Here is a 59,853-nt window from a genome sequence, read left to right on the forward strand (position 1 = left end):
GCACTGTATTTAACACTTTTTCCTTGAAAACAGAGTATCTGTATCTCTGGTACCTCGGTAACAGATTGGGATTCTACCATGTCAGACAAATGGCAATCATCAACAACAGTCCCTGCTACAAAGAGCTCACAGGATAAAGGATTTGGCAAGGGAAAGCAAGAAGAACCCTTAAGGAAATGGTCACACAGATGAACAAGGCTTCTATGTGCCAATTCAACACACAGAGCTGTTCTGCAGAACAGAACCTCGTGTGAGGGAAGGTCAGAAACAAAGTCCTTTTGCCTACATGCTGTTTCCAGAAATGAAGCATAGCTGGAGTCCTGCTCTGCTCTGAGTGAAGAACAGTTTGTGGGAACTGCTGAGGTTCTCTGTAATAGGATTTTACATTCAAACTCCAATTTCAAGTAGATATTTTCAGCCAAACTCTTCTGGTTGACAAGCTGCAAAGATAAAGGATGCTGCAGGCCGCACCTCAGCCGCTGTAAACCAAGCCTTGTTCAGTCCATCTGCATTCCCCATTGCTGCAGAGGGAGGATCTCAGCACAGATCTCTCTCACTGAGTCAGGAACTTAATTTAAATTGTTTCTTTTTATCTGTTCTAAGCTACATCATTGACGAGCTCTCAAAGCCTTTCAATTCACCTCTTTGAAATCCTGGAAATCTTCAAGGCCAAAGCTTGTATGTTGCTGTGTGTTGCTTTCAACATATGGAGCCCTACGTGTTGTGTTGCTAGCAGACATTTTGGTCCACGTAACAGCTAATCTGGAGCAAATCTGTCACTGCTGAATGGAACTGTTCTGTGTTCACAGCGTGATACCTGGCAGTGGCAGTGCAGAGCACGCAGTAGCAGCTGCTCACGCCATGCTATAAGATGCTGATGGTTCTTGTACTGCCTGATTTAAACCCTATTTTAGCATGGCAACTCTCCAAAATCAAACCAAAACCAAAACAAAACAATCACTCACTTCTGTAGGCCTTCACTGACAGCAGGATTTCGATGAGATGTTGAAAAAGAGATCTCCTTGTTTATGAGTCCCAAATGTGGCTATCATCAAGTCAACCCACACAAACAGTGTTTCACTTATTCTCTTTTCCTTAAAAAATAATAATTAAAAAAAAATAAAAAAAATCCAACGCCAACAAACAGGATTATTTACAATGAAGCCCATTTGAGCAAATAATGTTTTTTATAAACCATCCTTCAGCAGCAATTATTTATCATCTAATTAACGCCGGGAAATCACATTTCTGTGATCTTGTTTATGGATTCCCATAAGCACTTATTTTTGTTCCAAGCCTAAAAGCTAGAGAGAAAGTTATGGACACCACATACCTGTTTTTTCTTAAAACACTTTCAACTCCCTTAAGAACTGAGAAGCACACCAATGTTAATTATCATTAGTGCTGACCCTACCCACAGCAAACTTGGCAACTTAAGCATTGTCAAAGCATTGCAAAGATCTCCAACAAAGAGCTGAAGAGCATTTCAAAACAGCATGTGTAACCATCATTTGGTACCAGATGAAGGCTTAGACTCATCCTACTCACCAGTTTATGATAGGATCTTAATGAAGGAGATCATGATCTCATTTCATGGCAGTGATTTGCCATCATCACTGTGAATTCTAGAGTTACCTAAATCAACAGAATGATGTTTTGGTCCAATCACTGCAGAAATCAAAGCTGTTCTGAAGTAGTGGAGAACATACAGCTGTTCTCCAGTAGTATTCTACTTTCAAAATTTGCATTGCATATAAAAAATGGGAGAAAATTTCTGAAAATTGGAGCTAAATAAAGGCAGACATGTTGTGGTGCATAGAGCTAACAGAGCAGACTGCCCTGAGCATCACGTACAACAACTTCTGTCTGTCCTCCTACAGCCAGACCTGCAAATTTGGGGGGGAGAGATGCGTCAGCTTAAAGGACGATGCAGCACTGCCAGCAAAAAGAAACACTTCATCTCCGTGAGGAGACAGCAAAGCACGTGCCCGAATTTTCATTCAGAAGGAAGTTAGTGGTTCTCAGGTTTGACCATCACACAGCTGGCCTCTTTTGCAGGCGGCGTTGTGACACCACGCTGTGCAAAGGCCGCGAGCTGCAGCCGTGCAGCCATCTTTCCCCCTGTACTCAGCTCTGGTGAGGCCACACCTCGAGTACTGTGTCCAGTTTTGGGCCCCTCACTGCAAGAAAGACATGGAGGCCCTGAAGCGGGTTCAAAGAAGGGCAACAAAACTGGTGAGGGGTCTGGAGCACAGGGCTGATGAGGAACTGCTGAAGGAGCTGGGGTTGTTCAGTCTGGAGAAGAGGAGGCTCAGGGGAGGCCATATTGCTCTCTATAGCTACGTGAAGGGAGGCTGTAGCGAGCTGGGGGTCGGCCTCTTCTCTCGTGTAAGTGGTGATAGAACTAGAGGGAATGGCTTCAAGCTGCACCAGGGGAGATTTAGGCTGGACGTCAGGAACTCTACTTCTCTGAAAGAGTGGTCAGGCACTGCAATGGGCTGCACAGGGAGGTGGTGGAGTCACCGAGCCTGGAGGTGTTGAAGGAACGTTTGGATTTTGTGTTGAGGGACGTGGTTTAGTGATTACTATTGGTGACAGGTGGATGGTGGGACTGGATGATCTCGGAGGTCTTTTCCAACCCTGGTGTTTCTGCGATTCTGACTCTCCGCAGCCCTGCAGCTCGGAGCTCTGCTGCCGCCCGGCGGCGCCGGGCCTGAAGGCGGCAGCGCAGCTCGGCAGGCGCCGGGCGAAGCCCTGACGGCCGCGGAACGAACGCGGCTGACAAAACGCAGCTGCCGCACTTCGCTGAAGCTTCGGGCGGCTCTCGCGGAGAGGAACAACGAGGGAACCGCGCTCCCAGGACAAAGATCAGTAACGGAGCTCGGTGCTCAAATGGAAGGAAAAAAAATAAAAATAAAAAATCCACGTGCACAACAGACATCCAAAATGGCTCAACATAATTTATTTTTTATGTTAAAATGTACAGAGTTCTTTTGAAAGTACTTGCTAGAAAGGGGAAAAAAAAGTGATATTACATACAAGTAGAGGAAGGGAGACCATCCAGCCAGGAGCATGACATGGAGAATTACAAAGGCATCTAGGCACCCCTTCCCCTTAGCTTACAAGTCACCATGAACGAAGTACAAAGAGATTACAAAACAGGAAAAGCAAATATAAACAGACAGGAATAAACTCAGCTTCATTTGTACATGCGGCTTTTAGAGGCATCTGGAGCTCCTATTCACACACTCTAGAGATCTCTTTAAAGAGAATTTTTTTTTTTCTTTCTTAAAATAGTTTTTAATATTCTACAACAAAGATAAAAAATTTTGAAGATGGAATGAAATGAAAAAGCTCTTATTTTAAAAGGCATCAAAGTCACTAACAGTGAGATTTTTTTTTTAATTTCTTTTAGAAGATTACCCAAGTTATCTTGCTAAAAATACATTTATTTATTTTCTTTTTAAACAGAAGTGAAAAAATGGTAGGTACCAATATTACTGTGTTGGATAATTTCTTTTTATATATAGAAAAGAACTTCTTTTTCTACAATAGTTCTACAGTCACAAAGGCTTGTGGAAAAGGGAGCTGCCCAATTGATTAAAAAATAAAATAAAATAAAATACAAAACCAAACCAAACGTAACAGCAAACAAACTAAATTCATGGCCCTCATCTCAACAGCTTCTCCTCCTGTCTCAGACCCATTCCACCCCACCACCCAACCCCAGCAACCAGGAAGCAGCGACGCAGCTGAAGACCTAGGAAGGAGAGGGCAGCACAGTGTGCTTCCTACGTGGGTTATTTGGAACTGGAATAGTATATACAGAGAAATGGAGTCCTACACAGCCTTGTACATGCTCAAAACTAAAGAGGAAAAAAACAAACAAGGAAGTCCTTTGAATTCTGCCTTTTATGGTTAGCAGTTATTGGAAGAAAGTCCATTTTAGTGCATACGAAGAAACCCAACTCGTAGATTCTTTTGGTTGTTTTTTTTTTTTTTTTTTTAAGAAATAAGAAATTAGTCTTATTAATGTGTATTTCTGCTTCATATACAATAATAATAATAAAAAAAAGATCTCTACATTAAGGGGTGTCCCTTTTTGAACTGGGTGACGTGCCAGCAGTTGCTGTCTCTATCGCAGAGCAGTATAGCCAAAAAAGAACACAAACTGGATTATGCAGTAATAAACAGCAAAATCCTGCCTCCTGCATCCTACTGCGGTGCTTGGACTGTTTCACTCCTGTAAAACAGGCTGACTCCCTTGGTTTCCCACACTAGATCAAGAGCGTGGCTATTCTGACAAAACGGTCTTAAATAATGGAAGAATCAGGGAAATGTTCAACGTGATTCCCCCTAACGGTGGCACATCCAGCAACTGCCTGTGCCATACCAGGAATGGAAGAGCGACAAGGACACCACGAGGCTCTCACCAAGTCACTTAAAACACACATTTTATCTTGCAAGATAATTGAAGTATAGAGACTAAGAGGCAGATCACTGCAAACAGATGCTTTTGAGTTCAGACCGCTCAAAGGTTCAGAACAAGACCCTCAGCATTTCCAAGTACACACTAAAGCAGAGTTTGGGATCTCAGAGTTGTGGTTGACTTGCAGTTCACCAGAAGAGCCTGCAACCCTTTTTTTTTTTTTCTTTTTTTTTTGTCCAATAATCATCCTACCCTCCTCATGACTGCACGATGGTTACGAACAGCTCATAGATGCTTCCAGTAGTTGAAGTGACGGGTGCACGTGCAGACGTGCATGCCTGGGTTGTAAATGGGATCATTTTAAAAGTACATTATACTTTCAGAATGAAACATACAATTTCAATTAACTCATCTACAAAAACACCAATGTGAATAGTTTGTTTACATGTGTCTCCAAATTTTACTGAAGGCGAGAGTCAGGAAAAGCTCAAAGATAAATTGTTTCCCCCGACTTGCAGAAATAAACAGCTTCATTTATCCTCTGTGTCCCCTTCCACTTCTCCCAATAAGTGCCTCCTGCTAGAAGTAGAAAATTCTAAGTGGGGTTTGGAGGGACGGGTTGTTACTCTTTGAGATGTCAGACATTTTACATTACTGCAGCGCTAAAAAAATGCATACGGAGGGACACGGGGGAGGGAGGAGGACATACATTTGAAAAAAAAAAAAATTAGAAAGATGATTTCACCATTACACATATTCTGTCCACATGGTCAGCAAAGTAAGGCTCTTTTTAAATTATGAAAACATTTTGTGCATGTTTTCCCTCTAAAAAACATCTGTAAATGATTTCAGCTGTAAAATGTTTCAGGATTGTGAAGAAAACAACCCCTCTTTCCCTCCCCCACCCAATCCCCAGAAAAAAAAAAACACAAACAAAAACAAACAAAAAAAAAACCCAGAAAACCAACAACAACAACAAAAACCACCAAGCTTTCTAAAAAATAAAATAAACCAAAGAAAATCCCTCTAAATCTACAGCAATATTTTAACTGGAAAAAGGTCCATTTTCTCTGGTTCGTCAGTATAAAAGGTTCCTTTATTTATATATTTAAGTTTTTTGGATGCAAGCTCATCTTGCTCATCTTCTCATGTACGGTCCATTGAGAGACTGCTTGGGCACCCCAGCAGCATTCATGTAGCTGTGATGGGAGGGGCCAGTGTACATCATATTTCCATGAGGATTTGGCTGCATAGGCTGCTGGGTATAGGCCTGGCTCCCCATCATTCCCATCTGCATCTGCATAGGATACTGTGCTGTCTGGTTCATGTAGGCAGGGTTACTATGGTAACTGCTGTTCATCATGGGTTGTGTCATTCTGTAGCTGTTCATGGCATTAAGGGTGTTCATATTCATGGAATTAACATTGTATGGGGTGGTTGGCATTAGGTTGACCCCCATGTTCATACCTCGCTGAACAGCCAACGTACGAGGGCCAGCCTGCATGGCAACAGCAGGTGGGCTGCGGCCATAGAGTTGCTGCTGGTGTGCAGTTGCAGAGGGCAGGGGTGCTGATTTAGAGCGAATGGAGATATGCCCCTTGACCGGCATTTGCCCCTGCAACCTCTGTGTGTGTGGAATGCCAATATTGGTAGCAGACATATTACACTGAAGCAGAGGTGACGTGAGGTTCATGGTAGTGGATGCCAGGTTTGGTGGGGGTGTCATGGTGGCTTGTGCTTGTGGTGTGCCTGCTAACGGATGAGAGGGAGCTAGCTGAGCCAATCCTGTGTTGGACAGAGAAACACTGGTTGCATAGGAAGTCACAGCAGGAGAATGGCTATAAGGCATGGCATGAGGGTCCATAATGGTGTTTGTCAGCTGCTGCAACTTGGCTAAACTGAACGTGGCCGATGGTTGTGAATAGCTCCCAGCCCCAAAATCCCCTGGAATCCTCTCATAGATACTTATGTTACCAGTGGTTCCCGACTCAGGTATTTCCATGATCATAGGTGCTGGGGTGAAGCTGTTGTTCATACTGCACTGGGACAGCGGAGGTTGCTGCTGGGGTGGAGGTGGAGGCTGTGGCTGCTGTGACTGAGGCTGCTGCTGTTGTGGCTGTGCTGCTGGCTGCTGGTTACTTGGAGGTCTTTCTATGACACAGCTCTGAGGTGACTTGATATTACAGTTTGCTGCAGGCTGGACAGTGCTTTGCTGCATCATGCTGCAACTGCTGCCAATGTTTGCCATTTGCTGAGTGACAACACAACTGTTCTGCGTGAGGCTGCTGGAAGAAGACAGTCCCCCATAGGAACAGCTGCTCTGAGAAGAGTTATTTCCACAAATGCTGCCTCCCATAGTGGAGTCATAGCTGCTCGGGTTTTCATAATTCTCTGTAGTGCTCTCAATGCTGCCAAGGTCACTGAAGCCACTATCCACCACCTGCTGAGAGTGGTCTGATACTGAAGGCACATCCATCATGGGGCTGGTCTCCATGTTCTGCATAGAGGGTGCGGACAGGGATCCTTGTTCAGGGCTTATCTGGGTGTAACTGCTCTCCAGAGCAGGCACATTTGGGCTGCTGACAGAACGAACAGACTGGCTGGGGTGGGACTGAACAGAGGATATTGGACTGTTGTGTTCTGAGGCCTGGCAGTCTTCAACCATTGATATCTGAGGATCCTCCTCAGTCTGGGTGTAACTCTGCAGAGTTTGACAAGCCGCAAGAGTCTCTTCACAGTCCTGGTAAGCTACATCATGTTCATTGCCTTCCTCCTGTGTCAAGGACTGGACTGCTTGAACAGTTTCAAGATCTAGTTCACTATGAGGAATCTCTTCCTCTTCTTTTAATTCAATTAAACCTTCTTTATTACTTGAATCTTCTTCACGATCATCTTCAGACCCAGGGACGTGCTCTGAGCCTGCTGATGTTTCATTGGAAGCCTGCTCTTCCTCAGAATCTGCCTCTGCTTCATCTTTTCCTTTTGCATCTTCTCTACTGCTTGGTATATTTGTTTCTAAAAAACATTCCTGAACATCAGGTTCCTCCTTCACCCCTTCTCTTACAGGCTGCTCCTCCAATTCTTTTTTCTTCACAGACTCTAGATGACCATCATCCTCATCATCAGCATCATGGTCTTCGTTTTGATTTGCCACTACTGCAATTTCATCATCTTCCTCATGGTCCTGCTCAGGTTCATCTAGCTCTTGCTGCTCTTCTTCTGATTGCCTTTGCTCTTCTAACACCTGTGGTTTCTCCTCCACCTCCTCTTCTATTTCAGGTTCTTTAACTTCTGGTACTGGACTACTGCTGCTGTCCACTGGAGAAACTGCTCTTACTTCACTGCTGGCTGCATCTTCCTCTTCTCCCTCTCCAACCTCTTCTGCTTCCATATTCACATCTTCCTCTTTCCTTTCCTCATTAAGAGGTAGCTCTTCTTTTTGCTCAACGTTTTCCTCTTTATCTGAAATTTTGGACTTACGTCCTGTTTTTGAATTAGCTATCACTGCATCAATTCCCTCTCCCTGAACTGATGGTGGCACTTTATCCCGGTTCAGCTTAAATCCTGGTTTTCGACCGGGTCTTTTCTTCCAATGGACTGGTTTTCGGCTTTTGCCTTTTGGCCATCCCTTCTTCTTTTTCATGGGTGTAGAAGTATCTGGATCAAGTGAAGAATCATTTGCTTCACACTTTCTCAGCATAGATAATGGTTTCAAAGTTGGAGTATCTAAAAACACAAATAGAAAAATGCTGTTCACGCCGAGCATTCATGGAAACTTTCCCAAGCATTCTACCATTCTTAGGAACTTAGAAATCTAACTTAGCAATTTATTGTGAAGTACAGCAAGGCTACAAGGTCTGCTCATTAGCTGCAAAGCATACTGCATTTTCAAAGAGCAATGCTTTCAGGATGTTGCATGGTCAAAGATCTGAGCCTTCTATCAACAAGTCAAATTAAACACTAGTCTACGTTACAATACAAGTTATGTTTCTGTTTAGATCTGTATTTTGTGCATCTGCTGCAGAAATAAGATATTTTTACTTTGTTATGGCTTACATTTCTGAGTGCCTATAGAAATACACAGATGACTGAACTCAGCTGTTTTTATCCTAGGAAAACACTTAAAAGGAATCTAAATTCCTCTCTCATCTGACTTTTATTTGATGAAATATTATGTTGCATTTCAGTAGCTTTCCAAGTGCTATAATAGTTCCACAGTCTATACTATCAGAAATTGATGTTTAATGAATTTACCGAACACAATAAGGCCTCCCCCTTAGTAATTCTGTTTTGAACCTGTCCGTTACAACAGTCAGTGGCATTTCATACAACTGCTGAAGAACTCTCTCACTGACACTAGTCAATATTCACACTTGATCATCTGAACTTTGGTTTTCAGACACTCAATCTTCTTAATCTGCTTTTGTGTTAGTTTTTATTTTATCTTCTGGACAGAGAAGCATTCTTACCAATTAACAGTTCTCACATAGGTAAACAAAAGTAATAAGCTGCTCTTGCCTCTGCTTATATTCCAAGGTGACTGAATTATTTGAATCTATCGTAGTAGAAAATTTGTTTCAGTGCCTTTATCAACCCACGACTGTTCTTTGAAATATTTCAATTTATTGATACTCTTATCAAGTGTGAATAAAGGCAAAGATAGCAATAGCTTCACCGGAGATGACAAGATGTCTCTGCTCCACTTGAGATTTCCCCATTCATATACTTAAGGATCATCCAAATCTTTGAGCTACTCTACCACACTCACTTGATTACTAGACATGAACTTCAAATACTTTCTCACGCACTATGTATGCCACAGAGATGTCCTTCACTTCATTTACCAAATCCTTTCTTTTCTTGTCAGCTGCAACACTATTTCTTTAATATTTACCCATAAAATAGTAAACAAAGCAGACTCAAAAGTCCAACTCAGTTCCATTCTAGGCATTTTCCAAAGAGAGCTGTTGTAAATCCACAGTTATGCCAAGAATTCAAAAGGTAACACTAAATGTGTTCCTAGTAATAAAAAAAAAATAAAATTCATCTTCAGCACCAATAATTTGTCAGCTGACTTACTCTTGCCCTCTGTTCAACTTTAACCCTGCAATTCTGGGAACTGGATGTGAACAGTGTTCGGTGTCTCCAGAAGTTACTCAATCTGCTTACAAACAAATTAATCCATGGTAAGCCACTTTTTTTTTTTTTTTTTTTAAGTTTCAAAGATGCTATTTATTCCAAGTTAGATATCAACTAAAAACTACATAAAAGAAATTCTGACAGGTATTTATCTTCAATACCTCACGCCAAAAGCGTGAAATACGAGAAAAAAATTCTGAGTATGAAAAATGAACTTAAACATTGAGTTCAAAGTTTAACAACGCCTTGAAGTCATCCATTAGAAAATATTTTGAATGTGAATAAAGGAAAGAAAGGATCTGGCAGATGAGATGAAGTAGGAAGAAGAAAATGCTGCTTTCATAGTATTTGTTAAAGCATTAACATTCAAAACTTTCCAAATAAGTAAATAAATGAATAGAATCCATGTCTTTAAAAAAGCATAGAATCTATTTCTCTTCTTCTTCACTTCCTATTTACTACAGGAGATTAGCTTTTACTAGTTCTTTAGTAAAATCGTGTACTTTTAACTGTACTGTCCTTGATTTAACAACATTAAGGAGAAAAAGAAAAGTAAATGATTTTATGATGGTGGACTTTCCGTAGAGTAATTTAATATTAAATGTGTCCTGTTCTGGTCTCCCTCATACATGAAAGATATGGACATACTGGAGAGAGCCCAGCAAACAGCTACAAAAATGACTGAGATGGGAGCATCTCTCCTGTAAGGAAAGTTTGAGAGAACAGGGACTACAGAAGTCTCAGGAGGATCTTAATATGCACAGATACCTGAAGAGGGGCAATAAAGAACATGGAAGAAGGCTCTTTCCAGTGGTGCCTAACCAGACTTTTGAAGCTTACCACCAAACATACCATTATTGTCATCAGACTCCTCCTCATCTTTGGACTTCCTCTTAGAAGAGGGTCTGTTCCTGAGGGTGTCTTGTGGGGCTAAGTGCTGAAAGTATCCACTGGACAAAAGTTCATTCTCCTCGTCTTCCTCGTCCTCTTCTTCCTCCTCCTCCTCCTCAATTTCAAATGTAGGCTCTAATCGGGGCATCGGTCGTTCAGCATCTGAGTCCTCAAATGGCTCATCCAGCACTTCTGTGGTCTCCGAGATTGTTTCAGTAACAACACTGCTGTTGTGGTGCTTACGCTTACGTACTCTCCTCTTCCGATGAAGAATTGGTTTCTGAGAGAAGATGGTGAGAGAAGAGGTTTTATTGACTGCAGAAATAACACACTTAAAGCAAAAAACATAAACAGCTGAGTTTTACTTCTTAACGCAGCATCCCATGAGGATTTTCTTATTTGTGTTGACAGCATTGACCTCTCTATAGTTAAATCATTTCAAAGACTTCATGCTGTGATTTTAGTTGTTTAGATAGTATTTGCATTTCGAAAGCTTCTTTTAAAAGTAGGAGCATAACTATTTTTATTTTGACTGAATAAAACTTCAACAACCCAGCCAGAAACCATCAAAAGCACAAGGAAGAAATGGGAAAAAAATTACCTCTGATCCAACAAAAAAGACCACTAACTGTAAGATAACAGCACTCTCCAGAGTTCTAGAATACTGAGCAGATGCTACTTGTACATTTACTACCTACCTTGTGAACTGCACTGACCCTCAAAACAACACCAGCATACTGACATAATAGGCTGCATAATAGAGACAACAAGAAATAAAGCACGGACCTTTCGTTTTAATGTTGGTTTGGTAAGAACAGGTGGAGAGCTTGATCGGGGACTCACAGGGTCATCATCTTCCTCTTCACTGCTCTCACTAAAACACCTCAGAAGTGTCCTATCACTATCACTGTAGCAGTGGGGTAATCTTTCACAGTCTTCTGGGAACCTATTCTTCAGTGGCTCCGTGTTCTTTTTCAGCTGTCCTCTCCACCTTTCCACACCTTCACTATAATGCTGATGGGGAACTGCAGATTTTTCATTTTTGCCATACTGCACTTGGGAAACCACAGATTTTTCCTCATCTTCAGCATAATGGCCTCTTGGGGTTGGAGACTTCTCTTCACATTCACACCTTTCCTGCAAGGCTGATGACTTTTCCTCACATTCACTGCACCGGCCTCGTGAAGCTACTGATTTCTCCTCGCATTCGCTGCACCGTTCACTGGGAATGGCTATTTTGTCCTCAGTGGGCAACGTTGGTTCCTTCTCACAAAAGGGTTCTCGAAGTTTTTTGCCCTTGCGGTTCCATCGACCTCTTCTTGATGTTTGACTGTTTGCTGGAAGACTGTCCAGTGAAAAAACGTGCTTGTTTGGCCGCGTAGAATTGACGGGAGCAATGACATCTGGCTTTTTTTCATTCTTTGTTGGTGAATAGGGTTCTTGTTCTTTCTTCTCCCATGACACAGATTTTACCATCTAATATAAATAAAAACAAATAGATTTCATTCTTTCTATTTGAAGAGTGGAAGCTTTTGAACAAGAAATCGCTGAACTGTAACAAGGACAACCTTACAGAATCTGAGAACAATTGAATTGACCTGTAGAAGGTTGTCACAGCACCCACGGCCACTCCTTCCCCCTACTACACAGAAGTAACAGATTCACTCTTACACTGGACTCTGAATCTTTATCATGCTGTTGCTCTTCATTTTCCCCATCCTCTGTCTCCTCTTCCTCATCCTCAGAGACAACAGAGTTGGAAACTATGACAGGTGTCCAACGCAGACACTCTGCATCCACATCTATTGGTCGCACATTATTTCTAAGCTTTGCCATATGTTCTTGGATAAGCTTCTCTCGACGAATGATGACAAATCTAGACAATAATGATACTCATTAACAACAGGCTACACAATATACAGGGATAAAATAAGGTACTTTCAATCAATTTAATCTCAATGTGAGTAACTTCAGAGAGTTAAATTCTTAAATTCTTTCCGCTTTTTGTTAATGGTGAAGCCATTATCTTTACATGGGTAACATTCAGTTGGAGAGCACCACTTTTATCATGTGTTAAATTGGCAGAGGGTAAGCTATTTGGTTAAAAGGCAAAATGAGACAAAAATAAAAATAAAAATAAAAATAAAAAATAGACAGATACTTTAAAAAGTTACGTTTCACTACCAGTGTAGATTTTATTCAGTCTGGGAATAATATCACTAATTATTTTTGTATCAAAGTAGAAAGTGTCATAAAAGTGCTCTAAAGTAAATTTAACACAAACTAAGACCGAATATTATCCCACTTCCAAAACAGCAATTGTCTGTATTAAGAGTAATTATCAGAATTTCATTTGACTGGTACACTCCACTGGCCAAGCAAACTACCTCTATTCTATACCCAAACACACTGATTTAGCCCATTATCTAAACAAGCTAATGACACCTTGGATGAAGATTGGAAAGGGGGAAACAACTACTCCGTGTCAGGAAAATGAAACATACTTCCCTCTCTCCTCTTTTGCTCCATTCCGGAGGTTGCTGATTACTTAGAAGGACTTCAAGAGAACACAGCCAAGAGACCAGCTTGCTTTCTTTCAAAGATGCAGATTACTTGGAAGTTTCACAGCTGCAGAGCTCCACAGATAGCAATCTGGTACAGCTTTGGTACTGAACAATTCTTCCATCCCAAGAAAGCATCATAGATCTCAACAGACAATATTTGGTCAACTAACTTTTAAATAAAATTAAGCTTATTAGACGTAATTTGCCTCCAGACACTATTTAACTTCCTTCAAATACATATGAGTCTACCTGGAAATGCAACAGAATTGTACTCACTGATCACTACGGAAGTCAAGCATTCGGAGGTGATGCAGAGTGGAAGTGATATCTTGAGGGCAGATTCCAGTCAGCTTACTTAATTTCTTGATGCTTAACTGCTTGTCATGTTGATGATAAAGGCACTCCAATATTACGCTTTTCCAATAAGCCATATATGAGAGCCGCCCCAGGTCTGACAGGGGCTTCTCTGGTGATCCTGCTTGGCCCTCACGCTTTGAAAGCAGATAGCCTAAGGAAGAGCAAGAAAAAAAGAGTTGATTTCTCAAGACAATTCACTGAGTTGCTTTGCTTCAGCAATACTTTCAGGAGAACAACAGATCATACACACAAGGATTTTTTTAATTCTAAAACTATTCTACCATAATTAGATAAGAAAAATTTTTCCTCAAGACATTAGCTCGACCATTAGCACATCCACAGAGGTCTATGTCAGCAGAACGGGAGGTACAGTTAGAGCAGCAAGTTTTCCAGTGAACATGTGGATTTCTGTAAGAATGTGAGAACATTAATAGAACATCCACTGCTCAAAACCAGCCGTTTTTGTTGCTCTTAAAGCTAAATTAAAACTTAACTATGACTACATTCAATTAATCAAGCTGCTCAAGTTTCAACAGACTGCAGTTTTACAGTTTGCTTTCAGAATAAATAACTACATACACAAGGTAAGCTTCTACAAAAACTCTATACTGACATGTGCCTGTAGTTTCCACCATAAGCTGCTTACACAGGACATGAGATAGGAAAAAAAATATCATTTTTTTCTTCAGAATTTAAGCCTTTCAATGAAGAGAGCGAGTTAAGTTCAGATGACTCTGAGCTTCCGTATTCCTCTCCTGAGATTTTTTTTTTTAATTAAAAATAGATTAATATCCTTTTCCCAAGATAAGCTTCTATTTAAAATGTGAAAGGAAAAAAGAGTTAAAAAGCAAAACAAAGAAAATTCCTTACTGAAATCAATGAGGAACCTGCCATAGCCCTTACGCTGGTACTGCGGAAGAATCATGATACAGGAAACATTGTATTTCTGTTGGCAGTGTTTTTCCTGTTGAGATAAAAAAAAAAGAAAAAAGGTAGTACATTTTAAAAACAAAAGAGCAGACATAAATACCAGATGGTATTCTGATACACAACTTCATAAGTACTTTTAATGAAAACTGAGATAGCTACGAAGCTTCTTCCAAGTCTGAAGTATTAAAATACTTGCCTTGGAAAAGTAACCAACAAGGTGACAACCCTTGACATCATTCTGTGTCAGCACGTAGAAAAGAAATGGTTCCACATCATAATAAAGAGTCTTATGGTCCAGGAAGAGTTTGGCTAACAAGCACAAATTCTGGCAGTAGATAGTGCTGACATTGCCATCAACCTACAAAAAACGAGGAAAAGTTAGGTCACTCCATCCACTGGCATACAAGGAAATGCTTCATCTGGGTACCCCCATACATAAAGCTTCAATGCCACAGGTAGAATCTCATGAGATTTCAAATTTCACAGCATAAGGGCCCTGGGAATTCTATTAGATTCATTAATTTAAGAGATCTTAAAATTCTTTTCTCTAAAATGAATACGCCTTCTCTTATTACAGACTGTTTATCTGTTTAAAAAAGGTCAGCAGCTGCTGCTGGCTTGTACCTCTTCACTGTTTGCATGTGAGCGTTTAACAAAATGAAGATTTTGAGGGTTACAGAACACTTATCACACTACTGGGTACTAAAAACTCTGCTTTAGAGATAACAGTGAGAGGCTTAGTTTCTTAACTTACCTCAAAGACTGAAATATTGTTTTTTCTATAAATTTCATTGGCTGGAGGATGAAACCAGCCACATTTTTTCATATGCTGTTGGAGAATAGTTCTGCTTTTCATATACTTTAGACAGAATTCACACAGGTACAGCTTGGGTAGCCTGTAAGCAAAGGTAAAGAAAGATCAAAGACTGAAGAAAAAGACTTTCATACGAAATTCCTCACTCCTGAAGATAAAAACCTTGGTGAAAACAAAACCTGTATATATAATCACAGTTATATGACTCTATCATAGAGCAAACTTTTGTGCACTACTCGTACAAAAAAACCCAACACAAAACAAACACCCTTACTGTGCTTAAAGTCACAGCATTTACTTATTCTATAGCCAATACATATTAAAAAAATAAGTACTTAATATCTTACCTAATTACTGCTACATTATTATGTCAGAAAAAATAAATGCATCAATTAAAATTCTAGATAAATAACAGCAAATAACAGTTTTGCACTAGTGATGCTACCATGGATTAAATAAATAGCTCTTGTTCTCCCACTTGTGCCTGTGGAAAAAGCAGTGGTATACACTCCTGGGAAATGAGTTACAATGCCATCAAGCTTTTTTAACATCATTTTTCATATTGTATTGACACAAACAAATTGAATGCAAGTATCCTGATACTACTGTGATTTAATTCCATTTATATACACTAGCTTGGGCAGATCTACTCTTCTCTCAAAGCTAGAATAATTCCTGATGACAGACCACACGTTCTGCGGTAGAAATGGTAGAACAAAAGTTTTCTTTCATTTTCTCTCTCTAGCTATGGCCCTTGGAAGTTATTCTTTATGTCCCAACTTTATGTTGGGAGAATTTACTGTTAAGACAAGCTTGCAAAGTTATTCATCAAAAGAACATCAGAACATCACAGCAACAACCTTTGAGACACCAAAACGTGAAACATTTATAGTTTAGATGTACTGAACACCAAAGAGCATAAAAATAGTACATCAAAAGTGATTCATATTAAATTTTGACTTATTTTTCTCTTTCAAGTCCTGAATAGCATACAGCCCTTTCTAACGAGCTCATTTAATAAGCAGTTAACATCTTATTACCTCAACAGTTCTATTATTTTATATCACGATGATGTCACGTGTAAAGAACTACTGTAGTTACAATCAAGATACTCTATCATGTAGCTGAGGCTGCTCTCTCTTCAGGGCAGTAAGTCAAACCTTTGAGAATCCATGTAATTTGTACACTCCCATGGCTCACAGTACACACAGGTTGTTAAAGAGTTTATAGCCTTTCTGACTCTGCCTAAAAAAAAACATTAAGACAACTACCAACTAACATGAAAAGTATCTGTATTACGTGCACTTTTCCTCTGTCCTACACAGAATCTTGTTAAGAGTTCCACATCTGCTGGAATATAGCTTTCCCACAAACAGTGAAGTAGAAGAGAGAAGAATGTTCAGTCATACCTCGAATATTCTTGTGGATATGGGGAAGAGTACCAGGTCTGAATTTCATACTTGCCAAATTCGATGACAGAGGGGCATCGAACTTGTGGATCAGGAGGTCCAGTCACCCCTACTTTCTATGCAAGAAGGAAAAAAAAAGATTTTGTGATTTTCCAAGCGAAAGATTTCTAAGCTAAAATAAATTACAACACTTACATAGCTTCAATGCAAACTGTCTTATCTGAACTCCATATTCCTCAGTATAATTTTAGCTCCTTTACAAGTAAGGCATTTTGTACCAAATGCTGAAAAAGTAACTTTACCTGCAGTGCTTGCTCCTGAATATCTCTAAACAACTCCATATCTTTTTCAGTTAAGACATCCTGGCTTCCAAAAAAGCGCTCTTCATTTTCCTGCTTTCCATCCCAGCCATCCTGATTGTCTGTAAATAAAAGAAAAAATTGCCATCACCTGTATTTACAAAAGAGCACATGCTTTTTAGTGCAGCGTGAAGCAACCTCTATCTGCATTCAGTCACTTTGCTGAGTTTCATAATAAGATTTTTCTACTCAGATTTGGGACCACAAAGGAAAAACCATCTCTGGATTTCAGACCAGATGAGAAGGAATGTCAGATATTTAACCAAAACTCATCACTTAGGATTTTCATGTTACAAATGCCATCATAGGACTAACGAGACCATTGTAGATGAATAGCTTACCACTGCTCGTCTCACAAACAAGAGTCAATATTATTTAAATGCTATATTTGCTACAACTAAAATCAGGGTGCTTATCACCCAAGCAACCCTCCCAAAAACAAACAAAAACAACAAACAAACCCCCAAACCAACAACCCCAGAGAACAGAATAAAAAAAAACAAACAAGCACAGTAGAACTATGTTGAAGGAAAGGATGCTCTCCAGCAGGAAAACAAACATTACATGAAGCAAGCTCCTCTATGGGAGGAAAAGTTAAGAAACATCTGCATGCAAGCGTGATCAGAAAAAAGTCTTTCAGACATGTTTTCATTATCTGTTTCCCATTTCATACTTCTACCATGCTGCTCTTAATTGCATTAGTTACACCCTATGTTATTTCTTTCAAACATGACATTATTTAGCAAATTTGTTTGGGTTATCAGCCAGCTCCTCATTATCAAAAGGGCATTTTATCTGATGGTAATCATTTAGTCCCTAATCACATCTTGCCATCATAAAGTGGCAAAGGTCTTCTCTTCCCTTTTCCAGCTGCTACAATGCACCACAGATAGCTGCATCTGAGTAACTTTCCGGCCTCCAACAATTCTCATCACTTCAGCATCCTAGCCTTTGTGAACATTTTCCTCGAGTACAAAATACCTGCATTGGCAGAGTGAAAAATCTTTACCTGTGGGCCACTCTGAAGTGCTAGATTTTCTGGTACCCTTTTTCCTGATCCTATACTGCTGAGAATAGTCTACCACTTCCCCTCGAGCTTTTCGTCCATCAGGGGAGGGAGTGAAGAATTTAGTAAGGCCATCTATAAGCCCTTTGGTTTTCTTGTTAAACTTCAAGGCAGCACTGCCTTCTCTGCAGTAGTCCAACATATCTGTCTGTTCCAGGTATCCTCCTTCTGATGATGCTGACTGGCTGGACAGAGTTATCTTACGCTTCCGACCCCGACCAGGGCCAGTTCGAACTTTGCTGAAGGTTCCTTTTGATCTAAAGAAACAAAGGGAAACATATGGTAAGAACTGGTAAAGTGGTTTGGTTTGGCTTACAGAGTGGATTAGTATCTTCCCTATTTGTTTATGTATCACACAGAAGTTAAATGTGAACTAATTCTAAGCACCTCGGTTCTGCACACTGAACAGTATGAGCAATTAGCTTGAGCATAAATACCAGATATTCATTGAATTTAATAAATGAAATTATAGAAGGCAGTAGACAGAATGAATACACAAAGTTTCAATTTACATTTTCCAACTTATGTTTCTCTAAGCATCAGAAACAATGCAAAGCAAAGCTATTCTATCAGAAGAAGTAGCCATTCAGAATAACAGATCTGACACAAACAGCAAAATAAATCAATGACTATAAGGAACAGTTCGTAAGAAAATGGGAGCTATTACAAAGAATAATAATAATTAAAAAAAAATCAAGGCACAAATAGACTCTGTGAGATTACTTCATTCTTTTACAGAACTCTTCAGAAATTTTGTATTAAAGAAGAATGAAAAACTCTTCACTGTAAAAAAAAAATATCTCACAGAAAGCAGACACGACACTTCAGAAACGCTCACTGTCCTACAGAATCCCACACCTCATTCCTTTGTATAGAGAAACTTACGTTGCATTTTGATTCTTTAACCTGTTTTTGGGACGTCCTATTGGATTAGCATAGCGCCGTTTTATCTGTGCTGCCTTCTTGTGTAAAAGTTTTCTTCCTTTCTTACGTGGCCGACATATCTGACATATCCACATACCTGTAAAACACACAGTCTCCACTACTGAACGCAAGGAACATCTACATTGAAGAAAGGCAGAACTAAAGGCCCCAGGCTTTCCAAAAGAAAAGGTAAGAATCGGATCAAAGGTCCTCTCCACAGATACACATGCAAGAAAAGCAATGCATAAACCAGCAATCTAAATCCATATTTGGTTAATTCCCACTCCCTCACACCCCACCATGATATATTTCCCACACCCATTTAGGAAGCCTCTTTAACAGGTAGCATATTGTAAAAAAAGTAACATTAAAAACACGTAAAAAAAGTAACATTATCACACATTGTGATCACGAATAAACTAATTCCAATCATCTTCTATAGGATTTTTTTTTTCAATTATCAAGAAGAACCTTCCACAGGTAACCTGTTCTCTGATGGAAATGAGAAGTTTGGTTGTTCGGAAGTTTGGACAGTCTACTGTCCAAACAAATATTGTTTCAAAACCATACAAGCCAACCTCTTTCTTACATACAAAGCTATTCACTCAAATCAAAGCTGACCGCTTTAATCTGCATGGATCATATCTGCATTGAAGACTTTTTTTAAATACCTGAAAAGCAATAATGTAAAGAGCAAGTTAAAAATAACTAAAAGAGAATAAAGTGTGTGGAAGCACTTTCTAACCACTGATCTCTTCCTATCCCACATTAAATTATGCCTTTCATCACAAACTTCTCACCTTTTGGCATCCTGGTAAGAGGGGGATCACAGCACTCCATGTGAAAGCCACGGTCACACGAGTCACAAAATAGCATGTTATCCTGTTGAAGACAGATAAATTTAATCTCTCTTTAATGTGCATAAATCCCTCCATTAAAATTTGTCACCATCTGGGAGAATACACACATAGCTCTCAAACTACTGACATGGTATTTGACAGGTGTCAGAAAGACTATAAAACAGAAGCTGCAAATATTTAACTCCAGAACTGTTTTATGTTGTATTTTAACAGAACATTCACAAGGCTGATGTTATACTAAATCAGTCCATACTCACAGCATTTTTGCCCTGATCTCGACAGGAACTGCAGGTTTTGCATTCAATACATTGCCATCGCAAGGCTTTGACTCGAACTGTCAGCTCTGGTGAGAACTTCAAACAGGAAGGATGACCTGCAGGAAATGGAGAACATGATACCAGTAAAACCACCCTACTGCTGCTAATGATCACAGATAGCTCAAAGAGAGTTAACTTTGTTAATCATATATTTCCATGAAGAAATGTGATTATCCAGATATTCCTGTTCTTAGGTGCCTCTATCCTTATCCACTCATACACAGCACTCTAGAAAGTAAATGGCAGGGCCATGTTCAAAAGCACACCAAGATCATTTTTCATTACTTAATTGAGTTATGCCAGTCACCATGACTAGATTTTTCAAGAAACTTTCAGGGAGTAAATGAACTGCTTGTGTGTTAAGTTAATTTAAGTGTCTCCTCCTAGAACCAAGAGATTCAGTTCAGCTAACCACATCATGTCACACGTGCATACAGTATGTATGCATCAGTGTCAATCACTACACTAAACTTTTCTGTCTCAGGTGACTGGGTTATTACCAGCAGCATTGGAAATGGTCACCTACCACTGTTGCCACAGTCAGCACAAGAGATGAGCTCTTCAGGTTTCTTCTCCCGATTTTGCTCTTTTGTACCAAGGCAGAAACTGCAGATTGGAATTGGTTCAGCAACCGGCTGTGTGAGAAAAACAAACAAAGTCACTCAGTATATCAAAGCAGCAAATGATGTAATACACCTAATCATGCAGGCATTTATATCACATGTAAATAGAATGTACTGCACACTGTGTGGCTTCTCACCTCACAGTAAGTACTGCATTAACACTGTAACCCAAAGAAAAATGCGAGCACCAAAGACAGGAGGAATAATCCCAGGGACAAAGGAAAAAAAGAGAATGGAATTCCAAGACTAGAGGAAACTTGGAAAAATAAGAGCAGCAAATTAAGACGTAAGAGAAAGAAAACTAGAGCATGTTGATGTCTTAATTTGTCACCAAATGAATGAGCTATGAGGTGACACACATGTAATCCCAGAACAGAGTAATCTTAGAAATTCCCATCACGTATCCAGAGAGCCACCATCTCAGAAGTGTTTGTGATACATTAACCGAAATAAAATATATCCTATGGAACAACGACAACTACCACAACACCATTAACATGTGTATGAAAAGTGAAAATAAAAGGAAATTCTTTCACAAGAAATTATGCAAGTGTCCTATTTAGCACACAAAAAGGTTTGTCCTCTCTGGAAAAGCTCAGGTTATTTAAACATTCCCTAAGAGAAAAAGATATTTAAGATAAGGAACAACACTTGCAAAATCATAGCTAGGTATTAACTAGTCAGCAATACTTTTAATTTGTAAAGTTTTTATGCTACAGGACTGGCATTATGTAACAGCTTCCTCAAGTAATGAGCACAGTAAACTGATTGGTTTAAATTAAAGATACTTGATCAACTATTGAGAGGGAAAGTATAGCCTTACCTCCAGTAACATTAAGTGCTGGATTAGGAATTTCTTTCTAATCCAATTCTGCATTTTCCAAGAAAAGTCTGTGAGTTACAGTTTTAAGAGCAAAGATACAAGTCCAATTTTGACTTGTGCGAGCATACAAAATAAAAACATTTGTCAGAAACACATTTAAAACAATGGAAACATGAAAAAAAGTTAAGATTATGGCACGTTTCCAGGCACATAAATTGCACAGCTGTATAATGTTACAGATGATAGGAAAAGCTACACGCAGGATGGCTTCCCGCAGACTCAGCTTGTTCTGTATTGCTCCCCATTTACAGAGGAATGGGAAGTTTCGAGCTGTATCCTTACCCTGCTACAGATCCAGGTTAGGTGTGCACCTTACAACAGCCACTAGGTGGGAGCAACCTGAATAAATTCACTGTCAGATCAAGGCCACACAGCAAGGAATGACTAATTGGAAAGGAAAGCCTAACACCCCACACCCTGAATACCAGTATTTATCCTGGCCTTTGGAAGTCACAGAAGGTGTTTACATGTATATTGTTATGAAATCACCTGACAAAATCTTTCAGTCTGAAAGACATTCATAGGTTTAGTTAGCAGAGAGATTATAGTTTCTGCTGAGAAAGAGAAAACCAAACAAGTGTAGGTAGTTATGCAGAGCATAGAGTCTTCAAGTGGGTGAGGAAAAGACAGCATCTTCACTGCCATAGAGAGCCAGGAAAGGATTCTCCAGCCATAGTCATCCCAGAAACACTGGCCAAAACCCCTGTTTAGGGGTCCTTCATCATCTTTTAACATAGATGTGTCTCAGATACCCTGTGCTTGTATTTGCAAACGACTTAATATCATTAATCACTGCCTTATTTCACTTCTACTCACACTGTGCAAGTTTCTACCCAACACCACCGATACAAACTTCATACAGCTAGAGCAAAGTTTAACAACAGCCAGAAGAAAACCTGGTTTGGTTATTTACAAATAAAGTTCATTCAAATCATCAAGTAGCCAAAGCTTCATGATACTTCCAGATTGCCACTCAACACTGCATCAAGGAGACTGCTAGAAGACTTTCACTAGCTGTAATATAAAATATCTTGCTCCTGGATTTAAAAAACAGCCCTACTGTGGTCTGCAGACTTGCATGTAAGTTATTAAGAATTTGCTGTACTACCAGTTCACATCTGAATTGTTTCAGTTTAGATAATGTTTTCAAATGATTGTATCTGCCTTCCAGCTAGGTGAGGTTGCTAGGAAATGCCTACATGACCTTAATAGCTGCATATTCCTCACAAAAATAATATATATAGAGAGAGAGACACGAATAATCCTACCTGTTATGGTTTTCCCCATATCTTATTTTTCTATAATTTATTGACTGGCAAAACTTTGGGGTGAATTTCATTAGCTGTTCCACCAGTTGAGTTTTTCCCTTTGAATATAAGCAGTTTTCTGCAGACTGGAAGAGGATAAAGAACAAAGTATTTCACAAAAAAAAAAAATTCCTCAAACACAGCTGGCCTCATTTATGTTAATAGTCTGTGAATAGTTTGTGAATAGCTTTGTTAATAGTTTGTGAAAGCAACCTTCTAGCAAAGCTGCAACATTCACACAATTTTTGGGGAAAGAAGTAAAATATTTCACATATCCTCTGCAGGAAGTTTGAGAATAATTTATTTAGTCAAAGAGAATTTTATAGGGCATCTGTAAGGACAACAGCCTAAAATAATCTTTTTCAGCTCTTCTAGCTGCTCTCCCACAGTCCTTCAAATCTGCATGCCCACACATAATCACTGTCTTGTCTTTGATCCAATTCTCCCAAACCTAACCTTCACAAGTGTGATGTTTTCCTGAGTTTACCACCTAAGACAAAGCACAAACACATTTAATAAGACTTACAAAGCAAAGAGTTCAAGTTTGGGGGGGAATTAGGTACTACCAGAACTCAAAATGTTTTAGAATAATTAATTAAATTGAAATGATGTTGAATAGATACAAGACTGCTACTCCTCTAAAGCTTCTCAGTGAAGGGCGTTATGCTAAAGATGGGAGAGACCTCACTGCTGCTCTGTTTGTTCAGCAAAGAACATCCTGGCAAGTGAAAAATGCAAGCACACAATAAGAATGAAAATAAGACTGGAAGCAGCCAGCTCAGTTTCATATAGCAAATTTTTGGCAGACTTTCAACTCCTTCTGCTGTTTTTCTCACAAGAGCATCCATCTGCATGATGTCACCAGACTCAGTGAGGGAGGAAGCCAGAATAAATGAGACTGACAGCATCTTACAGGCTGCCAGCCTCTAAGCACATGTTGTTACTATACAAAGGATGTCTACAAACCAAACATGCTCTACACAAACCATATCCTCTCCCTTTAGGAGACTTCAAAAAAAAAGTACCTACGGGGGAGAAGAAAGAAACAAAATCCCCCAAAAAATCAGTTTTGGCCAATCCATCTGCTCTTGTCTTTTTAATTCAGGAAAAATGAGTTAGGAAGCTGCTCAAAACTGACAGGTAAGCCTTCGTAGCAAACTCTGCAGTCCGTGTTGTCAGTGGTAATTGTCAATAACCTGAACACACTACCTTCTGCAAACATTTTAGTACCACCAAGACTCACTAGATACCACAACTGCGTTTGCTCCATCATCACACATCTGCTTGTAGTTGTGTCTGTTGTTGGCATCACTTCAGTGCAAAGCCAAAGCAGGAGTAAAAGAAACACACACACTCACCCCTCACCCCCTTCTTTACTTTTATTTTCTCTGCTGTTTAAAACATCCTCAATGTTAGTTTGTCAGTTCTGCAGTGAAACAATCCGCCATCATCAGTACTTACAGAACCACTACAGCATAATAGAATCCTAACTAGAAGTTACTATCTAGGAGCACTGACAGATGGCTTCTTAGAATTCATGCTAGGCAATGGGTTTTTGTTAGTCTCTGTCCTGGTTTTGCTTGGCATAAATTTTCTTCCCAGTAGCTGGTGTGGTGCTGCTTTGGGCTGGGTTTCAGGTTGCCAAAGCTCTTTTACAGATAATGCTTTGTTATTTTACTTAGTGGAAAAAAAAAAAACCTCAAAACAATATAATTTGGGAAATAATATTAAAGTAATCTTTGTGCTGAAGAAAACAAATCTAAGTAAACTGTAATAGCCTTTTGTGTGTCTATTAAAACAACCCACGTGTGTTTGCCTATGGAGACATTCTGTCTCTAACTCACTTAGCTGGGTCTTGCTTAGGGAAGCATATTTAAATGGAAGAGTAGACAGCCTAAAATGAGATAACAGCAAAATAAGTGTAGGAGAGAAAAAAATAAAGACAAGAAAAGTATGAAATGCATATCTCTTAATAAGAGAAACAAAAGAGGATCATTAGAAGAATTGAGAGCATTCAAATCAAATCTTTTCTTGCATTGTTATAGAAAGAACATCTGAAATTCTGGTACAAGAGTAACATGGAGGTTAATAGTTTAGATAGCACAGTATATACAGATGAATTCTACGCGGTGATTCTGACATCCATAAATCTATGGGAACAAAATCATTGAGGATTTGGGGCTGGCACTCAAACTAAAGTGCCTTGCTGTGATAAGAACTTCACAAAATGCTAGCTTGAAATATTTAGACCCTACATCATTAAATAAAATTCCCAGAACCAACAATAAATCTCCTCTCAAAGGATTAAATCGATGTAAGATTTGTTTGCCAGAATCACATCACAAGACTTCCTGCCTGCAGGGTTATTGGGCAGGGGGAAAGAGAACAACCTATGGAAAGAGATCCAAATGTTTTTATCTGCATGGGACTCGCTTTAGCTGACCATCCGATTTGGGAACCTGACAGTTCAAGTTACTGCATTTCTCTTTGCTCAAAGCTTTATCTTAGAAGCTCCCTTACATCCTTTGTCCCTAACTTTTAATTTGCATTCCATGATCTGTTGTTTTTCCACAGAAAATAAGGAATTTCAGTAACGATTCTGATTTCTAACAAATAACTATTTTGGGGAAGAAGTCTCTGTGAACACCTAACTAATTTCTGTGCATACAATAACCGCATCTTTAGATACTATACCCTGCTTTCCTTCAACATCAGCTGCATCCCTAAAGGCAGGGAAAACAGTTCAATTAGAAAACGAATACAAGCAAGTAGGAACATCTGACACAATGCAGTAGCCTACATAAATGTGCCTGCAGAAGTACGAAAAAGAGCTGTGAATGAGAACTCAGTGCACATTAAAAACACCTACAGAGGGCTGCTATCTGTAGTTCACTCAGGGTAACCACACAAGTGGAACTAAAGGACTGAATTCTACCCTTTCCTTTTGAAGCTGTAAGGCCTCGAACACTAGACAGACAAACCAACAAAACAAAACAAAGCCCAACACTCTGCACGTAATTATTCAATACAAAAATCCACTGCTCAGTGTTTTGCCATATTCATCACAGTAAGATTTAAGAAAGTTCCAGGCTCTTGACCCACAGAATTCAGTAGTTTCAGGTATTAAGCTGTGTAGCAAGAGAAATAATTTGTTCCAACCCATTTTTCAACACAGTCAACTGACGTAGGCATTGATAATAATCAGCAAGTTTGGGTGATCCATAGGTCTTCATAGAATCATACCTGTAATTCATCATTCATACAAGTCCACAGAGTGCTTAATTTGTCTTCACTAAACAAACAAAGAGATTATCAATGGGATTTCAGGTGCTATGCACAAAGACTGTTTTTGGACACCCTTCTCTGTCCTTTCTTTTTAATCTCACTGAAGATCCAGGTGTAGCACAAGAGCAGCAAGACTGGAAAGACTGTCAGACTCCCAAATAATGAAAAAAAGCTACAATTTCTCATTCAATGCACACTGCAGTATTACTTGTTCCAACAAAAGGCATTCTACAGTCAGAAAAATTGTTGAGTCTAGAGAAGGCAGATACACTCAACAAATAAAGGAAAATAAATAAATAAAAAACCTAAACAGGTAGAATGAAGACTAACATGACTCAGAAAATTTAGCTTGCAACTCTCAAAGGAGCAGGCAGGAATAAAGCATACTTACCCACCTGCTCCACAGAGGACAGAGTTCAAAGGACTCAGCAGTCTGCCACACATAGGATTTATTGAGCAGATTTTCTGCTGATCATATATTTGTACTTACTGTAAGAACATGGAACCCATCTTTTGATGAAAGTGACGTTACTTCATTTCATCTTTATACTTTTTTTAACTGTTTTATTCTACCATCACTTTGACATAAGATAAAATTGCTGGGAAACGAGGCAAAGGGCAGAATGACAGCAGATTATTTTCTTTCTCCCTGTTGTTTCCTCCCTTCTTACATAACACAGCTAACTCTGGAGTCAAGCTGTCACTTATTTAGAAAGATTCTCCATCATCCATCCACCCTGTCTGTCTATGACTGCAGTAAATAAGATTCCTTTAATAGCCAAACTTCAGAGATGCATCTTTCCATCTCTGTTAACAATCATCACGACAAGAAGAACTATCAACAGGGATTCAGCCAACACACTGGTCTAATCTCATCCTTTTCAGACAGATCTCTGGTTAACCTTCTTCTGAAGGTGTGTCCGCACATGCCATTACAAATACCTTCTCCTCAGTAGTACCCCACTGACATCACTCCATCACAACATCTTTTATCTTCCCACAGTCACAAGCCTTTGCTTAAGTTACCAATTCTCCAAATTCTGCCAGATCCCCTCTTGTATCATCGTGCATCATTTCATCCTAAGGGCATTGTTTCAGAGCGTCCACTTACAGTTGTTAATGACAGCAACATTTCTGACACGCTTACATTTGCTCTATTATTATGAGCTACTTCACCTGTTCCCTAATCAAGCAAATCAATTTCAAGGTAATTTTTTTAGCACTCGAGTTTCCAGAGTTACAGAGTACAGATGGAGACCATCTGTTATCAAGCACAATTATTCAGACAGAACTACAACCTCTCTTCCAAGGAGCCAGCTGGAAGGGAGAGAATCCTAATCCTCCTCCAGCTGGTAACCAAAGCTTGAAGAGCACCTGTGGAGAACAGGGGTGAGCTCTCAAAATGTAATGACAAAGCTCCAGTTGCAGATCCTTTTTGTACTCCACCCAGAACAGACCAATCCAGAAATAACTTCCTTATCAGTACTGGGACAGCTCTTTGCTTTAAGATATGGAATTAACAGGTATTTACTTAAGGCAGACACAATGTAAATGCAACAATTGTTTGTTTAATTCCTCCAAAACAACCATGGTGCCCTTTAAGCAGAGAAACTTTTTGAAAGGATACAAGAAGTTTGGCTTCACTAGGTAAATACCACGATGGAATAAAGGGATTTAGACCTATTATTTGCTATAGGGAAAGCCTACAGGATACTGCATTTATAATTTATAATAACTCCTATCTGTACCAATAGGTACAGATAGCAACACACAAGTGAGAAACAGACATGCCATAAGAACATATGAAATACCAGCACAAAGAATCCACTGTAAATATTTCTTCTATTCCAGCTAGAGGGATACTCCTCACTTTTTTGTTTTCCAGGGAACACTTTTTGAAGGTCTTGTTTTGCTCTTGGCTGCACTGCAGGACAATATTTAGGCATTTACATCTACTACATCCTTATCTAGTTTTAAATGACATAAAAGGCACTTTCACAGTGCAACTGGAAACTGCACTGTAACTTTGGGATTGTGTTATTTAGAATCTAGCTTGTATTGTTCTCTCCCTACAGATGTGGGAAGAAAAGCCACTGAATTGTCTCAGTGTAAAATGTTCTTTGCTCCATGCTTATCATCTCTTTGACTAACCCAGTATGAGAGGCCTGCCATCTACACTTCCTCACATACAGATATTCTGAAGAGGCAGAAGAAGCAGCAGCAATTCAGCAGTCTTCTCTTTCCTTTACATCTAGATATAGCAACGATTTGCCATTCCCTCTCCTATCTTCTTATTTTCCTTTATGGGGTAAGCACTGTGGACCTTACCAGTCTATTACTTACCACGCAATCAATGCCAAACTCAGTTACAGTCAGAAGAAATACTATGATACTATGAAGTGCAATTCCCATTCTACCTCCTAAAGTACTGGAAACTGAAAGGAAAAAAAATGTTACTTCCTTGAAGTGAAGTTCACTCAAAACAATTACTATTTTTTTTTTTAATTAGCCATTGTCACTAACATAAGTTTCTGCACTGAACTCTACTCATCAGCAGGCTTTGTTCTATTTGCTTGTTTTCACCCAAGTTGATTCTTCAGGCTAGAGATATCAAAACATCACTGCTACCTGATGAACCGTGATAACTTGCTAGTGATTTTTGCCCTGAATTCTGTGATGTAGTATCTGCATAAAAAGGAAAAAAGACGGTGGAAAAAATAGTAAATAATATTTACGAAACAAACTTCTATGGCACCATTTTATATTAATTTTATTTGAGAAGTTTAAATGTCAACTTTCACACATAATATACACATAATTGAATATTCACTTTCAGGCATCTAAGCAAAGTGACACTGTCGTCAAACACAGACAAGTAAGCACTTGCAGCTGACTAGAAAACATACTTCTAAATGAAACAAAGAACTATGACAGCCTTAAGAATCATAAGTTTGGACTTGAATACATAAGGAGCTCTCAAGAGGATGTTAAAGACTAAACAGTCACAGGATACAAGAAGAGTGAATATGAAAAATGTCATTAGGATTTATCAGTTCTGGGAGACCAAGGGTTTGTTTGTCTTATTGCCAAAACCATTTTGAGAACCAAACTAAAGAAACGTGGCAGTGATATTTCTGAAAAAGCTGTGCTGAATGATTTCCTTTAAAGAAAACAAACAAAACAACCTCACCACTCTCAAGCACTTAGCAAGAAAACTACTACAACCTCAGCGTGCATTTGCACACACCTAACTGGTTGAGATGCAGTAAGACGGTGGAAGGGAGGAAGATTATCACAACATCTGCATAAAGAAAAAAAAAATGTGTTCAAAATCCTGTAGAACAGGAATGATCTTTTGGCTTCCACTGACATGCCGGTTAATGCTGACATTGTTTTCATATAGTTTTCATACATGTTTTCATATAATATCTTCAAAATTACTCGAGAAACTAACTTGAAACTCAGCATGAGTTACACAGCACGGAGATAGCACAGGAAGAGTAGAAATGTTGAATCTTAATATAAAAGATCAAAAAATAAGTCAGAATTCAGTGAGGAAACCCTCTGCAATATTTCTACTATAGCTAATGTTCAAAAGCTTACAGTAAGACCTTCTAAACCTAATAACCATCCATGTTGTGCTCAAGCTCCTCAGACTTGAGCGGGTAGAGAAGAAATAAGTAGAATATATTACAGCCTAAACACAAACCTCAAAAGAAAATCAGTATTTATGGTAGCCCGTATGACCAATCTGATATTCTGTTCTGTGACAAAAACAGTGAACACTTCATCTGAAAGAATATCAGACTGGTGCTGGGTTTTGATAGATGACTGTTTAGGCTGTGAAACACACACAGCTAATAGTAATATGCATAGCAGGTATATCCCACTCTCAGTCCAGCTCCCACACGTACCAGGCTTGTTTATCATCAGTTTTCTTTACTGATTTCATTACAGATACGTTGGAGAAGTACACAGGACACAAATCTAGACAGAGAACTTGAAAAAGCTACTGGAATTTTCAGCATATTATTACATTCCACCAGCCTACAGCGCAACTCCATCGAGTACTTTGTCCACAACAGAACTCTCACAATTAAAATTTCAGTTAAAGCAGCTGTGCAGATTTCTTAGGAAGAAGATTCCTACAGTAGTTTTAAGTCTTCAAATCCTAAGAGATCACAAATACTCCCCCTCCCTGCAGAGTGAAAACTGTGAGCAGAATACCCAAAAACCTCCTCGCTGGTCAACAACAACAAAAAAATCCATCAAAAATATATATTATGGATAGAAAAAATAATTTTCAAGTTGTAGAACTCTTGGAGACGAGTAATACACAGATATGATTAGTGGCAAATGGATGTTGAATAAACAAAGACTTCAGCCTTACTCTGCTTCCACAGCAGCATAAAAATGATAGGAAAGATACTGCCTGGGTATCAGTTTCAATCCAACAACTTGATCTTGAGGTTTGACTCCTCAGTCAAAGACCTCAGGCACACAAAAGGATGGAAGAAAGGAGAAAAAGGAAACATGAAAACAGAGAAAACAACAGAAAAGTGCTTTGGTTTAAATAATGAGCTACATTCAAGGATGGGTAGAAGGCACACCAAAGAGCAGTAGCTCATGATTGCTCATTACAGCACTTCCTTTGCTCTCCACATCCTCTGATTTCACTCCTCCTTTCAACTGCTATAACCTACATACCTTCTCTTCATATTTAACAACAAAGCTATACGAGGACAGAAACTGAATTCCTCACTGTGAATTCTTAAAGCCTCTATGACAATATTTGGCTCATCAGTACTTCGCAGTGTTATCTGTATTCAAATAAGCTTTTAAACTGGCAGGCAAATTAAAACACAAAAATATGATAATCTCGAGTTTGCTTTACAAATCTACCCTATCTTAAAGCAACTAAAAGTGGGGAGGCTCACTTGCCTAAGTTTTGCTACTGTAACCACGTGGTAAGCCTGTCATGTTTCCATACAGCAGAATTGAGCACTTAAGAGGTAATTTCCCCACAGTACCTCATTTGCAGTTTCCAGGTCCAATGTACAAATTATCATCTCTACTCAAGTTTCTCTGGTCACGCTCAGAAATACGAACAGAGGACCCTTAAAGTGTATTTGCCATTTTACCAAATGCAAGTTAAACAAAATGACCTCAAACTGTGACTATGTAACGAAATGTTTCACCAATGACACAAAAATACCTACGTAAATTGGGTCTTACCTTATCCTTTTCATGGGGAAGGAGACACACCGGAGGCAGACAGGAAAGAGACTCAAAACTCTCCTTCCCATCAGCATTAGTGGTTGCTTTAGTGTTGAGCTGGTACAGAGGTCCGTCTTTAAGGAGCCTGCCATGGCCAACTGCACGTTTGACAGCTAATCGTAGTTGCTGGTGAAAAACGGAGGCAGCACTACCTCCAAATAATGCAGACACATCTTTCTGACCTTTCAGAAAACGTTCGATGTTCTTCAAGGATGAGCCACTAGACTCACCCAAGCCCTCAATTGCCCGTTTGATGAGTTTATTCCAGTCCACGTTTGGCTTACCATCCAACTTTCCATGGTTCCGAGGCTTCGGAAGTGCTATTCTCCCAGGATTATCAGGATCCTTATAGGAGTTGAGACCCTTGTTGGAGACTTTTAAAATAGTTCCATCTTTAACGCTCAACTCTAACTGTTCCAGAACAGTTTTGCGATCCAAGCCATGTGACGAAGACACTGCATTGCATATCCTCTCTTCTGAAGGACGCTGTTTTTGCTTCTTTACCTTTTTGATTGCCTCCAAAATCCACTCCGTATACAGGGGGTTGGCGAGTTTTACCATGGTGAAGACTTCTGTATATCCATAGAGTCGTTATCCTTTATCCTGATGCTGAACAAGTTTCACACAATGGGAAAACAGATTCTCGGATGATGGGAAACAGCTAACCATAGCATACACGTTTTCTGTTCTGAATTACTTCTCCTTTCTCAAACATTAAGCGTCGTCACACTGGGGAGAAGAGAGCAAAACAATTAGAAATTTCCTAATTCTTTCCAATAAATCCAGTAACAGCTTCACAAAGTTTTTCCACAAAGATATACAGATTTCAACGCAGCTCACCTCAGCTTTTGGTCTGCACACTCACAGTTAGAAGAACTGTAACATTACACCTGGGAGAGAAAGAGATATTTGCAATTAACAATTACAAAAAAAAAAAACAGTCAACGTTAATTCATTGCACACACGGGGCAAAGTTTTAATCAATTACTACAGTTGTTACACAGAAGTAACGATTAAGGTTCTATCTTCATTGCTATTTAATACTGCAAAAATTAATTCTATACAACCTGGAGGATGGAAAAAAATAAAGTGTGCTCTTGTTGTTTTGATCTACAAAGTTAGCAGGAATTCCACACCAACTTTTCTATCAATGCTGAGCACAACCTACGATAACATTGAAAACATACATATGTCAAGGATCTGCAAACAAAAAAACCACAACCAAATGATAACAACCCAAGCCAGCAGTCCTCTTCATTTCTGCACACAGAAGACACTGCCTGGAATTTGAATAGAAAACAGTAGGAATAATCAAGAGTCTTGAGCAAACAGCAAGGAACTCTCAGATCTCTTCCAGGAGCATAAATCATAGACCTGACTCCCTCCCGCTAAGAAAAGCCAAGACAGTTGTTCCATCAGGTAAAAAAAGTGAAGAAACACAGCTTGAGATTGTCATTAAATGTGCCACTGTAGAAAAGACTGCAAGTGTATAATCCTCTATACATGAAGCACACTTGAGGACAAAGTAACAAGCGATCACATACAAATGAAAAAGGATTGCTTGTGTCACTGTTAATTAAAGATGCAGATGTAAGGGTAGGAGGTTCTATTTTACAGTCTTCAGTTCTCTTCAATGAAGACTTTCCTTAGCGTGGTAACAGTGTGTGTGTAAAAGCACACCAACCCTGAAGAATTCACGATCTATTTATTAAAAGGGATAACGTTTTTTTGCAAGGTAGGCTTCATCCATAAGCCAGGTGTTCTCTCCGTTCTCTTCCAATTTGATTTCTAGCAAGTATTCAAGGAGTTATCAACGCACCGAGCATATTTACATACAGACATCAAACCGCACGGCTCCAGCACTAGAAGGACTCACAACTACCGCGCTGAACAGCAGCGTTAAGCTCCGTGCTCGGAGTTCTCTTTCTTTTCACCAGCAATCACGAAAGGCACAGCTCCGGGCCGTTACATAACCGGCTCAGGACCGTCCCGACGCCGTTCGCTCAGCACGGCCCTGCACCTGCTACGGCTCCAGCCCATCCCTCTCCCGGCCGGGCCGCACGCACGGCGCCCCGCCTCAACCCAGAGAGTCGCACCGGGGAATCCGGAGCCGCGTGCCCGCTGCAGCCAGGCGCCGCTCCGCTCCGCTCCCCACCCCCCGCGGCCGGGCAGCGCACCCAGCGCCCGCACCGCTCCGGCCGGGCCCGCGCGGAGCCTCATCCGCGCTCCTTCGCGCCACAGCTGGAGCGCGGCCCGACCGCGAGCCCGCGGCCCGACCGCGAGCCTCGCCTTAGCCGCGGCCTCCCGAGGAAAGCGGCCGGCCGGGCTCGGGGCGGCGAGCGGCCCGGTCCGGGCCTGGCGCAGAGCGGCGGCGGGGCCGGAACAGGCCGCGAGCCCGGGGAGCCCGGCGGGCCTTCCCCTTCCTCGGGCCGCGGGGCCCGCCGGCCGCCCGTCCCCGCGTTACCCGGCACCGGGCGATAGAGACGGGGCGATCCTGCCGCCGCTACTCACCGAACGCCGCGAGAGACGGGAACCGAGAAGCAAAGGCCGAACGGCGGCGAAGCCCGAAACTGACACGGCGGCCATCTTGGGTCCGGAGCTCCGCGACGGGGGGAGGGGGCGCGGCAGCGGAACAGCCCGCGGCGGGCGGGGGCGCCGCCCGGGAACAGCGCGGCGGGCGACAGCGTCGGCCTCGGCCCGGGGCGGCCCTGAGGAGCGGCGCGGGATGGGCTGCGGGCGAGCGGCGCTCCGGCGGCGGAGCTGCGCGCCGCGGAGCCGGGGCGATGTCGGCGCGGCTGGGCTCCCGCCCGCTCGGAATTCGGCGGGAACGGCGCGGGCGGACCGCCGTGCTGTGAAAAGGTGTTGCAGCCCCTAAGGTAGGACGGCTGTCTGCCCCGTGGGCTGAGTTCAGGGATGGATAACGGTATCGCGCGCCTGCCCTCGTTTAGTTAAGCAGTTTCGGTGACTTTCTGACGTCTAAGATTTCTGCTGTTAGGTTTTTAAGGTACAAAAGACAATGTTCTGAGTGAGATATGAGTGTAATTTCCAGAGAATAATGTGAGTATAGCAGAGCTTGCCCATCATGGGGAGGGTGCGGTGATGGTGTAGCACTGCAAACCAGCTGTGTTCCACACAGGTGCACCTCTGGACTCCGTTCTGTCTCCGAATTTACAGGAGGTTTTTTTCTGGCGACCTTTCAGAATTATTTCTTCTTGTTGTTCAGTAATTTAGGACCAAAACCCAGCTTGCTTTCTTCTACTCTGTTTTATTCTCGCGGCACCGGCTAACAGCTGAATCATCAGAATTCTTATATTTGGCAAACTACGGAAGAGAGGGATTGTTTTATGAACATAAAGCTGTTGCCAAACTCTGCACTTTTTTTCAGCATTGATTTTTGCCCCTGAAGATTCAGCTGCTCTTAACTGAGTTGCTTTCAGGCTGTCAGGAACTGAACCAGCAACGTGGAATTCTGTTCTTGCTGTACCTTCTGCCGTATTCTCCTTTATGTTTCAGGTTATATAAACTCCTGAGCCATTGTGGAGAAAAGCATTTACTAACTTTCAGAACAAAACATGATCCTTCTGCTCCTGATCCTTCCATTTGGAAGCAGATAGGCCACATTCCTGCAGCAGCAAGCAGCAGTGCAGTGTTAAATTCTTCTCAGCAAGGGATGGGGTAATTCTTAGAGAAGTTTAAAGTTCAGATTAGCATCCCAGATACACAGCAACTCCTCAAAGACCAGTGATTTTGACAAGCTGTCTCTCACGATTAGTTCTTCATAAGCCTATAGGACTGTGAGCAGAAATATATTCCCCTTCTTCCCTCAGCAGCCTTCACCTCAGTTGTGCAGGAAGAATTTATTATGGTGGTGTCTTTTGCATTGGCTGTAATGTTCAAAATTACTGTAAGAAAAATAAATAACAACATGAACTGATTAAACGATCAACAGTTTTGATGAAAAGCACAAGCAGCCAGAGATTGAGGTTTTCAAACAGTGTATGTATGATACAGGAAAATTGATAAGAAGTATCTCATGACTGTAGACTTTAATTTCTAGGTTAAAAACAGAATGGTTTGAGTTTCTCAGAGAAGCTGGCAAGTGCATAAAGGCTTTCTGTTGTTCAATTTAACCATGTGCTGCTGCTTTCTATCTATGATGCCTGTATGATTTCTGATAGCACAACAAGAGCCTCTTAGCAATGATGTTAAAACCATACATAATTGTTTAAATTTAGAACAGAACACCATAATTAAATGGTGTATACCTCTTTGTTGCTCTCAAATATGTAATTCATTGCAGTGTTTTGAATTAGGCATTAAAAAAAAAAATCTTGCTGCTTAAAAACTCACTTGAAAACAGATCTTAAGTGTAAATGGCAGTAAGTAGGTCAGTTCTCCTTTCTGCTTTTGTAAAAAAGTTAACCATTTGTATGCTGGATTAATAAAATGTGACCTCGGCATGAACAGCCTGACCTCTGCCCCATTTTGGGGAGAAATAGTTACAACAAAATAGGGAAACTGGGGGGAAATAGTTACAACAAGGTCTAACGTAAGCTTTAAATGGCCCCATGAAGAACAGGTGGCAGCAGATCCGAGCCCACCGGTGCTTTTGCAGCAGTCCTGACCAGTAGGCTTCCTTCCTTCCCACGCAGTAGGAGCCGTATGCTCATGCAATTCTTTTTGTGCAGCAAAAGAGGCTGCTTTTCTTTTCCTGTATTGGAGCAATTGATCACGGATAGAGGCAGCGGTACGGCCGATGTTATTTACCTGGACTTGAGCAAGGCAGGCCTTTGACATGGTCCCATATCCTTATCTCCAAATTGGAGGGATGTGGATTTGATGGGTGGACCACTTGATGGATAAGGAATTGGTGGAAAGGCTGCAGACAAGGTGGTGATCAATGGCTCTATGTCCAGGTGGAGGCTGGTAACAATCGGCGTCCCCCAGGGGTCTGCCTTTGGACCAGTGCTCTTTAATATCTTTTTCCGTGACACTGGTGATGGAATGGGGTGCACCCTCAGCAAGTTTGTTGATGACACCAGGCTGAGTGGTGCGATTGACACAATGGGATGTCATTCAGAGGAACCTCAACCGACTTGAAAGGTGGTCTTGGATGAACCTAATGAGGTTCAACACAGCAAAGTGCAAGGTTTTGCACTTGGGCCGGAGGAATCCCAGGCATCTATACAGACTGGAAGGAGCGGTCCTTGAGAGCAGCCCTACAGAGATGGACCTGGGAGTCTTGATGGATGAAAAGCTGAACATGAGCCAGCAGTGTGTGATTACAGCTCAGAAAGCAAATGGGATCCTGGGCTCCATCAGCAGAGGGGTGGCCAGCAGGGACGGGGAGGTGATCGTCCCCCTCTACTCTGCTGTTGTGAGGCCCCAGCTGGAGTACTGTGTCAAGGTCTGGAGCCCCCAGTATAAGAAAGACAGGGAGCTGTTGGAGAGGGTCCAGAGGAGCCACAGAGATGAGCAGGGGCTGCAGCACCTCCCTACAAAGACAGGCTGAGGGAGCTGGGCTTGTTCAGCCTGGAGAAGAGAAGGCTGCGGGGTGACCTCATTGCAGCCTTCAATACATAAAGGGAGCCTACAGACAGGAGGGGAATCAACTGTTTGAAAGGGGAGATAACAGCAGGACAAGGGGAAATGGTTTGAAGTTGAGGGAGGGCAGATTGAGGTTGGATGTCAGGGGGAAGTTGTTCGCTGTGAGAGCGGTGGGGTGCTGGAACAGCTGCCCACAGAGGCTGTGGATCCCCGTCCATCCCTGGAGGTGTTCAAGGCCAGGTTGGATGGGGCCCTGGGCAGCCTGGGCTGCTGTGAGATGTGGAGGTTGGTGGCCCTGCGTGTGGCAGGGGGTTGGAGCTTCGTGATCCTTGAGGTCCCTTCCAACCCTGGCCGTTCTGTGATACCAGTCTGGCGCAGCGTGCCCTGCGCCCCCTGCTGGTGGGACGTGCCCTGCGGCGCGGTGCGGCGCTCCCCCAATGGAAGCCGTGCTGTTTGGTGCCGCTCTGTGCGTCATCACCAGCGCGCCTCTCCTCGTCCGATCGGGCTCGGCTGGCCTCGGGTCGCTCCGTTAGAGCGCTCGCTGCGAAAGCTCGCCCCGTGGGTTGCTTTCCTGCCGTGTGACGGCGCAGTCATGATCCACAGCCTGTTCCTGATTAACGCCTCCGGGGACATCTTCCTAGAGAAGCACTGGAAGAGCGTCGTCAGCCGTTCTGTCTGCGATTACTTCTTCGAGGCGCAGGAAAGGGCTTCAGAAGCAGAGAACGTACCGCCGGTCATCTCCACCCCGCATCACTACCTGCTCAGCGTGTACCGCCACAAGATCTTCTTTGTGGCCGTTATCCAGACGGAGGTGCCTCCTCTCTTCGTCATTGAGTTTCTGCACCGTGTCGTTGACACTTTCCAGGTTTGGCTCACGTGGAGGAAGGGCGCGATGGTGTTTGTTGGTGGGTGCTGGGAGGTTAGGAAAGGAGAAGCCTGACATCGCCACTGTTGCAAAGGATGACAGTGATAAAGAGGAGAAAAAAGGGAGTCTTTTGAGTTAGCCACAATTAGTTTTCTCTTTTTTCTCTCTCTTAACTCATATCCCGTACCTGCAAGGATTTAGAATGTGTGCTTTTTTAGTATTAAATGGGGAGGTTGGTGGCCCTGCCTGTGGCAGGGGGTTGGAGATTTGTGATCCTTGAGGTTCCTTCCAACCCCATTCTGTGATTCCGAGTGCTTGCAGTAGCTAGGAATTAATTTCTCAGGTTGACGATGGATTCGAGATAAATGTTGGCTTACAGGAAGGAGCCTTCAGCAATCAAGAACTGCGTTTCTGTTTTGCAATCTTCTATCTTCTAGGGGCTGCGCTTGTGAGACCCAACTGAAGTTGGTTTCACAAGTCTCAGAAATTCTCAAAGGAAATTCTGCAATTTGTGTACCTTAGTCTGACAGTCTGCCTGCACGTTTACAGCACAATGTGTCTTGGAAGGGTACCTTGCTACCCAAAGAAGTGAGCTATAGGAATTGCCTCAGAGCAACTGCATTTCGTCTCTGCTGACACGACTGTGAGTCGACGGTGGATGCAGAATGCAGAACGTATCTCTCTACTGCCTGCCACCAACAGGATTGTATAGTCTGGGTTTGAATTGTCTTGTGATCAGCATCCTGCTGAAATACAGGATGTGTTAGTGCTTGGTCAGATGAGCATCACGTGAACTTTTCTTCCAAATACTGGTCAGAATGCAACAGTAGGCTCTGAATTATGTTTCATCAAGTTCAGAGTGTGATTGACTCTTTGTTTATCCCCAGAGTTTGAATCCAAGCAGCTTGTTTGGTTGTTTTTTTTTGTTTTTTTTTTGTTTTTTTTTGGTGTGTGTATGCGTGGATTTGACTTTCTTTTGGTGAGACCTGTTAGCTTTAGGTTGCCTGAGGCTGATTCTCATGTTGTGCTGAGCTATTTGGCCAGGTATGGCTTGAGCGGAAAAGCAATTTAATTGGAATTTCCAAATATTGTTGTCACAGGTAGATTCCCAACCATCATTCTGCAGTGTGGTGGTTTTTGTTTGTTTGTTTTGAACGCCATCAGTATTATAGTAACTAGGTAAAAGCATTATTACAGTCAAAATCTGAGTTACTTTTATTGATATGGGAGTCTTTTGTTTCGTGTTCAAGCCAAAACATTCTTCAGGAAATTGTTTATTTTTAGTTAATATTCCTCCTTATCCAGTTGCTCCAGAGCTGCTTTCAAATGCCAGTTGAAAACTCTTGGCTATTAGAGTGAACCCCATTATATGGAAAGGAAATAGATGCATACAACAGTGCAGTGATTTGGCAGCTTTCTGGGGCAAAGGTGGAGGTATGCTTAGAGTTGTGCTTCTTGTTGGAGTGTTCAGTATGATGTGCTTCTGTTAACATGTGGAGTGTCAGTGCTGTTTCACCTGCTGCAAGGAGAAGCTTGATTGATTTATTTGTGGGAGAAAATGAACTGAATGGTCACTTATATTCTCCTCTAGAGATTAAGTAATTATTTCTTTTGCACAGGATTACTTTGGCGTCTGTTCAGAGGTGATGATCAAGGACAACGTTGTGGTGGTTTATGAAGTGCTGGAAGAGATGCTAGACAATGGCTTCCCATTGGCAACAGAATCCAATATTCTCAAAGAACTGATAAAGCCTCCAACTATCCTGCGAACAGTAGTCAACACCATCACAGGTACAAGGAAACCAAAAGTAGATAAACTGGTGTGACATGCCCCTAAAATCTCTGGTTTACAGTGATGGTTTCCAGTAGGTCAGAACTTATGTATACCAAATAAAAAGAATTGACAATGGAAACTCACAATGAACTTCAAAGGTTTTATTTTCAGGTTCTTTGTTAAAACTACTGCTCGTGTGTTCTCTGGCAGTACTCCTACATAAGTCAAACTGGACATAGGCGAAGAAAATATATGTTGTTCCATGCCCTCCTAAACCATAGCACAGATCTTTGGGGGTCTCACGTTAGTGCTTGTGGATGTGGAGATGCTAATTGTAGAATTGTAGCATACAAATACAAACAATGAATAATTGCTCTCCCACAAAGAGACAGAGGTTTCTTGGAAATGAATTGCAATCTAGTGAGGTGAGGCCAGGAACTTGTTCTGGAACATTGGCTATGTTCTGTGGTTGATGTGATTACTATTCTTCTTCCAGGAAGCACTAATGTGGGTGACCAGCTTCCTACAGGACAGCTATCAGTGGTGCCTTGGAGACGTACTGGTGTGAAATACACCAACAATGAGGCATATTTTGATGTTATTGAGGAGATAGATGCAATAATTGACAAATCAGGTATGGAAGTGGCTTTTTGCTAAGACCAGGGTAACTTGTTCTAATAGTCTTTGTTTTCCAAAGAGGTGCTCCTTCATGTAAGTGTGGTTTTGTTCCTCTTCTTACTTTGAAATGCAAAGTTGTAGGTGCCATTCAGTCAAACATTTTAGAGAAGTATCAAAACTTTCACTTGTTCTTTTCCTCTGACTGCTCATAAGGTCTTGTGAACAATTCTGTACAGGGAAAACAGAAGGTGACTAGAAATTCTGTGCAGGACTGTCTCCTTAGTTTTAATGTATCTTAGATTTACCAGAGTTGGGAGCTACTGCTGTTGCCCATTGGGATGGGCATTATAGATGTCAGTGTTTCTTGTTTGTATACATCTCTAGAAGTGTTTGGAAGTGAGAAATATGTTGAACAGACAACGTAATGTGTGGCGACACTTCATAAAGATATTAAATTCCCTTCTTCCTCATTAGTAATTTTTTCATGTTGTGATGACTTTTAATAAGGTTCATATAACCTTTGTTTGCTTTTATTGTTGTAGGTTCTACAATTACTGCTGAAATCCAAGGAGTAATTGATGCTTGTGTCAAGCTGACTGGGATGCCAGATCTTACCCTGTCCTTTATGGTAAAGCTCAAGGATGTATCTCTACTTAAATATTTTGAAAAGAGTTTCTCAGCCATGCCACTAAGATCTCTGGTTTACAGTGATGGTTTCCAGTAGGTCAGAACTTATGTATACCAAATAAATAGAATTGACAATGGAAACTCACAATGAATTTCAAAGGTTTTATTTTCAGGTTCTTTGTTAAAACTACTGCTCCTGTGTTTTCTGGCTAAGTTTCTGAGATTTGGTGTTTAGGCAAATATCTTAATGAGTTATCTTTTTATGAATGTGCATCAATGTAATTATTTGACGTGACTGAATTTGCTAAGATAGACTAGAGTAGTTTAGTTTAGCCTATAGGGATAAGCAAAAGTTAAAGCATGTTCCTGAGGGTGTTATCCAAGTGCATCTCAGATGCTAGCAGGCACAGGGCATCAACAGCCTTTCTAGAAGCCATTTCCAGTGTTTGACCACAGTAATTTTCCTCTGATATCCAGTCTGAATAGGACTAAGAATACTGAGTACCACTATGCACAGATGTAACAGCATCAGCTAGCTTAACATGCCTCAGTGTAGATACGTTCAGATGGGGACAGTGTCAAATGGTAGGCCCTTCACAGACAGAAAATTGCAAAGAAGAATTCAAGCAGTTACTTCAGCTGGTTCTGCCTTCATTAGCCTCTCTTTTATTTCAGAACCCTCGGTTATTGGATGATGTCAGTTTTCATCCATGTGTGCGTTTTAAGCGCTGGGAGTCAGAGAGGATACTCTCCTTCATTCCACCTGATGGAAATTTTCGCTTGCTGTCTTACCATGTCAGTGCTCAGAAGTAAGTGTTGAATTTAGAGATGCAAACTGTGGAATTTGGATCTTCCTGACTAGAAGGAAGGAAGGGCTGGGGGAATCATAAGAATAAATTTGCTTTGAAAGGTTAGGTGGCTTGTTGTGCCAAGTGAAGTAGGAGTGCGTGGTAACTTGTGCTTTTTTAAAATGTGGTGTCTCACTGTTTGGAGCAGTGATTTTTTGTCATTCATTTCTAGTCAGTCTGCGTTTTTTCAAAAGCAAGTAGCAAGTAGGTGAACAAACTAGAGTGGGAATGAATTAGGCAGTATTGAGTAAACAGGCTGATAATTACCTGTATTTATAAAAAACTTTAAGATAAAACAGAATAGTCTGATAATCCTGATATATATTTTTTTCTTTGTGATGTCTTTCTTAATAGAACTAGGAATTCTGAAAGCAGGCTGATGATAGTTGAGATTACAAATGCTAAGGCATTTTGTTAAATCTTATCAGACTTAAGTCAGTGAGAAGGAGCAGGGGAAAAAACAATTTGAAAGCAGGCAGTTGAAGTGCTGCTGCACTGTTTGGGACTGCTTACTAGCTTGATGATGACATGTAAGAAGATTCTGCTGTCTATTGCTCATTTCTTCCATTATACTGGGTGTCTTCACTTGTCTTGGAGGATGTAGAAAACTAAGATATGGAAAGTTTGGTTTAAAAAAGAAAAAGTAATTAAGGCTTCAGGACAGCATTCTGGATTTGCTCTTGGATTAATAAGATTAGGATGTCCTTCTCCTTTAAGAAGATCACGTTTCCTGCAGTCCTTCCTTGTATTTTTTTTTTTACTGGGAACAGTGAAAACCAAAAATGAAGGCGAAAAGTTAACAAGGACTCTGTTCTTCTCTTTATTCCAGTCTTGTGGCAATTCCTGTATATGTTAAACACAACATCAATTTCCGTGATAGCAGCTCACTGGGACGCTTTGAAATCACAGTGGGACCAAAGCAAACTATGGGGAAGACTATAGAGGGAGTGATGGTTACCAGCCAGATGCCAAAAGGTGTCTTGAATATGAGCCTCACACCCTCCCAGGGTACACACATCTTTGATCCAGTTACAAAGGTGAGGAAAAATTAGATTTTGTTTGTTTAATTTTATCCTTTCAGCAAGTGAAGTTGAAGTGCTCATGCTTAAGAGAACATTTCTTTGAACGTTGATGCCATGAAGGCAGTATCTTTTCTTGGGATGTGAACTTAATATATTCCTGTTTCTTGAACAGTTGCACACAGGAGGTTGTCTTAAGCCACACGGCAGGTAGCTGAGAATGGATTGTATTTCTGGATGTGTGCAGGAAGTCAAGGATTGGTGTTGTACAATGAGGCACGAGTCCAGTGAAAGGCTTACAAATTTCTGCTTATCTGATTATCATGCTTCATACTGCCTGCCAACATTGAATCCTTTGCGAGCGCTGAGGATTTGTGTTTGTTAGTGGGTTTTGATCCCCCAGCACATGCACCAGGATTCTTTTTTTTTTCTTCTTTTTTTCTTTCTGCAAGCTGTAAGGTTTATCTGTAGTAGAGCATCAGGCAGCACTACTTCAGCCACATGGGAGGTGATTCTGCATTAATTATGTCACTCTTACCCATAGGAAGTAAAACTCATGGCACAAATAGTGGGGATACTATTCATGATATGCTTTTGAGAAACATCACTGGAAAGATAGGAGCAGCTGTCTTTGTTCTCCCTAAGTCTTTGCTGTATTTAAAGCGGAGGACCTCAGACTTGATTGAGGAATGGGTATCCAGTATGAAAAGGGATAATGAGCGTAGTGGAAATGCTAAGACACAGTTTGAAACACCTGGTGGGAAGGCAGGGCCAACCCAGGGAAGCTCAGCTGCATGCAGTGCAGTGCACCTGAGGGAAGGGCTAGAGCCAGGATCCACTGCTTCCAGCCCTCATTTAAGGGTTGGCAGTGGAGGTAAGGGTATCTTGCTGGAAATCCCAGCCTGCCTGAGGCCTTCTAAAGGTAAGCAAATTTTCTTTTGTTTCTGCATCTACAGCTGCTGTGTTTGGGCTTGTCCTCATTTTCTGCAGCCTAGGACTTTGCCATCTCTCTATTATTGCTGTACTTTCCATCACATTACAGCACTACACTGAGACAAATTACTTTTTTTCGGAGAGAAACAATAAAAGTTGGCATTACAACAGAGTTTTTCTTTAGAGAGTGTTACTACTTAAATGGTGGTATTTCTGCTTAACTGCTATATTTGCTGTTACTTGTAGTTGCTCACGTGGGATGTGGGGAAGATAAACCCCCAGAAGCTGCCAAGCCTGAAGGGTAGCATGAATCTGCAAGCTGGGACATCAAAACCAGATGAAAACCCCACTATTAACCTGCAGTTTAAAATTCAGCAGCTGGCTATATCTGGTAAGTGACCGTCAGATAAAGAAGCTGAATGTTTTCTGCTCTGCCAGTGCTCACTCTGCACAGCTGACGTAGCTCTACAGGCCTTCTGAAATACATTCTGACAAAGAATTGTATGCTTAAGCAACAGTTAAATGGATTTTTTGGGGGTTTTTCTCTCTGTTCTGTGAAACGGCCTATCTACATCCTCTTGCATTTCTTATGACCCCATAAATAATTTCAGAGTATGGCTGTGTTTGTAAGAATGATTCTGACAATTAATAATTGTCAGGTTTTCTTTGTGTTCCTTTTTTTTTTTTTTCCTTTTTATTTATTCTTTACTTACAAAAACTTTCCCTATGCTATCTGCCTTTCTAGAATGGTCTTCCTTTCCTTTATCCTGGAGGTCTGTCTGCTGTATTTGTGGCAACAGTCAGTCTTATTCTGTCTTTATTTGTTTTTTAGGACTGAAAGTGAATCGCTTGGACATGTACGGGGAGAAGTACAAGCCCTTCAAGGGGATAAAATACATGACTAAAGCTGGCAAGTTCCAAGTCCGAACCTAGAAGATCATGAGAGTGAGGGAAAACACTTTCTTGTTTCTCCTGTCCCTAGCTGCTGGATACAGCTTCTCCCTGGTCTGTCTATTTAGGGTTACTCCCTTTCCTTTGGTAGCATGAGCAGGATAGCCAATGCTTACATGCTAGGGAGGAGGGAAAAATAGGGTTGACCTGAAACTATCTCATCCTTAGCTGAGCCTGAAGAATTTGCAGCTCTGGCAGATGGGAGAGGACTTCAGGTCCCTTGGGACCAGCAAGTCAGATATCTAAGTTTGTATCACCTTCATCGTTCTGTCTTACAGGAAATTCTAGGGATTGTTTTTCCAACTCCTGTTCCTTATATTTTGGCTGTGTTTTATCCCTTTGAACGTGATGTGAAGTTCAGTTTCCACAGAGTTCAACTGCAGAGTGATGGTCTGGCATCGGCCCTTCTCCATCACTGGATGTCAGGTTGGAGAGCTGTAGCTTTTGGCAGCAGTGAAATTGGCTGGCTGTGGTCCTTTGAAGGGGCTGAAAGAAGTGGAGAGGTAGATTGTCTCAACCAGGATGGGATTTTAAGAAGCATGAGTTTGGGGGAGGTAATGCAGAGGGAGGAAGTGGAAGAATTGAACTTTTTTCCTTAATATTTCTTAATCTGTCTTGGTCATTAAGTATCTTAAAGATTTTGGGATAGGCTGGAAATTTGCCCAGATCTTAATATGAAATCCTGTGGAGAGCTGACTGTAGCACTTATCTTGTAACTAATGGGCGGTGATCTCTGAATGTAGTTCTGTTTCTCTTCTTATGTCCTCAGTATTTAGAGGTAATTTTTTTCCAAGTTTCTTTGGGTAGTTGGGGCAGAGGCGGGGGAAGAATTTGTATGGAGATGTAGCACTCTGATGGAAGCCCTTTTAAATTGAAACTGCAGCAAAGTGATGATGGTCACTATCCTGTAGCATATTGGAATCTCTTTTTCTTTCTGCCTCCCTATTACAAATGAAGGTGATACTGCTGTTTTCCTGCTCACTGGTGTCATTATCTCAAATAATTATGTCCTGGTACCATTGTAATATTCCCGACTGTACTTCATTCCAGTTCCAATCTCAGTTAGCTGCTGTGATAATTGGTGGATTCAAGCCTGATTTCTCACTGAGACTATGTCTTCTGCAAGAGTTGTTGCTACATATGCCCATCCCAGTCTGTGCTGCATCTCTCTGTAAAGCTTAAATACGAAATGAGAGGCATATGAACAGTTTTGTATTGTTTGTAGTGTGCTCTTTGGCCACTAGATGCCAATGTGTTAATTTCTTGGTAGGAGAACTGGTTCATAAACTGCTGTACATGTGATTACAACACTTATCAGGTGGCTGTCCGATCCAGCATGTGTAGTCCATGCTTGTGAACAGAACAGCATGACCCTAAATAAAGAATAATGTGCTCTCTGTTTTTCCTGTGATGGAAACTAACAGTGGATGAGTGGCATTTTGCTTTTGGAATTACATTTTTCAAGTGCAACTGATGAATGCCACAGCAGATGACCTCAAATTGGGAGCATGTTCATTGCAAACATAAACTTCAACAAAAGCATAAATAAAACTGATTTTTACTTCTCACCCGTGTCATTTCAGAGTGGTTTGTGTGGGCTTTACAAGATACACAGTCGAAGTTTTAGAAGGCATCTATTAAAGAACTTTAACTGTTAGGAAGTAGACACCACTTAGCATTGCACTGCAGTGTATTGCGTGGCAATTGGAGTGCAAGTAATGTTTGCTTAGATAATTAGTTAATTATCAAGTTTCTGTTTTGTGATGTCATTGTTAAACTCATTCTGCTTTCTGTTAGAGGATAAATGCAGCCTTCGTGTGATATGATCTTTACTTTTAGATAGATGTATGCCTAGCAAGCTCTTGAAGAGGCTGCAGTTAGACTTATCCTTCTGCTTTTGTAACTGATGGTAATGCATGGAAATTATGTAGTCAAAAAATGAGTGTTGGTTCTGTGACAGGTAAGGCTGTGTTATGATTTTTACCTATTATTTGTTTATATATTTGGTTCCTGTAGGGAGGAAAAGCAACAGCAAGAACAGAGTGTCCTAACAAGCATGCCATTCTGTTTTTGCTCAGATAGCTTAAGCTTAGTCTCTGCTAACAAATTTGTTCCAAACTGAAAAAGCAAGTGGTACATGGATAAGTAAGCAAGCAGCACATGCCTAAACATCTGTTATTTCTATTGGAGTTGGAAACCAGTGTAAATAACCAGAGTAAAACATCATAAGGACAGAGCTTAATCCTAACTAGAATTATTCTAATATGCATCCAAATAAGAATTAGCATTTTTATTTACAAATCCATTGTTAATACTGTGTTACAAAGAGTGCAGTTGTAAATTCAGTGGAGTTAAGTGTGGATTATTGTCTTGCTGGACAAGTTTAGACCTGTTGGTTGTTCTTACAGTGGTGGAAATCTTACTGTTAAGCCAGACAAGTACAGAATAACTTACAATACCTGCATGGTATTTCAACAACAACAAAACCAAAAAAGCACACCTTTGGAATTGTAAAGAAAAGTACATTGAAAGACTTATTCTCCCCCCTTCTCCCCACACACACAAGTGTTACAGCAGTGTTTTTTTGAAGTGGACATTGCACAGTGTGTTATTTTTGCTATGTGAGACCCAAATGGGGATAACCCAAGCTAGAAAAAGTCTATGTAGAGTAAAGGCTCAAGCTCAACCCTTCTTTGATTCACCTTGCTGCAGGCAGTTGTATTTTGAGTAAGAAAGTATGTGTATTTCCATTGCACTTCTTTTTTTTAAATGATGTTTTTTTCATATGAGTTTGTGAGACTTTCTCATCTAGCCCATTGTTTGTAGGGAGATATTTGTCTTGTGGCTTAAAAGCTAGAAAAGAATATTCCTCTAAAGAGGAGGGATGAGGAAGGGGTTTGTGGGAGTAAATTTGAATAATGAACATATTTCACAAAGGAGATTGTTGAGGTATGCCCTAGGGCCGTGTTAGAGAAGACGTGTCTGTGTGTCTCTTGAGTCTTGATGACCTAAAGAGGGAGATGAAAATATCAGGAAATGAAATCAGTCTCATTTGCCTTAAGTTCACCCCTGTTCCCAAAATGACGTAGCTCACATTTTGCAAGCCAGAATTTAGTTTCAGTTCTACCTGTGTGATTTGATGGAAGGAAAAAACTTAGAGGTGCAAGGGGAAAGAGCAAGAGCTGTGATAACCTGCAGTAAGAAAAGTGGAGTACTCTGAAAAACTGCCTGTACCACCCACAGTAGCATGTCTTCCTTGTATACTGAAAGTCATAAGCATCTGGACAGGTAGGATGCCCTGTCCTTAAAACACCTCAAAGCAGGTTGTAAGGGCACACTCGTGGGATTATGGATAGTTACTTCCTTCCTCAGGATTTCATGTTGTTCTGAATCCAGTTAAGATAACGGTTCACATTTGTATAAACACCAGGAACGTCTTTGCGGCCGCAGCCAATTCCCCAGCTGATGATTCCTATTAGATGCATGCGATTATCCTTCATGCAGACCAAAGGCCCTCCAGAGTCACCCTGCAGAAAGGTACCACGTTAGTAAGAACCTCCTTTTTTTGTATGTTCTGCATTGTTTCCCTATTCAGTGGCTATAATGGTACATTAGATGCTCCTTAAATACTCAGTGCAGCATACTGACAAATCAGGGACACCACGCTTCCAGTGCTCTCAGTAACAGCACTTTCACATAAGTGCCTTCTGTATTTCAGACAGAATTCTTTAGTGCTCCTCTCATATTCTCATATCAGAGTAGAGACCCCAAATGGTCTAAAACTAAGGTGTCCACCCTTGTATAGCACACATTTATGAAACGTGAGGCATTTTTGTTAAGAGACAAGAAATAGCTTTGTTCAAACCTTAAACATCCAAGCTGCTTCATGCTATTGTGAGTAAAGTGTGAGTATTGAAGAGATAGTGAAACTGAAAAGATGCTGATTTTTATTTAGGTATGTTTGCTCACAGAATAGAAAATAATAGGAAACTGCTGAGGTGGGGTTTCCTGTTCAGTTTTGTGGTATTTCCTGTATTTAGAATTTTCAGTCTGTATTCTGGTTTGCTTGAGTGAATGTAGCTTGCATTCCTAATCATGAGGAAAAGATGGAGAGGGAATTAAAAAAGAAGACCCAACAGATAAGTTCTGTTAAACAAAAGTTCTCTAGAATTTCCTTGTAGTCAGATGCAGGACTTCTTTAAATGATTTTTGTGAAAAGTTCTGTTAGTTAATTATCAAGAATAGACCTGGAGGGGAAAAAAAAAAAAGGAATAAAACTGGGTTTACCTTACAAGCATCATCAAGGTGCCTTGTGTCTCCTGCACATAACATGTTGTCTGTAACTGTCCTGTTGTGTAGATGCTTTGTGGTGCACCGACTGGCTGGAAATAGTCTGACGTGGCCTTCCTTCAGGTGCTCTGAATAAAAGGGAGAAACTGAAAGGGATGTGAAGATATGTGAATATAAGAAAAGAAATAATTTATATATATATATATATATATATATACAGACAGGTTTTATATAAATATATATTTCTTTGCAGTTCAGTTTTTTGCAGTTTGGGAGAGTACACTAATTAGTGGCAGGAAAGAAGGGTGGCAAAACTAGTATTTCCTTGCCAGGAGTCTTTTTTTAATTATGGAGGTTCTGCTTTGCCAGTGAGAACAATTTAAATACAGTTGAAAGACAATTTTGCTGCTTCAGCAAGCTCAGAAGCTACAGATTTTTACAGGGTGCAAATTGCTAGGTCTCTTGGGGGGTCATCTTTGCATGAGTGACATCAAACTAAAGGAAGTGCATCTAATAATCACTACATCTATGAAAAGGGATCCTGTATTGGATTTGGGTTAGTTAAAAACAGATGTCTTCTTGTACAAAATACTGAATAACTAGATAGGAATGCACACTCATGTTATCTTGGAATGGAATTGATTTATTTTTGCCTTGCATGTTGGTTTTATTCTTCTGCATAGTTGCAACTGCATGAAGTTGAAAATTGGCAGGACTGTTTTTCAGACTGATTTTAAATTATAATTGCACTGTCCTTTTGCTCTGAAAGAGGGAACTGTACTCTCTATGGAAAAAGCTAAGGACTAGCTTTAGCTCTTCTAAAACATTTTGTGATATGCTTGTCTGTTGAAGCTGTATGTTAAGTCTGTTCCAAAAGCCTTAATAGCTCAAATCATGATTTGTCCTTGTTATGATGGATGCTTCACAGTCTCTGCCTCAGTGTTTACAATTTAAAGGTAATAAAAGTAAATGCCAGTAAGGTTAGAGCTGCTTTTTCTTCCTTTTTGAAATACAGGTTAGTCTATATGTACTTCCAGACAGGTTTTATTCCAGGCTTTTTCTTGGCTCTGGTTTTTAAAGTAGTTCTATTTCAAAACCATTCCTGGTGAGGGGGTTGATACTGCATGCCTGTCAGTGTTCACGAGGGATTGAGGGCATAATCAGAAGACTGTAATTTAACTTTTGGTTAGCCCTGAAGCAGCCAGACAGTTGGATTTCATGACCTTTGTAGGTACTGCCCAATTGAACTGTTCTGATTAATTTGGCTGACCTTTTAATATATATCCAGGACTTTTACACCCTTAGCTTTTTTTTTGTTGTTGTTGCTAATTGCTGTACAGTCAGTATATGTTTCTGATTAATGCAACTACCCACAAATGCATGGTGTATTAAATCTTGACAGAAATGGATTTCTGTGAGAATGACAATTTCTAAGTTAATAATTAAATACAGTAAATCGTACAGCAGAAACGTGGGAGCCTTGTCTGACAAACTTTGCCTTATTCATCATGCCATTTGCTGTGTTTCTACTGTTTGAGAGTTTCAAGGAAAACTCTGCTAACCCAGGCAGCTGACAGATCTCAGATGAATGAAATAAACCAAAACTTGTTTTTATGTATATTCCAGATAAAGGTATATTTTGGGGTGCTAATGTAATTCCATGAAATAATTCAGGAGTCACAAATTAAACAGTATTAAAGGCTTGAGTTCTTTGGGGCAGAGGACCTAGATTTAGCCACAATGCATCTTCTACTTACATTCTTCATTTCTACCATAACCAGAGATCTCACATTCAGTCCAATCAGGCAGCTGCAGGTCTGGTGTTGGGAGGCAGGCTGCTCGAACAGTGTCTGTTTCAATAGCACAGTCTTCTGTGTCTGAGTTCAACTGCAGCAAAGCTGAACAGCAGGGGGAAAAAAACAAACAAACAAACAAGAATCACCACTTGACTAACATCAAGCTTTAGCAAATCACAACCATCAAAAAGAAATTCTTACCAATATCATTGTTGTAATTCTCTGAGTCATATCTCTCGTGTACAATGTAGTTCTTCACCTGAAACTTTTGTTCCTTCTCCTCTGGAGTTGCTCGAGAAGTCCTGCCCAGCACAATCTTCAGCTGATTAGTACTAAAACTTTAAAAATGAAAGCGTATTTAATTTCTTCCATTGTTAACTGGAGTAGAGCCTTACCTTGAAGATGTGCTGTTGGAGCTTCTCTTACTTTAGTATTATTACTACATCATCAGTCAGGCAGTTTGATCTCAGATGTCCCATTTGCTTTAGTTCTTGCACTAATTGCTTTGAGCCACCATGGCAAAGCTCCTCTGTAGGTCTCTTGCTGTTAGATGGCTCAGCATTCTGTGCTGACAGCTTTGTTCTTTAGCTATTTGATATTCTGCTCTGGTACCTCAATGCTTGTTTGTCCAGTAAATGCCTGCCTGTAATACCGATCACATTTAATTATAATTCATTACTGTAGAATGACTTAGTGGAGTAAATGTCTTTTTCAAGTCTTTCGCTCTTCCAGTAAGGCTAACACTGGATGCTTCAATTTTCCAGGCTTTTTTTTTTTTTTTTTTTTTTAAATCGTGATTTCCCAAAAAGTACCAAATCCACAACTCACCCTTCTTCAAAACAGTGAGCAGCTGACAAAACCCAGCAGGAACTGATCAGAATTCCTCCGCAGAGGAAATGCTCTCCGGGTGCTCGGCGATACTTCACAAAGATGGCAGCTTGCCACGGGTGAGCTTCAATGTCTGCATAGGAGCCAACTTTAATCCGGTACTGGCGTGCTCTGTGCTGCCGTAGGCCACAGCTGGCTGTAGATGACAAACAAATAAGTTTTTTGTTCAGGGACTCTTGCAGCGAGCTGGGGTCAAGAGTCTGTTGGTTGTCAGTGCACACTGAGGCAGCCTGACCCGAACTGTTCAGTATCTGACTCATTCCTGTTTCCTAGGAAACTTGTACTGATTTGAAATAACACACTAAAGAAACCCTGTCTTTCCTATTTCCTCGTTCTGTGATCATTTCATCTGGCAGAGGAGGTACTTCTGTGACAGCTGAGGCATAGAATCTCTTTTTATCCTAAGGAGCTTTTTTTCCCCATCTCTTATTTTACTATAAGAGGCTTGCAACATTCAGTACAGTAATGCTGTGAAGAAAGAGCAGAATCAGGAGTGTTAGGATCCTTACAGCAAGTAGGCACATCGCAGTACTCCCATGTGAGCTGTTTTCCTTTCAGTACGTGGCACCAGGGCTTGCTGTCATTGTCAGGATTCCTGCAGTACAGGAAGGAGAAGAAAAACTTGTATCACCAGATCTGCAGAGCTTAGGGAGAAGGAGACACTTAAGGACAGCAGATGGGGTTTTGAGTGTACTCTTTTTGATCTTTTTAGAGACACAGGAGGCACAAGGGCGTGTTAAATTTTCATTTATGGAGTCTGGTGTTAGAGAAGTAGAGGCAGACCAAGTGGAATGAAAATGACCATTGGCAGTGAGTTTGATTCCCAGCCGTAGCATCCCTACTCTGCTTTAATAACTCATGTAAACAGCTAGAGCCCTGCCTCAACATTACCACAAGGAAACTTGTTTTTAAGTTCACTGCATTACTGAATACATACCTGCAGAAATTGTGACTGCCAAGGCCTAGCTGGTAAGCATCTTTTCTCCAAGCAGTATATAGCTTGCTGGCAATGATTTGAGAATTCCACCTCAAACAGGTAGCTCCAGAACTGGTAACACTGTGACTACCTCGGTAATCTGTGCCTCTTCCAGTTTTGCAATTGATGTTTCCAGCTTAAATAAGAAAACTGCATGTTAAATGGTGCACGTGAACCATCAGCTGTTCCAATTGTGATTTCTGTCAAGGCTTCTATATATTAGCTATACTTATCTCAGGCTCTGTAATAAATATTAAAACCTTAAACATGGTTTAACATGAGAATATCTTAACCATGGAGAACTCTAGAGCTGCCATGACTTGCTATATATCTAAAGCCCATTCTCTGCCCTCCTGCATGTACCTTTTGAACAGGAGGGCACACTGCAGTGTTCCCAGGTGTACTTTCCCCCTTTGTAGACGTAGCACCAAGGTTTGGAGTCCTCATCTGGGTTTCTGAAAGAGTTATGACATTATGCATCGTTATAAAGCTATAATTACTAGTCTCAAGTGTGCCATCTAGTTCAGTAACTTGATTGTGCTTAGCAGTGAAGGGGTGAAGCAAACCTGCAGAAGTCATTTGTATTCTTATTTTAATTATAAAAGCATGGAGGTGAGGATGAGACAGCTAGTAGCAAGAGTGGATAGCTTGTTTGTGCAGTTTAGATCATGTGCATGAAGTACTACATTGTAGAGTTCTGAGGAGTGTCTCGATCTGCAGGCAAATGTGATAGGAAACTGGCTTGCAAAGAGAGTTTTTAACACAGAAGACAGCAATGGGCACAAGGGAAAGGCTATGAAGTGAGAGAGGCATGCATTTTGTAGTCTGTCAAACATCCACTCTTAGATGGTTCAGAAATAGAAATCTATCAGTTGCTGCTCTTGGACTGCAACGTTTGCACCTATTCCCAGGGTTCTATGGGTGGTACTAGGCTGTTGCAAATAGCCTTTTTTTGCCCTAAGCTCTCAGAATAACCAGATTCTTACAGCTCTAATGTGTTCTGTGAGTCCCTCACCTGCAATAGTTGTGATTGCCCAATCCCAGCTCAGCAGCATCCTTTCTTCGGCCGTTGTATTTATGGTCCATCAAGCCATTGATGTTCCAATTCAAGCATTCAGCCCCACTCTCTGTTACGCTCCACGTACCCCTGTATGTTACTCCAGCATTTTTGTAGCACTTAACTTCAGTATCTGAGCAAAAGGGAACAAAAAACAGCATCACAAATTCTGCTTCCTCTGACTCTGCTCTGTTTAAAGTTGGCTCCAGATGCCTTGTCTCGTAAGTCAGTGAAGCATCATTCCAGGCAAGTTCTACATATACACAAATGTCTTTGTCTTCAAAACTTAGTATTTTATCAAGAGGCCAGAGAATCGTAGAGTAGCTTGAGTTGGAAGGGATCTTAAAGATCATCTAGATCCAGCCCCACTGATGTGGGCAGGGTTGCCAGCCACTAAATCAAGCACCTGATCAGGCTGCACAGGCCCCAAATATCTCCATTGATGGGGCATCCACACCTTCTCCAGGCAACCTATTCCAGCACCTCACCACTTTCTGAGTGAAAAATATCCCCCTAACATCTAATCTAAACCTCTTCTCTTTTAGTTTAAAACCATTCATTCTTCCTTGCCCTATTGCTGTTAGTATAAAAAGTCTGTCTCCCTCCTGTTAGTACTGGAAGCTGCTATAAAGTACTGGAAGGCTGTAATGAGGCGTCCATGGAGTCTCCTCTTCTCCAGGCTGAACAAGCTCGATGCTCTTATTTTTAGGAGAGGTGCTCCAGCCCTCTAATCATCTTTGTGGTCCTCCTCTGGACTCACTCCAACAGTTCTACACCATTATTGTGCTGGGGACCCCAGATCTGGATGCAATATTCCACCCGAGGCCCCATGAGACACAGAGAAACCCACGTGTCCTTTTCTAAAGTTGTTTGAAGCATTAGCTTTACCACAAAAAGAGGCAACTTAGTGGAGGGACCCCTGTACAGCAGCAGTTTCTGAGTACCTAATCCTTCTGCACTGCATGGCTAAAGCCAGCAGCGTTGTTCACAATAACTGGAGTAGCATACTTACCTATTTCACACTGCTTCCCAGAGAAACCGTGGTGACAGAGGCAGATGAAGAGCTGTGGTGAGTAATACGCCTGTGAACACTGGCCCCCATTGTAGCATTTATTTCTAGTGCAGGCTGTGGAATAAACAAAAGCCAGGAAACGATTTAAATTCACAGAATTTAAACAGCTGGCAGCATGCCCATCCGTCCTCCTCCTTCAGTCTCCTTTAGCCTGTTCTACTTTCCCCTAACATGTGTATGTAGTGTTAGACTCTTTCCTTTGCTCCATTCTCTCCATTAACAGTGTCATAAGCTTTTCTCAGCCTCTTGCCCATTCCTCCTTAGTTCTGTCTGAGTCAGTGTATACTGATGCTTTCATTTCAAGCCAAATTTTGTGTGATAACTCCTTCCCTGACAATGGAGTTTTTCTTTAGGATGATTAGATGGATAATTTGTCATCTCCCACCCTTTCCGTTCTTTTTCTTCTTCATACTCACCTCTGATAGGCACAGTGTGGCAGTAACTCCGACCACTGTCACACCTACAATACTCTATTCTGCTCCCCGAGAGTCTCAGCCAGCTCCCCCTGTGCTGGTATATTTGTCCAGATGAATAGTCTTTGCAAATAGCTGTAATTGGAGAAAGGGAACCCTCTTTTAAAGATTCATGGAAAAGACCTTGCTGAGCAAAATAACTCTCTCTTGCCAGGGTAAAAAGTATCCACAAAGGGATAAATCAGTCTAACAGGCCACTCTTTCTTATTCCCAGACTCAAGCTATCACATTTCTGTCACTGTTATGCTGCTGAATGTTCTGTTCTGCTAATGACCATCCTCATTATGACTCTGAAGAACAGAGAGAGAGGAGAACATTGTTCTTTAAGGTGTGGATGGTAATACTCTATTTTGTCTTCTGAATCTGCCATTCTCAGGGTTGCTCCCCAGCCATGGAAAACAACTTTCAGGCTCCATTCCTTCAGTGTCATCTCCTTTCCTCTCCTCTGTTTTTAAAGCCTCTGGGTCATGCAGCTGTACTTTGCCTGGCTTACCTCTAGATCTGGCTCCCCGTTTGTAACGCATGTGCAAGCCCTGCAAATAGAGAAGGTGAATTCTGTGAGTAACTGCTCTCTTAAGGAAACTGAGAGAATAAGTGCCCTCAAGAAGCCACATCTCTTCTCGAGGTCTTGAAAATCAGGAAACAGTGAAAACTGTGTTAAGTGTTTCAGCACGGGTACTGAAAAACAACAAATAATTTAATTAGCACAGATTATCAGGTTACTGCTTGTCACTTGAGTGATGTGAGTTTGGTGGTGTGTTGTACTTGCATCATTTGTGAAGTATTTATGTGCTGGTGGAGCACTCCAACTGCTAACTAAAGCTTGTCTGCTTTCTGCTATTTGAGGGAGATCCATGAAAATAATTTGCAAGTGTGTAAATGTGAACAAGCAGTTGTTTTTGCTCAGCAGCTTTTGCTTGCAGTTCCCTTGCGAGTACTTTGATTAACTTTCATTTTTCAGAGCATGTGTTAAGAAGATTAGTCATAAGAAGAGCTCAGCATGGACTGGACGTGCCTGCAATGATGCGTGATCGTTCAGTGCAAGACTTTCACTTGCTACCCATCATATTTAAATACTGAAAGTGGACTGGGAGGAAGGAGCAGAAAGGTACAGATGCATATCCTGCAGCCAATTATTTTTCTTCCTCATTTCTAACAGTAGAACTAGATCCTTCCTTTGATACATACGGCTGGAGTCAGTGGTAAGAAGAGCTGCTGAAAACTAGGTTAAGTGTCTGAGATGGCAAGAGCATTACTTGATGTATTACCTCTTACCTGGCACTGAGCAGTCTTGATTGCTCCCACCAACAGGAGGAGACTTAGGAGCTTGCCTTTCATTCTGAGTGTTTTCCACATCACCTCCAGAACTCAAGTTGTCTATGGAGGTAAAAGAAAAAATAAACTGTTGAAAAGGATGTTTTACAGCATGAATGACTTTCGAAGCTTCAGGTTTAAATAATGAGAATGCTTTTTACATTAAAATCCACTTTCTACTCCGCAGCTCTCTGCAATTCAGTCTAGTTGTGAATCCGGATCTTTGCCTCCACTCATCTCATTTGCTTTGAAAATCTGCTTCTTCCCTCATTAGAAATTAACTTCTTCCCTGGAAAAGTTCTTCAACAGACCTGGTTACAAATAATTATAGGAAGGACATTTGGATACCGTGATCCTGCTGTATTTCATGTTACTGTTGCTTAATACATACATGTATTGGCTTTGAGTGGGAAGTTTCTTGGCAGAAGCATGAATTTGGGACCCTGTAGCCTCTGACTGCAAGGAGATAGATATGTCACAGTCTTGTACTCAGTTCTCTTCACCCAATTTGTTTCCTAACAAAGGAGGCAGATGGTTTCTTTCACTGAGGCTAAGAAATATTGTCTGAGTGCTGCCTGGTTTTGAGTATTCATTGGACAGAGAACACATTGTGGGCATCAGGGGACATCTTCACAGCAGTGTCAGTCCTGGGTACGTGGAAATGTTGATGAAACTAAGCAATGTATATTCTTTCCTTTGCTGGCCAAAATGGCATCTCTTATCTCATTCTCATATCATAAAAATGCAGATGGTCTAATATGTATAAGTGGCTCGTAGTCTTTTGCTCTACTGCATCCTTTTTTCCTTTTTTTTTTTTTTTCCTGTTCCAGCTGGTTTACATTACGGTGCTACACCCTTTCTTTTCTTCTTCCCTTCTCCTATGCCTTTCCAACCACGAATGATTGGTGTCCTACTATACATGGAAAACTGTTAACACATTTTAGCAGCTACTTTTCAGTCTTGAGAAAGGTACAGTATATGCCAGTAGATTGGAATGTTCTGAGTGATAAGCCCTATCAAACTGAAACCACATAGCTGTTTGAAAAATACTGTGTTTACAAAACTCCAAGTGGAAACCTGCCAGCAGTGTGCTTTCTGGTAAAGTTCTCTTAAGCAGTCACAGACCTTGAGTTGACCTAAAGAATGCTGCAGATGTACTGGTTTTGCTGAAGCATCGTTATCAGTAATGCTTTAAATTACACATTTCTACTATAATTTGTTAATAAGAGCTGAGTAATACTCGCTCTCTTAGTACTATCTTACAGATATGGCATAACACCTTAAAAATTATTTTCTAAATGCAGCTTAAAAGGTCATTGGTAGTGATTTAAAGTAGCTCCCTCTTCTGTTTACCCCTCAGTAACCTAGAGAACCAGAACTCCCTGCTGTTTCAGCCTGAGGCTGTTTGCCCTTTTACTGCTTGCTGAGGCTTGAAGCAACTGGACGCTAGAAGTCTTATCCAGCATTGTATGTCTTCAGAAACTGAAAGGCAATAGCTCAGTTGGTTAACTGCCCTGGTATTTTAGTAGAATTTATTAAAAGCATTTGATGATAATTCCAATCATGTCGAAAACAGAAAATGCAATTTTTTAAATGGGTACAGAGTAGTACATACCTTTTTTGCTTTTCCTCTCTTGTTTTCTGCTGCTGATTGGCTTCCCAGACCAGTCTGTTTTTACGTTTTCCACATCTCTGTTACAATCTCTGAAAAGCTCCGTGCTACTTAAAACTGCACTGAAAGGGGTGGAGCCTTAAGAGGGCAGTAGGGTGTGCTTCCCACTCCTCCAAGAGGAAAAATAGCAGCCAAGATCTTGGGATGGTCTGGGACAGAGTGGCACATGTCCAAACTGTGAGGTTTCTGCATGGGACAGGAGGAGAGCTGACTTGTGGATTTTACATACTGGATTTTGCAGCCAGTTTGCTTTGTTCATTCTTTATTCTAATCAGAGAGCAGATGCAGCCTTCAAAACAAACATTTCTGCATTAGACACCTTAAACTTCAGTGAGACTGAGAATAGTTGTATCCCCTACGGAGAGCTGTTTTGTCTCATTGTGCTTCTAGGAATGCAATAGGTAGCACCTCAAGTGAATGCACAGGTGTGTTGTTTCTAACATGACCAGAGGCTGCAGGCTTAACAGTAATGCTGAGAAACTCCTGCTTTGAGCTGGAGCAGTGTGCTGTAGTGGAGTGACATCCCTCAGAATCTTGGGCACAGAGACCTTGTGTCACAACATGCCTCAGTGTGCTGGAAGAAGAAATCAGAACTCTCGAGTTAATTGATAACAATGAAGAAATGTTAGGAGCTCTAGGTAGAAATAAGGAAGAGCATGTTAAGGACCAGAGCTAAATGTTCACTGATAATGTCCATCCCAGAAAATGAAACTTCTCAGCTAGAGTGAAAAAAAACATCAGTCACGAAGTACTACATTATGAAAGTGCAGCAGCCAAATCCAAATGAGGAATTTTCTAACTGAATTTAGAACTGAAAACTATGGATGATACAGTCATTACAGTAGTAGGTGTGTGCAGACTTTTAGGAATTTATTCTCTAGAAATTGGTTTCTGATAAAATTTAGTGCAAGCACAGACAGAAATAGCATATGAGGGACTCCCATTTTCAGGAAGTAAGTGCACAGATTCCTCTGTCAGCAAACACGTTAAGGGTCAATTTGAACACTGGAAAGAGGAAACTATTTCTCTTGAATGTTTAGGCCTTCTCTGTATGGAAATCTGTGTCAAGATTGTCATATGTATCTCTGAGTAAAACTGCAGGTGTTCACGTAAATGCCATAAATCTGCTTTAGGAACAGTTGGAATTGACTGTTTCCAGAGGAGTCTGTATTGAGAAAGGATGGTTGGGCACTGCTGAACAAATGGGTTAACTTCCATTTCTTTTAAAGACGATATTTTTTTTTTGCTACTGGAGTTGCTTCTGCAGCACTGCGTCCAGGGTTGGAGCCCCCAGGACAAGAAAGACAGGGAGCTGTTGGAGAGGGTCCAGAGGAGCCACAAAGATATCAGGGTCTGCAGCACCTCCCTACAAAGACAGGCTGAGGGAGCTGGGCTTGTTCAGCCTGGAGAAAAGAAGGCTGTGGGGTGACCTCAGTGCAGCCTTCAGTACCTAAAGGGAGCCTACAGACAGGAGGGGAATCAACTCTTGGAAAGGGGAGATAACAGCAGGACTAAGGGGAAACGATTTGAAGTTGAGGGAGGGCAGATTGAGGTTGGATGTCAGGGGGAAGTTGTTTGCTATGAGAGCGGTGAGGTGCTGGAACAGCTGCCCAGAGAGGCTGTGGATCCCCGTCCATCCCTGGAGGTGTTCAAGGCCAGGTTGGATGGGGCCCTGGGCAGCCTGGGCTGCTGTGAGATG

At 41.1% G+C, this 59,853-nt stretch overlaps 4 protein-coding genes across 5 annotated transcripts; 2 read left to right on the forward strand and 2 right to left on the reverse strand.

The window, feature by feature from the left end:
• Positions 1–2,940: 2,940 nt before the first annotated feature.
• KAT6A (lysine acetyltransferase 6A) lies at positions 2,941–34,073 on the reverse strand. The gene is made up of 18 exons (XM_085242907.1): positions 33,946–34,073; positions 32,275–32,324; positions 31,393–32,163; positions 20,586–20,694; positions 20,000–20,115; positions 19,683–19,764; positions 18,844–18,979; positions 17,902–18,215; positions 16,836–16,954; positions 16,534–16,649; positions 15,065–15,206; positions 14,507–14,668; positions 14,251–14,344; positions 13,300–13,531; positions 12,131–12,335; positions 11,246–11,935; positions 10,421–10,739; positions 2,941–8,155 (listed from the first exon to the last, which is right to left on the reverse strand). The coding sequence occupies exons 3-18, from the start codon at positions 31,993–31,995 to the stop codon at positions 5,568–5,570; spliced, it is 6,027 nt and encodes a 2,008-aa protein (XP_085099033.1). The 5' UTR covers positions 31,996–32,163; positions 32,275–32,324; positions 33,946–34,073; the 3' UTR covers positions 2,941–5,567.
• Positions 33,068–37,755, forward strand: LOC146542837 (uncharacterized). Its single transcript, XM_085242693.1, has 3 exons — positions 33,068–33,098; positions 33,372–34,310; positions 37,623–37,755. Exons 1-2 carry the CDS (start codon positions 33,068–33,070, stop codon positions 34,307–34,309), a joined length of 969 nt encoding a protein of 322 aa, XP_085098819.1. The 3' UTR covers position 34,310; positions 37,623–37,755.
• On the forward strand, positions 37,240–46,184 carry AP3M2 (adaptor related protein complex 3 subunit mu 2). The gene is made up of 8 exons (XM_003212405.5): positions 37,240–37,846; positions 39,466–39,637; positions 40,117–40,254; positions 40,781–40,866; positions 41,541–41,674; positions 42,543–42,750; positions 43,912–44,056; positions 44,498–46,184. Exons 1-8 carry the CDS (start codon positions 37,259–37,261, stop codon positions 44,596–44,598), a joined length of 1,572 nt encoding a protein of 523 aa, XP_003212453.2. The 5' UTR covers positions 37,240–37,258; the 3' UTR covers positions 44,599–46,184.
• Positions 46,185–46,891: 707 nt separating this feature from the next.
• On the reverse strand, positions 46,892–58,256 carry PLAT (plasminogen activator, tissue type). 2 transcript variants are annotated; one of them, XM_003212406.5, is made up of 14 exons: positions 58,098–58,256; positions 56,444–56,545; positions 55,662–55,701; positions 55,112–55,243; positions 54,636–54,749; positions 53,582–53,756; positions 52,930–53,021; positions 52,528–52,702; positions 52,100–52,185; positions 51,531–51,726; positions 50,904–51,040; positions 50,664–50,804; positions 48,904–49,052; positions 46,892–48,143 (listed from the first exon to the last, which is right to left on the reverse strand). In XM_003212406.5, the coding sequence occupies exons 2-14, from the start codon at positions 56,522–56,524 to the stop codon at positions 47,985–47,987; spliced, it is 1,677 nt and encodes a 558-aa protein (XP_003212454.1). In that variant the 5' UTR covers positions 56,525–56,545; positions 58,098–58,256; the 3' UTR covers positions 46,892–47,984. The 2 variants fall into 2 exon arrangements, with proteins under 2 accessions (XP_003212454.1, XP_085099037.1); XM_085242911.1 differs by lacking the exon at positions 46,892–48,143 and adding an exon at positions 48,547–48,705.
• Positions 58,257–59,853: the final 1,597 nt, after the last annotated feature.

The sequence above is a fragment of the Meleagris gallopavo genome, chromosome 24 (assembly GCF_905368555.1).
Source record: "Meleagris gallopavo chromosome 24, MGAL_WU_HG_1.1, whole genome shotgun sequence".
Lineage (NCBI taxonomy): Eukaryota > Metazoa > Chordata > Aves > Galliformes > Phasianidae > Meleagris > Meleagris gallopavo.

Coding starts and splice junctions, on each gene's coding strand:
- AP3M2 (XM_003212405.5), top strand. CDS start 37,259: ATGTGGAGGTTGGTGGCCCTGCGTGTGGCAGGGGGTTGGAGCTTCGTG. Junction 37,847..39,465: donor GTGTCGTTGACACTTTCCAG/GTTTGGCTCACG, acceptor TCTTTTGCACAG/GATTACTTTGGCGTCTGTTC. Junction 42,751..43,911: donor TCTTTGATCCAGTTACAAAG/GTGAGGAAAAAT, acceptor TGTTACTTGTAG/TTGCTCACGTGGGATGTGGG.
- PLAT (XM_003212406.5), bottom strand. CDS start 56,524: ATGTGGAAAACACTCAGAATGAAAGGCAAGCTCCTAAGTCTCCTCCTG. Junction 53,757..54,635: donor TGGGAAGCAGTGTGAAATAG/GTAAGTATGCTA, acceptor CCTTTTGCTCAG/ATACTGAAGTTAAGTGCTAC. Junction 51,041..51,530: donor GCTCACTGTTTTGAAGAAGG/GTGAGTTGTGGA, acceptor TCATTTTTAAAG/TTTTAGTACTAATCAGCTGA.
- KAT6A (XM_085242907.1), bottom strand. CDS start 31,995: ATGGTAAAACTCGCCAACCCCCTGTATACGGAGTGGATTTTGGAGGCA. Junction 14,669..15,064: donor ACAATATTTCAGTCTTTGAG/GTAAGTTAAGAA, acceptor CGTTTTTTGTAG/GTTGATGGCAATGTCAGCAC. Junction 10,740..11,245: donor AACCAACATTAAAACGAAAG/GTCCGTGCTTTA, acceptor ATCTTCTCTCAG/AAACCAATTCTTCATCGGAA.
- LOC146542837 (XM_085242693.1), top strand. CDS start 33,068: ATGAAGACTTTCCTTAGCGTGGTAACAGTGT. Junction 33,099..33,371: donor CCTTAGCGTGGTAACAGTGT/GTGTGTAAAAGC, acceptor TCTTTTCACCAG/CAATCACGAAAGGCACAGCT.